Here is a 72089-nt window from a genome sequence, read left to right as displayed (position 1 = left end):
TGTTGTCACTACATTTGTTGTGCAATAAAGGCCAAAGGCACTTGGATTTTATTTCTATGTAATGCAACATTATCTTGTATTTGCAAAGAGATGTCTAAGCAAGCAGTTTGAGATAGCAGACGTAAGATTCAGTTGTCTTACCATAAATTATCTTGTGCTGTCTGAGTTTTTTTTTTTTTTACACAAGCAGATAATGATAGGACAAGGGGAGAGAGTTATAAACTAAAAGAAAGGAGATTTAGATTAGATGTTAGGGGGAAGTTTTTTACTGAGAGAGTGGTGAGGTGTTCAAATAATTTGTGCAGAGAAATAGTTAATGCTTCATCCCTGAAGATATTTAAGGCCAGGTTGGATGGGGTTCTGGGCAATCTGGTCTAGTACTTTATCTAGTGGCTGGCAACCATACCATTTAAGCTCAAGGAGGGAAGGTTTAGATTAGATGTCAGGTGGAAGCCCCTCACAGAGAGAGTGCTGATGTGCTGGAACAGGCTGCCCAGAGAGGCTATGGATGTCCCATCCCTGGAGGTGTTAAAGACCAGGTTGGATAGGACCCTGGGTAACCTGGTCTAGTACCATATCTGGAGGTTGGTGGCTCTGCAAGTGCCAGGGCTTGGAACTTGGTGATCCTTGGTGTCCCTTCCAACCCAAGACATTCTATGATTCTATGATTCTAAATATCCTTTCAGGAATGAAATTAGTTCAGTTTCAGAGAAAAAAAACTTGTATTGTTTTTGCAAAACTATATTTTGTTTTATAAGACCAAATTTTTAGTTAGTTCACAGCAACTACATTAGGAAGAATGTAACAGTTATTCATAAGTATTTAATACTTAGTTTGTCTCTTTGAAGGTAAATTATCCTTGGAGTCTAGTCTGAAAATCCTTTGAGATTTACAATCCCATAATGATCAGGTAGAAAAATAGTGTAATTTAGTTTAAAACCTTTATTCCTCACATTATCTTTAATATTGTTTTAATGTTTTCAGTAGGAAAAGTATAACTTGCTGGTTTTTACGTAGTCATTCCATATGCAAAATTATTTTGTATCTCACCTTGCCACTAAATCCTTCCCTTTACATTCGCTGTGGGTCTCATAACTTTCTCCCAAACCAATCCATTTGTTTTGTTTGCCTACTTTCTACTAAGATGCAAATCCAGCTGAATAAAAGTCTTTAACTCTCATTTGGTTTTAACCTTATTTTTTCTATCAACCAAGGTGTTTATGTAAGGTATCTGATATTGCTACAAGGATAGTTAAAATCTATCTCCTTAGACTAACGCTGTCATGTGAGACCATCTTCACTCTCAATTTATTTATCAAGGGTGAAATGCTTATTCCCATTTTTTACTCTATTTCTGAAACTCAACTGAAGCTGTCTTTCTTTTAGTCCTCTTTTCATAGAGGTACAAGTCAATGTCTAGACCACTTGCTAGGTGTTAGCCTGATATTTGGCTAACTGAACGAGATGTTCAGTAAAAACTACTGGATATGCTGGATTCCTGTGTGAGAAGCCACAAACAGATATTACCATGAGCAAAGGCTGGATTTCACAGGTTTATAAGCAGGAGTTATAAGAGAGATGGGAAGATTTCTTGTGTAACTAGAGGAGAGCAGAATATTCCAAAGCCAAGCAGTGCCTAAGTAGCTAAAAGAGAGATCTGTCACAAGGCCAAGATTGTCTAGGTAATAGTGATAACAGAAATACTTAATGTAGGTATGGAAATAACACAAGTGAGACTGGGGGAAAAAACATAATTTGAGAAGTTTGTTTATTTGGGAAGAGAATGGGGGAGAGAAAAGGAGATACACAATGAAAAGGTAGATCAAGAATCAAGAAAAGAAGTAATAAAGTATGTGAATCATATGAATGCGGTGATCTGGATCTTGATCATCGCAGCTGCAAGAGGGATGTATTCCAAGACTGTTATTTAGACTGTGCCACAAGAGATAAACTTGCTTCTGCAGAGAAGGGGGAGCAGGGCCATTTTCTCTAGATGACATCATCTAGGATGCACAGATGGATCATCCTGGTGTCACTGTGTCAGCACTCATTCAAAGTCTGACAGCACTGGAAATCACTCACCATTTCATGACTTACTTTTTTTTGAGGCTTGACAATAAATAACTATCTGATGATATAAGTATATTCCAGCTACCACAAAAAAGTATGCAAGTCAAACTTTGACTCACAATCGGAGGTATAACATGAATGAGGACTAAACAGAAGAGTTTTGCTAAAGTGTAGCTTCAGGTTTGGTGGTTGGCAGTAGTGAGACTTGGACAGTTGTGTGCTGAGACTGTTTATTTGTTCTCCAGCAATGTTATGAGGAGGGAGACTGTGGCTTTGAACAAGTGTGACAAGAAATCTCTGTCTTTTCCTGTAAAGTCTGTGTGGCTTCACCCCCCACAGCATTAGAAATTTGAGCATTAAATCATTTTACCCTGGCTGAGAGACAATAATAAGGGGCAGTGGAAGTTGTATGCTGAGGGTTAGCGCAGGAGTCTGAAGATAAACAGGTGTTTTAGAAGGAAAAAATACAAATTCTCAGTTGATTCAATGCCCCTGGAGAGAACAAGAGGTAACAGCAATGGTGGCAGTGCCAAAGGGATTACCTCTGCTTGTGGTCTCTTTCAACTCTGGTGGGAGAAAAGATTTAAAAGAACCACAAAAGGTCAAGTAAAATAAATAATTAGAAGCTAAGAACTGTAAACCATTGTCACAGGAAATCCATAAAGGATACTTACTTACAGGAATCATAAATATTCTAGAAACTTAACAATGGCAAAACGTTTCAGTTTTAATTTTGAAAAATAATACAATAAAAGTGAGAAACAATCACTACATTCTTCCAAGTTCTTCCGCTCTGTTTTTCAGTTGTGGAGAGGGAGAAAAATAATTTAATAATTCTACTTCACAATTTTTCTACTCCAACAATGACTAAAAAGAGTGATTTATAGAGATTACTATATTTAGATATTTTGTACATGCAAATATTAAATATAGTATTCATAACTAACTGGATGAAGTTCTCTCTGGGCTACTTATTTAATTAGTATTAATTAATGTGGAAATTTAAATCATTTTTAGAGTTCTCAAAGAAGTCTTGACCAAGAAAACAAGAAAAACTCAAACCTATGGCTATCACAAGTGAAGAAGAAAGGACATAGTCCTGGGGTTCAGGGGACTTCTGCTTGAAGAACCTTCTCCAGACTACCAGACACAAAGACTATTTAGACTGGAAAAAGCAAGCACGTAGGAAAGAAGAAATGGCTCTGAAAGAAGGGTTCCCAGAAGTAGCTGGTCCTTGAAACAACAGGTCCTAGGAAGAAGGTGGTTAAAATGGCTAGACAAAACATACTGGAAGTGGGGAAAGATCCTGAAATTGGATAACTGTGTGGAGAAGAATGCTGAGGGTACATCCATGAACCTTGGCCAATTATTCCTTGGTACTCTGAACAGCAGCATTATCAGGAACCAGACTGACTTTCTGTCTAATGACCTCAGACCAAGAGGTATGTATGCCCCTGATTGGATAGGAAGTTAATACTTACTGGACTCACATGGGAACAAGTGAATTCGTATCTGAGATAACCAAGTAGGACAAAAGATCTGATCTCAGAGATTCTTAAGTGGATTCCATTATCCAGATTCAGTGTGGGATGTCATTAATATATTCCACCTGAGATAATGACGCTAGCTCCTATATATACGTGTTCTCATGATAGCTTCCTCAGAAACAAATGTGAAATGACTGTGGGTTCAAATTCTTAAATTGCGATTGGACCATAATAAAACCAATTTCTATTCAAACAATTTATGAAAAATAGATTTTCTCAAACTAATTTGATACATTAGTTTAAATTAGTTGATAAAAGTATTTCTGTCAATGTGATATAATCCACTATTGTTTTTGACATAGAGCTGCCTGACATTTAGATTAGAAAATAAAGTGACACACAATCAATGTGACATACATGTAATGTATTAACAACTGCTTAACAGATAGGTCTCCAAATGCCATTGGCAATTTAGATTCATCACCATGTGGGTGGATTTCTAGTGGAAGTCAGTTCTTGCTCTGTGCTGTCTAACACTTCTTTTTCATCCATTCCCTGGAAGAAAAATTTTAAATCTTGGTTTTAGTAGGTGGATGACAAAACACCTGGAGGAATGATAAATAATAAAGAAGACAGGTGCTCTAAGATTTCGAAAGAGAAGAAAATTTTATAAAAGGAGAAAATATCCCAATTCTATTTTTAAAGTGCTGAAAGGGAGACATCCAGATCTGGTCACTGTGTTCTCCTTTTCCAGTTGACAAATAACCATTTCTAGATTGTGATTCATCCTAAAATAAATACAAAATAAGTCAACAAAATGCATATTAATAATATCTGTTTTTCTCCCTTGACCATACATGGCAATTACTTTGTAAGTAAATGACAGTTACTTTGGATGTTGGTATTTCTACTGCAAAGATTGTCAGTTATGTGTCATTAGTCAATCTGATTGTTTTGTTACTAAAAATTAGTGTGTGTTTTGTTAGTTCAGTGACTGCTTGGTTAGAAACACTCAGGAAGATTGAACTCTCTGTGATACATACTTACTAGAAAAATCTTAGGAATATATACAAGGGCGGCTCAGAAAGTAATACCTCTTGTTTTATTATGTTAGTCCAAGACATTTGAAGTGGCTGTTGGTGGTATGACACTAGAGTTTGAACCTTCCTGTCAATATTCTGTTAAATTTTGTTGCAGATTTTTTTGCCAGTGCAGAAAGCAGGCTCTTGTTTATTGCTGTCGAAAATGGAGAGCTAATGTTGGTGATTATGTTGAAAAACAGTGTTTTGTAGCTGAGAATTTGTTCAATCAAACAGTATTATTGTACTCTTTGTATCTGTTATATTTTCCATGGAAATAACTAGGAGACATTGATTTCAGAGAGCTAGATATATTAACTGAAGTGTCTGTGTGACTTCTACCATATGATTTATCCAAGTTGTACCATATATAAGTTCCAAATTCATTAAAGATGGACCAGAAAAATCTGTGATATCAAAACAATCTTCTTTGCAGTGAAGAGAAGTTGCTCCTGAGAAACTTTGTATAAATGCTTTATCTCAGACCCTAGAATGAGGTGGACTCCCCTAGGAACCTTTCTGTGATAAAGATCTACTTTGATCATCATTAGCTCTTTTTCTTGTAATATGTTCTTTTTCTTTATTAGTGTATATATACATATATATTTGTTTTCCATCATTCCCTGAATACAAGATGGAAAGGCCAAGCAGCCTTTCAGAAATATTTCAAGTGTCCCTGATCTGAAGAATATTATTTCTCATTCAGACTTGGAGTGCTCAGTTCTTGGAGTTCTCACATTTGATTCTGACTGCAGTCAGTATTGCTGTTGTTGAAAGGAATGTGAAACAGAATACAAGACTAATGGGGAAAAATTTAAACAAAGAATAAAAATCCCATTCATTGGATGTTTCCTATGCTGTTTTCATTGATTTCAGGTTCTTGTCACATACAGGTCTATATTTGGGCCATGGCATATTGAGAAAGATGGTGTCTGAATTCTGACGAGAGCTACAGGAGTGCTTGGGGCCATGGACAGACACTTTTTCTCTCAAGTGCTTTGATATGAGCTCATTAAGTTTTATACAACAGACTATAGATACTAGGGCTATAGATTTGCAGTCCCATCCAGCTCAGATATGTATCAGATCATTGTTCTCTTTGTGTGCTCTTTTCTGCAAATAAAAATCTTCTGGGAAAGATGCTTCTTGTCTACTATAGAAAGAATTTCCAGGAGAGTCTTCCAAAAATTGAGTCTTTTTCTGCTTGCTCTTCTGATTAAAAATCATAGAAAGTACTATTAATTGTGCAAATGCTCTTCTGCTATCCTAATTATTTTCTTAGCTATTAACAAAAAAGAAGAAGAACTGTTTTGGAGGTCAGATAACACCGGAAAAATATGCAATTGCTGCTCTGTGTTTGTCCTTCTTGTTTTGAATAAATATTTCAGGTGCAACTCTGCAAAGCAATAAAAAGGAGGAAAACAATCTGAATTATATTTGAATCTGAAAATAACACTGGAAAAATAATGAAAAGAGATGAGAGAAAAACATCCCATTAAAACAAATGTAATGGTATCTTCATTACATTTTTAATCCAACATTTATCTATCTATCTATCTATCAATTTATTTATATTTTATTTAAAAAGGAAAGTTAATGTATCTGGAACTTAAATACACATATCTTTTGTCAAGGAATATAGGAATATGGCAGCTATAGTGAACAGGTCATTCTACTTACTTTGCCTATAGAGGGCATTCAAGATGGCACAGTTCCACAACGAGTATAAATGGAGGTTTGTTCAACTATAAATCAATCCACAGGAAGGAAACAACCTTTTGCAGCCCAAGGACATTACTAGTTAGAAGTGCACTGGGCTAAAAGCAGAGGAATAGGTCTAGGAGTAGGGGACTAAGGCTCAGAAGAGCAAGGGGAACCCGGAGACAGCTTGAGGCCAGGCTGTCCTCGTATATCTGTGTGGCTGAGTGGGGCTGTCATTAGAATAAGTGATGAGTATACAGGCAGGGCATGGAGGCCAGGATCACATCCTATGCTAAATTACTCCCACAGAATAAACATAGTTTGCAGCAGAAAGGAAATTTTATAAGATAAAAACTCCACTGAAAAAACACAGACATTTTCACAACGTGGAACTGGGAGATATTCTGATAAATGATTTTTATTTTAGTGTCTTTGCACTGAAGGTCAAGAGATTTCACAGATTGATAGACTCCCTTTCTCTGCTCCTTTCCCTGACCAGCTCCTTCCTATAGGCCTATTTTTACTCTTTTCTGTCTTTATAAAGATGCATCCTTAATGCAGTTATAAACTTTAAATGTGAGAACTGAACAGGAATGAATGCACGTAATTCAATTTTCCTAGGTGATATTTGGACTAATCTGAATGGGATGTTCTGCGAGCGAAGATATGATGATGATGGAGGTGTTTTAAAAAGAGAACTCTGGCTGTGAGCTTTGATTTGATGCTCTACTGAAGTAAATGCCTTGCTCCAACAAGTGGAAAATATTTTTATTGTCTTCAGCTAACAATAATTGTAAAAAAAAAAATGCAACTGCAAGTGAATGAATATTTACAGTGATGTCAATTTAACAAGTGCACTCTTTTTTTTTCTTTTATTTTTTTTCTTTCTGAGGCAATTAAAATATTTCATCTTACTTATTCACATACCCATTATGTGAATAATTACCCCAGGCAGCTTCTTAAGAAAGAAAGAAAAAGATATTATTGAACAACTGCCAAAAATGTAGAAACGTAGCCAACTCTAACACTTTCTTAAGGATTAAAAGGTCAAACCTGATTTAGTAGCACATTGCTTCATTTCACAAGGATTTATATTGATTCACTTAAGGACAGGACAGAAATAGACCATAACAATTGCTTATATCAAAAGAAAAGTACATTCCAAAGTGGAGAGGGCCAGAGGTATAAAGTGTAGAGGACCTTTAACACCTATTACTGTTCCTAAGCTTTCTCACACATCACAGCTGAACGCTTGGGAAAGGTGATCTTCACAGCAAAAGAAATGTCAAGAATGTTTTGAAGGAAGAATCAAGGTATTTGAATAGGGATATGGAATATCTTTTACCTTCAAGCTACTTTGTAGATATTCAGTTTCCCTTAACTTCTGAAATCTTTAGGCCCTCTTTACTTAGTTACTTTTAGCTCCACTGAGACTCTAAGGGTTTGAGGTGTTTCTCATTCTGTTCTATTTATTCTGTTGTAAATGCTTTATTCAAGGAGTTATTCATTGTGTAACTATTTTGTGACCCGACCACATTTTTTCCTTAAGAACAGAAGGTCTTTTTATTCTGTTGGTATAAAATTCTGCAAATTAAAGGTACAATTTTTCAAAGTCTAGTATTTTGCTTTTTATTTCTATGTTGTATTGTTTCTTGACCAAAAGATAATTTTTTATGATAACTTCATAACAATATTCAGGATGTTATTTTTATAGTTATTGCTACTAAGGGTGAATTAAAAATTAATTACTGATAAAGCATTTTCTCCAGTAAACTCTGAACTTAATTTTTTTTGGGTGTGAAACATTCAGTCTTGAAATATTTCCTCTACTGAGAATATCGAAGTCAAATACATCTATTACATTTCTCCATCTCAGATTATTGTTTGGTTTTTAATCAATATCAGTATTTGTATCTTCTAGAGTGAACATCTTGGCACTATAGGAAATGAGCAGACTGTATTGTGGGAGAGTTAACTGACTAGCCAATGGACTGCAAACATGGTTTAGGGAAAACATCAGCATCTATGCAACAGACTCAGAGCTTGGGTAAGGAAAGAGATTTCAAGAGCCCTGCACAAAAATGGTATAGTAAATGTTGGCAATGAAAGCATTTCTATTTGAAAAATACAGTAATTAGAGTCTTAGCTACAATAATGCAAATTTCAGCAGGATTTTTTAAATTGTATATTCACCTTTTCACTTTGTTTCAGGCAAAAAAAAAAAAAAAAAAATACTTGCCTTGATGTTAGATCTTCTCTTGAAAAAGAATTTTTGTTTTTTGGTGAACTCCATTATTGTTGAATGATATCCTGGTTTGAAGACACAAGGAATTGTCTCTTGAGGATCTCAGAGATTAAAAGTAGACAGGTTTGTGGAGAGAGGCATGATAAAAAGAAATGATGAGCTGGCTTTCTATACTAATGAAAAATTTACCTCTTTTTCTGTATGGATAGAAAGAATGAAAAGAAGCAAATGGATTTATGGCTTAGGATTTGTAAAGTTGCTGCTTGTTTTATACTCCAGACAATAACGTAAATTACAATATTTGTTTAGTGTGGTTACAAGAATCAGTACTTTTTTTGCGAGAGTCTGATTAAACTGAACTATTTCATTTACCCCTAGCAATGGCTGTTATGAATAAGAAAGCAAGTGTGGGCTGTTTGCTTTAGTTGTTGGAGTTCTTTTTTGTTTTTTGTTTTTATTCATTTTGTGATAAATAGTTTTGCTTGAAAAGCTTGCCTTGTTTGGTTTGATTTGTATCCAGACTGAGTACATTAGGAAGTGATGATATTTAGCTGCGTGGTTCACACACTAATTAAATTGACTTTACCAAAGCATACAAATGTCTCCCATTATTTTCTTTTCTCTTACCTTGTGTCAATATGTTTCTATAATAAATCAGAAAATCTTCATTCAGCAGGCAGACAGTATTTGCAAAGCATAAAAGATACATTTGTTTTGAGAGCTTTTACTTTTTTTGGAGACTGGTTTGTGAAGACTAAAAACTATCAGGAAAGAAAAGCTTTTCTATACCAATTTCTCTGCTTTGTACCTGATGAAAAGAAAAGATAAACTGATGGGTTACTTATTCATAAGTTGAAAAGGTAGATTTATATGACAGCTTAAATGAGGTCTAGCAAAATCCACTTTTAAACCCAGGTTTGAACTTTGTGATAGCATTTTGACTAATCAAACAGAGATGGATGTATGATGAATAATTCATTGAATACGGTGCCTGTGAAGAAGCAGGCTGTAAATACCTGGAGAGGGTCTCCATTGACACCATAATTAGCAGCTGGTGTTGATGGGTTTATGATGTCATCATTGCTCTGATGTCTAATTACAACTCATGACATTCTGGTGATGTGTCAGCATTTAATGTTTCCCATTTCCTCATGACACACACATTGTTTTGGACAAAGGGGAAAGAGGGCAGCCATTCCACTCATTACCTTCCAGTCCATCTCCCCTGGCTGTGCCTTCCTTCTCATCTCAGCTCCCCTTATTCATCCTGTAAAATGTATATTTTTTCTGTTGTTCACCATGATTTTCTTTCCTACCTTCTGCTAACATTGTTAAGAGAATCAGATCAGCCAGTTGGAAAACCTGGAAAATTATTAATAAAAATAAAATTATTAATAAAAATAAAAAGTTTATTTTGTCTTGCTGAATATGTGACAGAGAAAAAACTGTTTCTGTCTACCTCTGGAATGTTCTGTAGCTATGGGACTACTGTGCCAGTGACTGAACAGCTCTGTCTATTGCAACATTCTCATAACACACTATTTCGATTAAGTTCTCTGAGTATGCTGGTCATTGTCTCTGTAATGCCAGGAGGCTGTTGTACATTTAGTCACTGCAAGAGTCCTTGGTTGCATCAGCACTGGTAAATGGGATGGGTCTTGGTCTGCAGAACAGTACGGAAGGACTATTTTAACTTTACACTCATCAGAACTCATGTTCCCTGATAAGAAGATAAGGACTTGGAGAAGCTTTTATTTTTTATTCAAAAGATGGATTAAATAAATAGCTTAAATTAATAATTTTCACCTCAACCTGTGTATATGTCTCTATATTTTTATGTATATAATGAAGTTTGACCTTTGAAAACTTCAGATCTAATTTTCAAAATGTCCCCAGGGAAAAATGTATGTATGTAGTTGATATAGCTGGAATTAAAATGTACAAATTCCCGTTCTGCTATGGCAAGGCACACATAATTAATACGCAGCTATAGCACCTTGCAGAGCGTAGCCCTATTGGACTGTTAAGAAATCTCTCTAAGATCCCTGGTGGTGAAGAGAACATCTGGGCTGTGAAAATACTCACAGCTTGTCTCAGAACATGGGTTTTTCAGATGTGTGTCTGTAGGCATATCCAAGGGCAGATGTTCAAGTGTTTTTTTTGTTTGTTTGTTTTTTTAACCTTTGGGCTAAGAGGAAAGAGAAAAATTACTCCTCCTTCCACCTGTATGTCTACTTAGTCATACAGTAATACTTGGGTTATTCAGACTAAAATATCCTGATTTCTTTAGATGCAATGTGGAAGCTATTGGTCAAAATTTTGTTAAACATAACATTCTTGGTTCTTATTTTTTAGTGATCCACACTGATAATTTTACTTGTAACTGAGGTGGATGAGCACAACAAATTTAGCTCTCTATCTTTAACAGAGTTGTGGTAACTCCTGAACAAGCAATTACCTTTGTCTGACTCTCTGAGGTCTTTATACTGCAGTGAACTGCTCATTTGAGCTCTAGCAATTTTATGCAAGGTATTGTCCTGGTCATTATGTGCTCAATGATGTCTTCCACAGGTGTTTGAGCTTGTATAATTCTGCTTACTCTGTGATGTATGTTAATTTAGAGATGTAAATATTGGCCAGAGTTCTGTATTTTAATTGAATGACTCTGTGGAATGGAACTCAGATTCTTTCAGTCCTGCAGTGAGAATGTTATCCACAGAGCCACAACATTGCACGGCTTTTTTTTTTTTTTTTTTTTTTAAACAGACTAAGAATTAGTTCTGTGTTTATTCTTGGAAAGAATTATTATAAAGAGAGAAGAAAGGAAAGTTATTATTCTTACTGCCATGCTGGAATTTCTAGAGATTAAGTTTTTCCACAGTGACAAACCAGGTTGCTAGGTTATGGCAGGTCCACATTTCAGGTTTTGAGGGGATGGGATACCTGGTTCCTGTGTCAGCAGCTCTTCTGAGTCTGGTCAGCAGAATGCTCTTCCAAGACTTTCTAAGTCAGTTATGGACAGTCCCTCTGAAGCATGTGTGGATGTATCATGCCTGATAAAATTGGAAAGAATACTTAGCAACCTTAGTGCTACCCATAATAACACCTGCTTACTATGACTCTGGAAGAATAATTTTTGCTAGTGAATTCCCATTTGCTTTCTCTGTGCAACTGAGAAGCCCTTGAGGTACTTTTTGAGAAGATTCAGGCTACCATTTATACCAATGGACAAAGGAAGCAAAAGAAGATGTTGTGGGATCCGGAAATATTCTCTGGATATGAACCTGCACTTCCACAGATGTCAGGGAATGCAGACAGTGTGAACTCAGTGCTCCCAAGGTGGAAATTGATATTTATGTGAAAGCACTTGCTTTCATTTTCTTTGCTATCAGAAGCTCATCAAATTCCTGAATGTGACATGGGAGCACAATACCGCAGAGTGCTGTAGAAGACCTGAAGAAAGGTATGGCAGGGACCTTTTGGCTCTGCTGAGATGCTAATGGACGAATAGCTGAGCTATAAGCAGCCCTTTCTGTTGCATGAGTCACTGGGCTGTGAAATCAGACAGTATCTGCACAAATGAATACATGATTGCATCTGAATCTTGTAACCGTTGCGTAGGAGTTGCATATTACCTTTCTGTGGGTTTCAAGAGTATCTAAGCCTGAGAATTAACAATAAGGCAATTCAAGTGCTTGCACATATATTTTTTATGGCATTAATAAATGATTCTAAACAGTTTTAGTAAAGTAAGAATGAAGTCCTAAATAGCAACAATATACAAAAAGGAGACTGTCTAGCAAAATAATGAATTCTATTTTATGTAGGATAGTGCGACCAACAAAAATGACTAATAAATTTTGTAAGATTAATTGATACTGACTGAAAACAGAACTTGCCGAAATATCTAATAGTAAAATATTCAAGTATAATCTTTCTGTTCAAAGATTAGGCTTTTATGAATATTATTATCTATGTCTCCATAATTCAGCAGTTAACACAATACTAAATATTTTTGTTCATTTATCTAAGCAGTAATGTCTGTTTAAATGTTTTCTTACTTCTATGAAAAAAGCAACAGAAGATAAATAAGGATTTCTAGGTTTGAGTATACCCTCAAATTATCAAACCTAAATTAATTTCATCTCTCTGGACTTTAAAGATAATGGTAAATAAGTAGGACTAATCTGAGAAATGCCATAGCTTACTGGGGAGAAAAAAAACATTTTTTCTCCTGAATTTCACGTTCCTGTTAGCACAGAGGGCTGGAATGTTAATTACAGAACTCAATTATTTCAAGTTAATATTCTATTAATCGCATAGGAAAGAAGTGAAATTGTCAAGGTAAAGAGGAATAGCGCTTTAAAAAGTGAAAAGTGGATGGGCAGTGATGATAGGGTGGATACACAGAGTTATCAGTGTTAGCATATTAATACCTCTTCACATAGATTCAAACTTTAAATAGCTGCTTTAATATTCAATTCTACATCCTAGATTAATACAGAACTCACGCATCCTCTGCTTTTCTGCTTGTCTGAAAGAGAGAGAAGTAATCCTGCATTCTTGTTTTATGCTATGTTTTGTGTATTTTTTTTCCCTCACAGATTACTTTAATTGTGAAAAAATAGTAGCTTTTGCAACAAAGAAATGATATATTTCTGCGAAATCAGAATATTTAGCAATACCAAAATAGTCTGTCTGTTGCTTTTTATTTCTCTGATGTGTCTCACATCTTCTGGTTATGTTTCAATGCATAATAACGGATCAGTTGTGCCAAACTAGTGATGTTTGCTAATGACATTGCTTCACTTATTTCTCTAATCTTTTTATAGCTGAAAGAGGAGAAAAAGCAATTATGTGGATGCTTTTCTCTCTCTGCTGAATACGCTGAAAAATCTAAGCTTACATAAATGACTTAACAAATAATATTTTTATTAAGGTACTGTTTGACTGGAATTTCACAATCTGTTAGTAACCTTTAACTGCAGAAAGCAATGATAACATTCTTTTTTTTTTCTCCTTTTTTTCCTTTTTTTTTTTTTTCCCTAAGAAAACTGAACCAACAGGGAAAATGAAATATTATTATCCTGGACTTGCAACTTGCAGCTGGCAGTGTAGACAGTAAATGTGGCTTGGGGCCATATGAATAGATGCCATCATGGGATTGAAGGTCATAGCGTCTGGAAGACGATTCTGACAAGATAACGGAAGATGCACATAGCAATATTTTATCCTGTCAAGCTTTGAACTGCTGACGAGACAAAATGTGCATTAAAAAAAAAAAAAAAGACAAAAAAAAAAAAAAAACCCACCACAACAGTAACCAAACAACAAACAAACAAACCAAACAAACAAAAAAATCCCCTAATCTCAGAGCTTTTTTTTTAGGTTAATGGAACCTTATTTCAATGACCATTGAGGGAGCAAACTTCAGAAACAGTAACTCAAGAAAATCCCCCTTCTTAATCCCATAAGAAATTTTATTAAGAATTATGTTTAAAATTCCTTAAATAATTGAAAGAGTTATTGCTTAGACATTTTAAAAGTGCTAGTTTTTGTTTGTTGTTAACTTATTTACAAACTATTTCAGTAGAAATAGCTTTTGGTGGGAATTCAATTAGGATTTGAAAATTATTTTTGGAATGTCAGAAATTGATCTGAACAATAAAATTTAGATCTTTTTAGATCTAAAGATCTAAAGATTTAGATTTAGATCTAAAGATTTAGATTTAGAAGTTTTTTTACCTTCTGTGCTTGTCTGAATTCCATTCAGACAGAGATGTTGTAATTTGTCTATTTTTGACATCGTTGTATATATGATGCAGAACTTTTAAAATGGATGTACAAAAACTCAAAGAGATTTCTCTTTGAGAAATCACAAACTCAGATCCTATTGAGTAAAGATTGAAGTTGTATGGCTTATATTTTGCAAATCAAAGTACTTACACCAAGTAAGTATTCTCTCCTAATTTATTTTACCTCTTCATGCAGATTTTCTGTTAACAGTTTTCCCTGGAGCCAGATATTTTCCTCCCATTTCCATCCCTCTGGGAATTTCAAATCTCAGTTCTATGGCCTCTTAAGAAAAATCAACACAAGCAATTTGTTATGGAAGCTGTGATGTTCATCTAGAATGAGGGAAGATTTTGTTTTCTCAGAGAACCAGAGTTTGATGGTGAACAAAATCTGCAGTTGTGGTAAAATTAATTAATCTGTTAATATGTATCATTTTACAGGATAACAAAATACTTTTGGAGAAACAACTCTGCTATGTTAGAGGCACCTCTCATTTTAAGATTGAAGACAGACCACAGTCTTCGTAATCTAGACTCCTACATCTACAGAAGTAGTAATTCAGAAGTAATGCAATTTGTGACAATGCTAAAACATATACTGATTTCAGTAGGCCCAGGATAATCACTCTCCTGTCTTTTCTATTAACAGCCAATAAGCTGCTTATGTTAGGTAGACAATTTGAAAGAAGCCAGATTGTATACAGATCTGTGGAAGATATATATATATCGGGAATACAATAATATTTCATTTGCATCTTAAATTCATAAATTGCTTAATAACTTTTGAAACAAGCCCAGATTGTATCCTTCATATCAGACATATCAAGAGACAGAGACTAAGTGCTAAAGCCAACAAAGCTCCCCTGAAGAAAAAAAACAATAAATAAAAGTAATTTATTCCAAAATGATAAGATGCCCCTTGTCTCCAGAGAAGGAGAATCCACCATGTTTCTGGGCAGCCTGTTCCAGTGCTCTGTCACCCTCACAGTAAAGACGCTCTTCCTCATATTTTTATGGAACTCCCAGTGTTGCAGTTTTTGCCCCTTGTCCTGTTGCTGAACACCACTGAAAAGAGCCTTTTATTTCTTAAAATTTTCCCCTCAACTCATTTTCCTTTTACATTCCAAGTGCACTCATGTTCCACTCAAATACGCTCTTCATACCTATTGCATACCCTTTCCTATGTACTCATTTCTCACTTCAGTGCTGTCAAGAGGCAAGCTAATTTACTTCCATTTCTTTGTAATTATTCCTCCCTGATTGATATTACTTATTAGCAAAATGTTCAGAATGACTTCTTTCTTCGTTTCAGCTGAGAGACATAATCAAACACAATTGATAGGAGAAATTAGCTTTCTTCTTCATGGGCAAAATGCTGCAATCCTGGGATTTACCTTTTACTTATCAGTTGGAATTCATTCTACAATAGGTAAAAGGTACAATTCTCACTGTATTTAATTCACAATTGTATTACATACTGAGTTATCTGAGAGTGGTTTAATGAGGGGGAAATAGGAATGGTAAGGTCATTTAATCCAGGCCAGGCAATGTAGATCAGACAAGTGTAATATCATCACTGAACAGCTTTGTAGGTCTGTTTGTTTGGAGATTTGTGGACGGTCTGAAAAAGGAAACTCTCCTAGGAAACACTGCTATGTTTTATTATTTTACTTAAAGCAGATGATGAGATGAATACAAGTCCTGTTCAAGTCTGTGGAAGTGTTTCCATTTAGTCCAGGTCTCATGCAAATCTTGAACATTATTTTGCTACATTTTCTTTCTTATCCAGCAATTTTTTTTAGTCAAGATGAAGTATTTCAGTTGTCCTTTTAATCTTAATCTTTGAGGTTACTTATTCCAGTTTTGCGATGTTCTCTCTCACTCCCTTGAGGTAGTATCCTCTGTCATTAGCCAAAAAAGAATGACTATGTCACTGGCTCTATCTGAAGAAAACACACCTTCATTTGGATGCTCACTGATCAGAGATGGATTTCAGTAAAAGTATATGCAAATAGAGTCATGACAATAAAACATACTAGCTTTGATTATCTATGCTTACCTTACTTTGAATGTGTTTTGAAACATTAACTACTTGATCTTCTATAAAACATGTATTATAAAACTATATGCATTAGCTCTGAAGGAAACTGAGATAGGACTGGGAGAGTGCTTAGAGATCGAGCACTAATTGTCATGGGGAAGAGACCCAGCCTGTCTTGCATTTCTGGCTGCAGCTTTCAGGCTGGACAGACAGCACTGAAAAATCTTGCTTTTCCCTGTTACTAAGAAAGACATTCAGAAAAGACAGAATGCCAAAGCCATGGCCATCCTGGGCATACACTGCATCAGTGGGACATAGCAGAAGGTGAGTTTTAGCCTGCCTGGAATTAAGAAATCCACACAAAGAACAGCAGTACTTGCATCTCCTTGAGTATCAGGACTGCAGTGGTGAGTTTTTCAGTGGGCTTCTACTTTCCTCCCTTTCCCAGACATCCCATGGGCGTGTCAAAAAAGTACCTAGCCTTACTTGGAAATCTGGGTTCAGGGAAGCCAATAGCACTTATCTGGATGTTACTTTCACTTTCAATGCACACTGTCATTTTTGTGTAACTCCCTATGAGAATTAAACTGTTTATCAAAGATGTGGGATACCAAACTTCAACTCTTTCCTCTGCTGGAGAAAATTTAAATCTAAAATATATCAATTTTCCAGAGACATTTCACACATACTAGACTATATGTCGTACTGGTAGCAAAACCTCCATTCTTCCTATTGGAGCACCACTGCAGAACAGAAAGGAGTTCAATGGGGACAAAACACTTGAAAAAAAATTGATCAATTGCTTTAATTTTTTTTTCAATGCATGTTTTGAGATCTGAGTAATAGTGAGGTATTTTTGTGAGTAGTCCTGTATTAGGAGTTTTATTTTATGCAGGTAGATGTTCATGGCCAGAAGGGACAATAATAAGGATCTATTTCACTCTCTTTAGAGCACAAGTTGTAAAAATACCACAGTGATTTCTGTGTTAAGAATACTGGGCTAGGATAAAGCTAGAAAACTCCTTTCAGAAAATTGCATGTCTGTCCTCTGACTGTTTGTAATTCTGAGCTTAATTTTTTTCACGGTTTCTTCAGGTAATCTATTCTATTTTATACCAGCAGAAAATGAGGGCATAAAAGTCTATAGTTGCATTGAACATCATAGCAAGACACAGTCATGTGTGACAGCACAGGAATGCCTATATTTCTGGGACCAGGACAGATTTTTTTTAAACAAATCATTCCCAGAAAAGTTTTGTTGCCTTAGACCTAAACAAATATAAATACTAATATCAATACCTTAATTCATACATATTAATGTTCAGAAAAGTTCCGATCAGATAAATGGGAGCATTAGTAGCAATGGAAGATGTTCTGATCCCATTCCCTTAATGCCTTTACAGGGAAACATATACAAAATATTGTTATTATCTTGCTAATATTATTATTTTTTTATATTGAGAGATTCTCAATCTGTACCTGTTTCTTATGCCAAGAAATATACTTGGAAACAGTAAAAAGGATACAGAATCTGTCCTTATATGCCTCTTCAAGAGTCAAATCCAGCTGAGAGAATCATAAAAGATTTTACTGCTTTGTATTGAAAGTGTTTGTCTAAATGTTGTGAAATCCCTTCTCAGATCAGAGATGGAATTAAGAACAACAGCTCTCTCCAGAGAAATGGTATCATGGGTTATCTCTGAAGCTCCTGGGAACTGGAAAAGTTATCTCTGTTGAGATGAATGTGCTCCAAGCTCATGTTAATGCAACTTGCATCATTATGCAGAGTTTCTTATTTGCTTTGTTATCTTCCAGCAGTCTTTCATCTGAGAGCAAATTCAAAGGTTGTTCACTATGACTGAATAAGACATACAGTTACGGAAATAGGTGGGAATGTAAGGGAAGAAAGAATAGCTTTCAAGTGGATATGAGTACAATATCTTTCAGTTTGATAGAGAGAAAAAAAAAAATAACATTTGCGACATAATCTGGGGCACCAGCAAGAAGAGAACTCAACAAAGTTAAAATACTTTAACTTAAAAGCTATGCTAATCATAGTAGTTGTCATCTCTGGTAATGTTGTATTATGGTTGATCTTATACCTGGTTGAGCAAGAGGCAGGAACTTTGTTAATGAGGTACAGAAGCAATGAACTGCTGGGGTTTTATGGGAACATTATATTGATTGCACTGGGGTATGCCTCACTTGTCTTGATCAATACCTGAAAGAAAGTTGAGCTGCACTAGCAAGGACTAGAAAGGCTATTGGTCTTAAAAACTTATATATAGTGTAAGTTGGCCAATCTCTGGAGACTAGAGTACATTTCTGGTCTTACGTTTCAGTTGGACAATAGGCTGGGTGTGCTCTGATTGTCTCTAGTGACATCTGGGTGTCTGAAGCAGCTTACCCACACCAGGACTCAGGCTGAAGGCCACTGTGGCTGCCTGGCTGATCTGACTGGGGTTTCTCTGTGTAAACCTGAGTGAGACTGAGGCACACATTGGTCTTGCCGTGGAGTGCTGCTGTCAGGTGCCACCATCTCCGTTTAGACATATGAATCTGTGAAGGCCTTGAGTCACGAAGAAAGGAGTCTTTAGTTTCAGTTTGTCAAATCACTCCCCAGGTGATATTCACCTTAATTCTCTCATTGAACATGCATGTGTACATTGGAGCCCGATATCCGATGTGTATGCAAAAGAGAGCTCTGCTGCACCACAGACACCATAAATAACTATCTCACTTCAGAGGTAAAGCATACTGCTGGTGCTGTTCATAATACTGAGTGCTAATGTCCTGCCCTTTATCTTAATTAGAGTTGCTTTCAAGAGATGTAAACCATTCACTTTAGAACAAAAGAACTGACCTATACCTCTTCCCCATATTTGAATTATCCCCACAATTAAGTGCTGAGTATCTGTCGTAACATCTACAGGATCTTTATCACCATCATTTCTGAGAGGCTGGCAGTGTCTTCAGCATTCATTCACCACCTACTGCATTAATTTTTCATTTCAGATACTAAAGATGTCTTCTGTGATGCATTTCAACATAGCTTTTTATGTGCTTTACAAAGGACTGACAAATTTCTCTTATAACCTACAGTTGTCCTTTGTACTTACTTTGCTCTTTTAACAAGTTTCAGAAATCAACAGTTTTGTGATCTGAAGTTCTGAGCAACACATTTACATTGTACCACCTTTTCATCACCATTTTAGCACAGATTCATGGATTTGAGTAGAAGGATCAATTACTTGAGGAAAAAAGAAAAAAAAGAAGAGATATCTAGAAACAAGAATTTCTATGTTAAGTGTATAATGTAATACATATTAAATGCTTGTTTTTCCCTGTGTGCATCTGAAACATTTTGATAGATGGGAATATATTAGTCATAAACGCTTCACCCTGGGAATTAAGTTTCTTTGTGCTTTCCGGCAGTGAGAGCCAAAGTGCTACAACTCTGTCACACAGCACACAGTTATAAAGGTGGTAGTAACAATGATGCAGACTGTGGAATTTTATTAAAACATCTGAGCAGCTGGAAAATTATGGGAATTCAGTGTGGATCCAAATCAACCCCTCTAATGAAGACACAACAGGGAAGAAAAGAGATTATCTATTAAACAACCTGATTGATAATCTCATAAGCAACTCCTGAGAGCTTTTACAGGGAGTTCAAATATTTGGGAAAATCCAGAGTAGTGCTGAGGATGACAACAAATAAGGGGTAATGAAAAGCATGACCCAGTCAGTTTGGTACCATTTGATAGCTTTGTGTTTCCAAATGACCTAATCAGTTAGAAACTTTTGGAAATGTTCTTTCACTTCCTTTGGGAAAGGGCAGAGAACTGTCAGAAAAGTAGCGTGCCATGAAGGAGCCATGTTTATACTTGCCCTAGTTTGTCAGTCTCTGAAAGAAGAATTCTTTCCATGATCAGAGAATATGCTTTATGGTTATTAAAAATTGAAGGCAAAAGAATTGCCTGTACAGATGTGGTATGAATGTGGGTTATTTTCACAACTCCAGGCAAACTTTCTTGACTTCTCTCTGCCATGGCTGTCTGAGTTCCAGATTTTTGTTATGTATTTCGTAAATGTATGAGAAGTCTTTACCTATAAAGAACAAATGAGTATACATTTAATGGAGGGTGCTTAGGAATCATGAAAATTATCCTGTATAGCAGTTCCCCTGTTATGCTTTATGATGTATAGTAAAATACACAGTAAGGACTACAACATTCTTTTATTTGGATGAAACAAAGGCATATATATACATGCATATATTCCAGAGTTTATATACATGAACTCTGCATACTTCAATCTGTTTTTTTTTTTTTATTATCTCCAAATGACCCCACCTTCTCAAGAAAATAGATATTTCTTACTGTGTTAATCAATGATTTGTTTGAAAGGCCTAAGCCAATTATAATAGCATTTTTAAATTTTATTTTGCTAATGTGTCATTTGTTTATATGAGATCAGATCAAACTGATGCTGTAGAGAGTCTGAGAGTTATGTTGTAAGCTCTTCACATCTACAGGCATTTTCTTTTTGTAGTGCATAGCAAAAACTAAATGGGCAAAGTTGCAAAACAACATGAAGTGTATAACTGTTTCAAAACACTTTGTCTTTGGCTAGTATGAACAGGCAAAACAGCAAAGTGTGCCAAAAAATGTCCACAACAAGCTGAGTGAGCAAAAGTTCTCCTTTATTGCAGCTGTTTCACTTACTTTTGGGACAAGAGGGGCATACCATGTCCAAATTGATCTAACAGAAAATCTCCAGGTTCTGTAAAAATCTTCAGTTGCAGCGCGGTCATAAGATGTTGTATTATGCTGTACTGTACTGTTCACAGTTGAAAACTGTCCAGTACTGATATGGACCTGGCAGCCTCATCCTGAAACTCATTCTGACAGCAAGATGCTTTTGGAAGGCTGAAACAAATGAGAAACTAAATTCTTCACAGCTTGCTGAGATAAGATGTTCTTGGGAATTGCTGAATGTTAGAATGCTGCCCTAAACCCTTCAATATCATGCTCTTATTTATTTATTTATTTATTTGTACTTTTGCTCCAATTGGCTCTCTACCTTGGACTCCACAGCACCCTGCTGGGTTAAATCTGATGGACAGTCTATATGAAAACCAATCAGTTATTTTGACAGAAGTTTCAGCAGAGGTCAAGGCCATCTCTCTTCAAAATCTGGTCTGGTGAGCTTTCAGCTGTCACAGACGAAAGATATCTCTGAGGCTTTTCTTATGACTGATCTGTCCTTTCATTTTGTCCCAAACACTCAGGAATCCAACTAAAGAAACCATTCCAATGCATTCATAATAGTATATATTTGATCACTATCATCCAAATTTAGAAGAGGAAGAATGTCACTCAGAAACACTGACTAGAAAATATGCTTTAATAACTAGCATATGAAGGACTAAAATTAAATTTGATATTCATGTAAAATACTCTTTCTTTCAGTGGTAAAACTGTGCTGGCACATACATGTGAATCTTTGTTCACAGAATATACAGCTGATACACAGTTAAAAGGTTATGACAGAAGTCAGTCTAGTAGGATATTGAACAATCTTTTTCCATTTAGTAACAGACCACAGTCAGGCTTGAGGTTGAAAAGTAATTTCATTAAAAACGAATTTATATCAAATATGCAAAGAGATTTACTTCCTTTATTTAAGGAATGTATATTTTTTCCACCTTCTCCAAGATGTTAAGAACTTAAACTGGCTAAAATTTGCAGCCCATAACAATATTTCCCAATCTCACAATCACATCAACACTTTTTTAAGAATTAAGATTTCTAAAATATTTATGTTTCATGCATCAACATTCTGATCTAGATGTAATTTAATAATACTTCATTGCAACTACTCTTGCTCACATTTGCTCTGCCCAGAAAGAGGCACAATTCACTTTATGCTTGCAGAGAAGGAAAAGGAAGAAGAGAAACCATTCCTAGTCTGATGCTCGATAAAGGTTTTAACAACTGCATTATTCTGTACTTCTGATGATTTTTGAGTTTGCAAGTTTTCTGAGAAACTTCAATTCAATTTTGTGATCTAGAAAATACAAAGAAAATTTAAGACTTTGATAGTTTTCTAGCAATTGAGGTGATCGGAAGTTTCCGGAATAGTTCAGATGTTCACAGCTTGTAAAATATACATATGCATTATATATATATGCACATAGAGAAGGTAGAAAAGATCTACCAAAGTTACTTCTGATAATCTGGACCAAATTGTGCCAGGTAAAATTGAGCAAAATCTTGTTCAACCTCTGATTTCAATATAACTGAATAGAACTACTCTTGACCTATTAAAATGTTGCATATATTTTATTAGAGTTTTGCTGGTCTTTTTGTTTTGAAGCACTTGTGCTGGCAGTTATGCATGATCATAGAAAGCAGTCAGAGTTGGTATGTGAATAAAGATGCATTTATTCAATGTACTGTTGAAACATTCTAACGTTCTGAGAAATGTTCAGTCACTGTGGTTTGTCACCACATCTAGTAATTGAGAATGAACCTAATTTTGAGGTTCATAAATTCAAAATTCTTAATATGATATTAATTGTGGTCACTATATCAGATCTGTATTGAACCACACAAGCAACAATCCTTTAACAAAAAATGAAACTAGGAAAATGATCTAATCGTAACTCTCTAATTTAATTGTGTTTTATTGAAACATATATCTTTCAAAGAACTTCAAGGTGTTTTTTTTTTTAATTTATTGGAGCCACTCAGGAGTGATACAAGTAATACAATTGTAGCACACACAGAAAGAATGACAATAGGTATCAACCCACTAGTTCAACTAGGGAAAATAAATCTAACTTACAACTTATTTGTAGAGCTAATTGAAGTTTTCCTAATGAATGCCTATGAAAAATAGTGGACACAAGACATGGTTGCTTATGATGGTATTCAGGGACAGAAACAAGAATCAATTTACAAGAGCAGTTAAAACACATTTTTTCACTTAAGGAAAATTTGAGTACCTTTCAGAATAGCATGATTCTGAAATGTCATGTACAAACAACATTGGATCATAAGAGCTGGCCAAAATATAAATTTATGTAGGTGGGAAATAATGGATAGCTGTTCTTTATCCAGGCTGCCCTAGATCACATCCAGACATGGACTAATTTACCTAAGAACAAGACTCTGGTGCCATCTGCGACACCCGTAGGTGTTCTTCCTTGCCTTCAGCTGCTTTCCCAGAAGGCTCTGGACTGTGTGTGTATGTCAGTCTTTGGGTACCACAGCTGGTCCAGTGGCTGATGCAAAGAATTTAGTCCCATAGAACACAGCTCAATAGTCTGCTTTTATCAAGATTACTCTAATTTTAAAAAGTCTTTTGCACCTTGTTCATTAAATAGTTTTTAGTTTGATTTTCAAAGAAGAAAACAGCTTTTTTTCTTTTCAACACCTTAAACCACTATAATCTTCTTTCTTCAAAGCTAATTTCTCTCTGATAGCTCTTATTTAAAATCTCATATATATAATATATATTTATATAATATATATTACATGTAATATATTATATTATAACTCTTATATTTTATTCCAGATGAGTTTCAGTCATTGTGCTGTATAGTTATATGTTCCTGTTGAAGTTAATTTCTATTATACCATCCTCTTCTTGAGGGGGAAAAAAAAAAAAAATAGTGACCTTTGTTTTTGACTTAGTGAAACCAAAATATGAAGAAGCAGTTTTGGGGATACTGACCTGCTTTCTTCTTTGTCATAAAAATGAGGAGATTTCATGTTTGACTTCTGTACATACATGCACATATAAAACTTGAGAGAAGATGAAACCTACTTTGAATCAGCATGTAAACTGAAGCTGAAGCTGACTTTGCCCAATCACTAATTCTGATAAAAATATCATGTGACATTGCTGGTTCTGAGTTACCTACACATGTAAAATGGTATAATACTTACCATATTACATAATGCTTGTGCTGTTTGCAAGCTATTAGAAAAATTAATACAAGTATCCATTCACAATCTGTTATTTTTTTGTTTATGGTGATTCTTAATAGCCAAATTCTTTCCTTCATTAGGCAAATGCAATTTCTGTTGAAAGTAACTGAAGTGTTTTTTGAATGTCTTGGAGCAAAATTGAATCCTAAGTATTTAATTTATGTTTTGATGTCTTCTTTACAACATCATTCTTTAATTATACTGATATTATTGAATGTGAAAGGACCTCATAGAGGTACTATGTTGATTATAACATAAATTTATTCGTTCATTGGCTAAAAGCATCCACTTATTTAAATGGGTCTTCTGATAATTTTTCTTGGCTTAAGAAACTGCTGTTAGTTTCTAGGGATAGTTGAAAAATAGACTTTGTCTCAGAAGGGAAATTTTGATGTTTCTGAACTTGTTTTCATTCTCAACTGGAACAAAAATAACAATAAAAATACATGAGGGTAGAAAACTTTAAAATAATTCAAGCAGAAATATGTATGTAAAATTTTATTTCATTCAGATGAAATCAGTTTTAGTGATGTGGAATGCTGCACTAAATATCATATATATGCATGTATGTGTGTGTGTGTATGTTTGTAGTGTGAAACAATGCTTGCATTAGAATGCATACTGTCAAAATTGAAACAAAATTTAATAAAACAGGAAATATTTATGAAGCAATTACTTTATGAGATTGAAATTATATTAACTTAAGTGGAATAAACTCAGAAAGCTGAAATAATTATTCCATCATATTCTCGTGGAAAATATCACCATCCTCATGAAACTAAAGACATAAAAAATCTTCTCATGAAATCTCTGTTCTACTCATACTCCAAATTAAGGAGCATCCCTTAGACAACTCTATTCAGACTTCATCAGCAAAGACCCCATGGAGGTCCAATATACAAGAGGACTTCCTTAAATGTATCCAGTGGCTGTTTTCTTCAGTCAGTTTTACTATCACATGCATTGCTTTGTGTCTGTCAAAATCTAAACTTACTGATTTAAGTTTATTTTGAGAAAGTTTGTCATTGATTTCTGAACTGGGTAGAGAATAATTTATATGATGATCATTTTGAAAATTTCAGATTTATTTTTTTCTCTCTATTTTTCTCTCTATTGTAATGAAAGAAAAGCCTTCTTGTTTGTTCTTATAAACAATTGTGTTTAAAAAGCCAGGTTTTTAGAAAATAAAGCCTTTAAGTAAAGTTTCTGTCTTGACTGTCTGAGACAATCTGGGGTCCAGGCTTAGGTACTGTTACCTGTAATACTATAAAGCAAGAAAAGTTATATCTTGGAGACCATGAAAAGTGCTGGAAAAGAAAATGAATCCTGGCAAAAATCGAGATGAGTTGGTTATCTGTGGGACTCTGAAGAAATGACAAAAGAAAGGAAGAGAAATATCATGGGACAACATCACATTATTGACAGAAAGGGGTTAAAATGCAGAAATGGGTTGAAACTAAATATATACTATACTTCAGTTTCAGTTGTTGAGGATATTAAAAAAACTAATGGGGATGAGTTTGAGGAAATGCAAATGGCTACACAATCAAAGTGGAAACAAAATGTGTGGAAGTTTATTGCTTAGTATGTACAGAATTCATGGACAGAAGAAATGACACATAAAACCATATATGTGATAGCTATCTCTATTAAAATTAAGGATTTCACCAATTAGCTGGAAAACTAAAAACATTGTTTCAGAAATATGAAGGAGAATATGTGAGCCATAGATAAATTTAGAGCAGTAATTGAGAAGAATTTTCTCTTTGCCAGAGAAGTGAGGATTTGGGGTGCTCTTTCATTTACCAAGGAATTTGTCTTGTTTTAAAATGCGATTACTAAATGCTTCTCTGAGATAGCTGACTAAAATGACAAGGGGAGAAAAAACTAATGACCCAGGAAGTCTTCATCAGTACTACATTCTCATTTCTTTTTCCAAGAGATTTCCAGCTTCAAATAAATGTTTATTTCTTCTGTGTGCTGTTCTTACACTAGTTTTCATGCTAACATACCCTCTTTGAATATAAGCTCTTCAGTTAAGCAGTTAGAGTCTTTTAATCTTTCCTTGTAGGTCATTCCAAATCTCGCATAATTTTCAATGTATGTCTTTGAAGATTTTCTATGGAGCAAGCCCTGAAGTTCGAATACAAGCCAGCTTATACCTTTTTAAATACCTTATAATCTGGAATCCTTTGAGTTCAGTTTCTGAGGTCAGCATTACCAGGATGTTGAAGTGATCATACTTCACAATGAAGTGTGCAAGTCTGGATCCTATACAACTCTTAGATGGATCCTCTAATCTGAAAGCCTTTTACTGTTATTATTGTGGTTTCCAAACTTTCTTTGAGGAGGGAACATTCATTTCATTTAACTTCTTTATAGTCAATGAGGGAAACAGACAGCTTTAGGCTATGATTCATCTCACTTCTTTGAGGCACAGATTTTATTGTGGGTGGATGCCTTAGGCTTTCTGTGACTATAAAGTTACTATAGAGGGAGCCCGAGATGACCAGCACAGAAGAGATTTCCCTCTTGAGTCAGTCAATCCTACCACAACTGTTTACCTCTGTTTTTTTTTTTTTTTTTTTTTTGTCCTTACCCCAGCAGAGTATGTTCTGTTTTCAAAAGCCTCAAACAAGTAGTGATAATCAGTCTTCTCAGCTGACTGCTGTAATACAAAGGTAGCACGTTAAGGGCTGTGGTACATCTGTCTTTGTGCCCATGGATCTCTGTGTGCTCAGGATAAGCACTCACTTTTATTTGATGTTTCATCTCCTCTATTTCAAATATCTGGCTTGGGATGAAAGTTTCCCTAAGAAGAGTGATTCTTTCTAGCTGAGGAGGATAAGAGAAGCTGAGGGTTTAAGCTGCAGAGGTGAACCCCAACCCACTGCATACTAGTCTCTGGGCTTTGCTAGCGTTAGGTGGCTGCAGGACATATATATTAAGGGGTAGCATTGTGTGTACAAGACTGCATTTTTTTTTGTGTCTAGTCTACACAATGATGGAGGAAGGAGAAACTGTGGTTGAGACAGAGAAATAGATTGATATTTTTTTTTGTGGCTTGTTTTTTTTGGGGGGTGGGGTGGGGTGGGGGAAGGCAGGGGATTGGTGGGAGTGAATTTTATTGCTTGAGGGAGTTTTGAAGGGCTGTCTGCCCCCTGTGTGTTTTCAGTGAGGCAGTTTGAGGCAGAGATTCTTGTAGTTTTTGCACTCAAGATCTAGTGAACTCACTAAAAATAACAATAGGTCTCTTCTCTTAAGGTACTGAGAGAATGAAAATGTGAGATCAGGAGGGTTGTGAATGACATTAAGTTCAGAGAAAAGGCAAAAAATACCAGCTCATTTACTCAGCATCAAGAAGGAAGAACACATTTAAAGCTTACTTTAAATTTAGTTGCTAATAAAATATTGTATTGATGCATCATTTTCCTGGGTCTATGCTTTTCAAAAGTTTATGGTCTATTTTGGGTGTGTAACTCCATTTGGGTTATGTATTTGTACGAAAGGTTATATTCCTAGATAAAATCTCTATAATTCACAGGGCAGAATGTGATACATAATGCCACATGTGAAATATTAATTCGTCATCTTTTATGCTACTTTTTTAGGATGTTTCTGACTGATATAAAAGGAAGGAAAATACATCAAACTAGCTCAACTGCCAAAATCTGAGGCCCTGCAATAGCAAGAAGCTCACAGTTGTTGAAATGTTCTTTTTTGGTATTGCAAAATAAAATATTCTATATTGGCATACAGAAATAAATGATTTTCTTTGTATTGCTCACTAGAGCAACCAAGAAAAAACACTTTTGCATTGATCCTATAAAAATATTTTTTCATGGTTTTGAGCTGTCAGTGTTTCTTCTTTCATTATTTTCTTCTGAAAACTAGTATTTTTTGTTTTTTATTGTTGTTTGTGCATTTTGTGTGTTTGTATGTTTCCCCCCTCACTCTCTTTTTTTAGGAAATAACTTCCTTCAGTTTTTATCTTTCAGGAAGTCCTTATCTTCCTTAACAGAGAAAAAACTGTCTGGGAACAGATTTCAGAGAGAAAAAGAAGCAACAGAGAGCTGTAGCCTCCTTCTCCCAGCACTAACATTCTGAATGTGCTGTGTGTCCAGATTTAGTGCCATAGATGCATCTGCATGTCCCATCTCCATATTCATTTGGCACTTGGATCCTGTACTGAAGCATATTTTATTCTCTGCAGATTGTGGGCGAATTTTATAAATAAGATTGAAGACCTGTGTTTAACAGTTCAGAATTGAATTCACTGGTCAAGAAATAAACCAAAAAAAAAGAAAGGGAAAAAAAAAAAAACAAAAAACCATGAGCTTATATCAGTCATTTCTGACTTCATCTCCAGTTTCTTCCTGACTTACTGACTGTATCTGAGTGTTTGTACACTGAGCTTTTTACCACTGTTTCTCACTGTTTTTTGATTCCTTGAGCACTGTGAACAATGGCAAAGCAAACCAAACCCACTCTTAGAAAATTTAAATTACCAACATAGTTTTCTGAATCCTTAGAAGAAAAAAAAATGTATCTTCATATTGAAAGAGATTTAAAAATCACTGTTTTAGGCTCTAAGTAATACATGCTGTGACAGTGCTTTCAATCCAGCAGTGGAACAGGCTGCCCAGAAAGGCTGTGTGAACTCCATTCCTGGAGGTTTTCAAGTCCACACAGTGGAGACAGCAGTCAGCAAGCTGACCTGACCTTATAGTGTATCCTGTCTAGGGACATCCTAAGGCTCATCCCAGCCCAATATATCCTTTAACCTTACAATTCTATGTGACTGAGTTACTTGAAATGTGCTACAGAATCAAAGAATTTGTAAATCGGGCTGGTGCATCTGGAGGCCATCTGGTCCACCCCCACTCAAGCAGGGGCATGCAGAGCAGATTGTCCAGGCTCAGGTTCAGGCTTTTGAAGATCTCCAAGGGGAAGACTCACAACCACTCTGCGCATCCTGTGCCACTGCTTGGTCATCTGCACATTAAAGAAGTTATTCTTGATATTTAAACAGAAAAACATCATGCAGCGAATTTCAGTTAATCAGTAAAACCAAATGATCCCCTACAAACTCAGATTTCGTATAGATCTCCAGGAAGACTTTTACAGGTTAATTTAAGGCTCATTCTGCTACAAGAAAGGAAAACTAATGCTGGAAAAATATTTTACAAATGTTTTTATAACATAAGTTGAGTAGTCTTATGGCTTCAGTTCTGCAGCTTATGTCTAGAGTCACAAGATAGGCTTCATAAAACACATATCTCAATTTATACCAACAGCAAAATTGGCCAGCTGATCCAATTCACTGTGCTACATCCCACTGAAGGTTGAAGGTTACATATTTCAGCTGGCTACATATTTTCATTAGCTGAATCTCACTGTTGTGATCAGTTGATTTTTGTGTTTTGACCTCTAAGAATTATTACACTTTGAGGAGCTGGATGACTAAATATCTCTGCAGACAATTGCTGAAACAATTTTAAGATCTTGTCTTGTCATTACATTTAATAATGTGAACTGAACTTCGAATCTTTTCAGTTACTTTCATTCTCTTAGCTAGATCAATATTTGATGGGCACTAAGTTTGCTCTTGCTGATACAACTAAGAACAAGTTTCACATTCCTGTGCTGGTTTATCTCTGAAGATAAAAATGATTCATAAAATACAACGTTCATTCTTTTTCTTGCTGTTGTACCTTGAAGTTTTTACATTCAAGCTACCTAACAAGTAGTCCTATTGGCTTTTATAAGGGAGCCTCCCAGAAAAGCTGTCATGGCATTATATGACCTAAACTGATCTCTGAGTACATTAATTTGACACCTCCTTCACCTTTCCTGGCATTATTTCCCCCCTTGCTGGTAAATTCTCTTTATGGAGATAGGTCTGAATCTTTATTGTCATTTCAGCTAGAGGTTCTCTGCTGGATGTCCTGAACTCAATTCAAATATTGTAGGATAACACTTTATCTTGTTAAAAAGAATGAGGATCTTATTAAAACAGATGAAAAAACAAACAAAATTTAAACAACCACACAACAACATCAACAAACAACAGGATTTTATGAAGGAATTTGAAAGAATTAGAAGAACTGAGGAAAGCTAAATATAGAGTCTTCTTCAATCTGAACATTTCCTAATAGAGTAACAGTCATATATCAGTTATGGATGGTGAATACACATTTATGTATGAGTTGGCAAATATGCTGTAATACAGCAGTTACAAAGAAACCCATAAGCATCTTCCTCCTTTGGTGTCTCCTTAAGCACATCTAGTCTCCCTCCTCAATAAATTTTGTCCTTGTACAAAAATAAATTTCTTGCCATACTCTTCCAAGGACCTCATTGCTAATGAAGATCGCCAGTACACATCCTTCCAGCTTTGAGACTTCTATCAAACAGTCATTGAAGTGAAAAGAAGGGGAGAAGAAAAGAAACAGTATTATTCTATCATTTATCGTTCTCTTCTTTTCTGCGGTTCTGCTGAAAACAGCAGCAGCTGCTGTCTGGAACTGTGAGAAGTGATAATAAATATAGTTTGACAAGCCAGAAGACTAAAAGTAACCAATATCAGACCTGACTTGTCCCTCCTAAATGATATAATTTTATGAGGTTGCTTCTGAGACTGGTTTTGATCATCACAGCTCTAATGAGTGATAGCAATTTGGGAAAAATCCAATACAATTTTCAAACATCATGAACACTTAAATCATGTTGCCCTGCACAAAAATCTGAAGTACTATAGAATTTAAAGCTGGTAATTTGGCAACCAAGCAATGCTGTTAATGCCTAGAAACAAACTGAAGATCTTGATTTATACTGTCCAAGTTTGGAAACTGGCCCATGGGTTAATACTGTTTGTCAGGATGAGTTAATGGAAATGACTCTCTTGGGTAGCACTCACTTCAGATTACCACAGAGACCAGCTGGGTACATATGGCCCATTGAGGGAGGAGATGTGGATCTCTTGCTTCCTTCTGGCTTGTTAGCTTTTAATATGTCATTTCAGTGGTCATAACCAAGAAATTACCTGAAATGGTTGCCACTAATAATTTCTGGATCAAACATCTTTTTTGTTGGTTTTGTTGATAGAGAAAACCAGAAAAGATTGCAATGTGTAGGTGGTAGTGGGATGGCTGCTGCCTGATGGTCTCTCCTGTGCGACCTGGAAGTAAGGACTGCATGACAACTGAGGACTGCAGTCAAGGGAGACACAGCAGTTAGCAGCACAACAGATAATACTGAAGACAAAGAATTGAGTACTCAAAGATGAAAATATAGCAATGCTCAGCCTGATGGAATTTTATTTATTTATTTATTTTTTTTTTTTAAGGCTCCCTCAGACCCTTCTTTACAAAGATTTTAAGAGACTTTAACAAAACTGGTAAATAAATGCCGCCACTTAGCCATTCTAAGCCACCGTATGTTTTCTATTGCAGCAAGCTGGGAATTAGTACCACAACAACAAAACTGGGACCTTATTTTGGTAACTGTTTCCCTCCTTCATCCAATGCAGGACAGCAATGTCACTGAAAGCAGCAGTGGCTGTCCCACTCCCCACCATAGAGCTGGTAAGCAAGGAAGGAAAGAGATGATGATGGTACTATGAATTCAGTGCTGCTATCAGCTCTCTAGTCTGTGTGGATAATGTGGATAATTCCACCAGAGAGCAGCTTTGTGCAAACGTGGAACCATCACTTTACATCCAACCTGTGGGAGGAAAATATAAGTGCAACAAACAAACAAACAAACAAACAAAAAACAAACAAACAAAAAAAAAACAAACAAAAAAAAAACAAAGGCAAGAAGGTCAAGGTTTGTGTTCATAGACATCAGCTTAACTAAGTAATTTTGCCCAAGAGTTACAAGCTGTAAAAACACTCAAGGAAATCTTTAGTTGATGAAAATCAAGTGTAAATGATATTTAATAACAATAGCATCCATTCCCACCAGCTCCCAAATACGAAGAGAGTATCAGACATCTTGTAGGACAACATAGCAGTCCTGCAGCAGAGCAATAATAATGTTCAATGCTGTTCTGTGTATATATGTATTCAAAGAAAAAGATCCATTTCAATTTTTTTTCTGCTTTTACACAAAATTTCTGATTTAAAAGGAACTATTTTAACATATCTTTTTGCCTCAAAATGATTAGCTTTCATTTTGTAAGTATAATAATTTTATATTTAAGGACTGAGAAATTGAAATAAAAAATAAAATGAGATGAATAAAATATTTTATTGAATTAATCTTATGTTTTCCTTTATTATCAATAAATGACAACATTTAGAATCCTGTTGTATTTTTTTACAATATGATCAAATCATTAACAACTATTTACACAATGACAGATAGTAGAAGTTATAGAAGAGATTTAGTAAAATTGATTATAGACATTTATTTGAATATAAGCAAAAAATCCATCTCTAAATTAAAACTATCATGCAGGTAAGAAAAAGAGTAATGTAAGAAATGGATCTTGCTAGTATGACCTAAACCAAGGAGATGGAAAATAAGAACTCTGCAGTGGAAAGAATAATCTACTCATCTACATTTGTCAAATATATTTTAGATCAGAAGTATCAATTAACTGAATGATTGAACAATCCAATCAGATTCCTTTTATTTATTAACTTTTTCCTCATGTAAATGTATCAAGGACATCTAGAGAATCAGTCTGCTTTTCCATTCACGTATTTGCCAACACGAAAATAAATGAATAAAATAATTAAATGTATTTGCATAACTAATTGCAAAGAAAGTGAATAAAATAAAGACTTTTCCATTTTTTTTTTTATTGAATCCTCCTTGCCTTTGTACTCTACAGCTTTGCTTTGCGGAGTCTTATTCCACTGTGGATAAAAAAACCTGAATGAATAACACAACCAGCAGTGAAAGAAGGTTATTAAACCAGTAAATGAAGAAATAGCAGAAAGAATAAGGGCACCTTGCAAACAGAATTCCTTGCCTCCATAGATGAAATTCAGCAGGCTGTTTGGCTTAGGGGATATGCATATTGAAGAGCACACACTCAAACGTAAAAGGCAAGTGGCTTTAGTAATGAAAACTCCCACATAAAGAAAGTAAAAGGATCAAATATCACGTGTGCCTTTTAGGGCAGCTTGCAAAGATACCAGTGCTATAACAAGTGTAGCTGTCTTCAAAATTGTTATTCCAGGTCTGTATTTTCTAAAATGCAACATTTCTGTTGTGACTCTCATTAGTTACAAATAAAATGGGAGGGAAAGATGCCAGGAGGATGGAGGAGAGGGACAAGATGCTGAAGCTGGGTGTAAAGTGAAAGTTGAACTACCAGACAAGTATGAATATTGAGGCTGCCACTTAACAGGTATTTTACTATTCCTTACACTCTTTAAGTTGAAACGCTAATAAATCAAACAAACAAAAAATACAAAACAGACAACCAAACCAAACCAAAACAAAACAAAATGGAGACCCACACGAAGATTAGATGTGGCGGTAATCAGCAGCGAAATCTGGGAAGTGGCATATAAGGCTGAGAAGAAAAGAGAGAGGAATGTCAAATGTGTTATTCTTTTATAACTGGTGAGAATTATGTTTCCCATTTAGAAAGAATTTGCAGAGGGTATGGAGTTTTGGCTAAACAAAAGTGTAAAAGCTTTCTCTCTGAGCTTTCTGCAAAACTTAATGTTGATACGGAAATCTTGCTGTGAAAATTTTGTAGACCTGCACTGGAGTTTCCATTCATTCCATCATGAGATTATGATAAATCCCCAGATTGGGGATGTGGGAGGAGAGTAAAGTATTGAGGAGAAGGATCTAACTCTCAGTTTCTTTTTTAGCAATGGCATTGTGTTTAGCTTTTATACAGTCTCTGTAAAACAGAAAGTACTCAGAAATTGAATCAGATGACTATGTATGTCACACTTCTCCTAATAGAAAATAAGAATTTTCAGAAGTATATTAGCAGAAGACTGTTAAAAGGAAAGCAGTCTGAAGCCATGAATGTGCCAATTAAAGTATTCAATAGAAATATTCGCAAGGGAAAGTGAGGAAGAAAAATGTGTGTGCCAGGTGGTGTTTGTACATCTAGACACAAGAAACTCAGAAGAACATTTGTCGAGGAGGAATTCATGCAACAGCAATCCGAAAAATACTCAAACTTTGATTTCCATGGCTTTTGCAAATTCTTTGGGAAGAGAAAGTGGTGCCAAAAGCCAACTCAGATTATCAAGGCAAAAGGTACTGCATCTGAAGAAAGAGTTGGACATTCCAGCTTATTCTAAGAGACAGGGAGGCAGGAGTACACTGGTATGCTGAGAGTTAATAGAGCAAATTTTAGTATAAATACTAATGTTAACAATTTGTTTTAATTTTAGAGGTTGTTCCAATAATTCAGTTTTATGACTTCAAGTGAACTATTCGTTTTGTAACCATTAAACATTGTCTTGCTCCAGTGTTGAGTGACTTAACAGAGTATGGAGTATTCCTGGTGGTAAGGGTCCTCCCATCTCTCCTATCAAGGCCTTCTAAGAAGAGCAGAGCTCCCCTCTGTGCTGTTTTTGGTTACTCACAGCATCCTGGGGTATGAATGTTACAATAAGCAATCGTGTGCAAGCCTCCAAGAGGACACAGTGCAATCAAAGGGAAACACAAGGAGGATCCATACTGTCCCTGAGCGCTGGAGCAGTTGGTGACTGCTGACCTACAGGAAAGTGCATAATTCCTCAAATCTACCTTGCAGTTTTATAATGTTTAACACACTCTGCTTTCTCTGTTCAAATATTCCCTGATTAATGTTCTTCTTTCTAATTTATGTGTCCACTCAGTGATTCTCAATTTCTTTACATCTTTATGTTTTGCTCTGAATGAGAGCCAAAGGAGGATAAGCATATCTTTCTAATGGTGAAAATCGAGCAGGTTTTCATATTCTGGACTTTTAAAGAAGTAAACACTTGGTTTATACCCATCCATTTGTAGAACATTATTGCAACATCTTACAGTGATGAGAATGTTTTAATTTTGGAGGGATTTTTAGGTAAAGTAACATACATCTCAGTGGATGAGAACAGGAGAAAGTAAAATGCTCTCAGTTTGGAAAAGAAGAGAAAGAAAAAAAGATTATTGGTTTACAGTTAGGAAATAGAACACAACATGGTCAGAATATGCAGCAAAAGAAAAAAAAATGTTAGAGCACTGTGAGAAGACAACTGCAACATTCTTTAAAAATCGTTTGCTGTTCCAAGAAAACCTGCAATGCATTTATTTGCCCTGATTTCTGGAGCAGAAACTGCCAGGTAAGTTGGGTCAGATTCTTCTGCCATTACTAACACTGCCTAAGTCTGAGTTTAAACAGCCTTTGGGCATTTAAAGAATGACATTTGCTGGCTAAAAATCAATTCTCATCAAGATCACCTTGGCTTATATACTGGCATCAGTATTTTGAGGGTTGGAGGAATTTTTGAGAATTTAAGTGAAAGAATGGAGGAAAAGGTAGCAGAGTAGGGGCTCAAAAGTCCAGCAGGGAAATAGCTGCTTTTCCTTGTTCACTAAGTATTACTGAACTACAAGAGAAATAATGAAACCAAAGGAGACCTGAAGGGAAGCTTATGGTTAAGAAACATGTATGATTTCTGTCCACTGAGAACCAATTTAGGTGAAGTTTTAGGCTGAATTTTATTTGCTGAATGCTGGTCTCTAATTATCTGAAAAAATAAAAATAAAAATCAAAGCTCATCTACTGGAGATGCTGTGGGAGGGATGAATACACTTCCTCACTCAAGGAAGGTGGAGAAGCAGCAGGAGGAAGTGGTGGAATAATACAGCTGACCTCACACCCCATACAACATAGTCCTGATTTCAAGGGAGGTTCTCATCATCACACCAAGCTCTTTCTTTACCACGAGGTCAGATGACAGAGGCCTTTGCAAAGGTAGAGAGATAGATAGAAAGCAGAATTGGAGGGGTTGCTGAAGTTTTCAGTCTCCATGATAAACAGAGTCAAAGATTTCTTGGCCAACATCAGATTCTGATTAAAATAAAAAATAAAATTTTTGAATCAACTTGCAATCTCATGTATCACAATCACCAGGGGAGGAAATGGTCACCATCCTGGCTCTTCATTCAGGTACAAAAGTTGTTAAAATGCAAGCTACAGTGTGAGATATCACATATGATTATTATGATATAACTATGTTCATACATTTTCCTGTAGATGAAATGACTTTGTCAGTGGTTCCACTTTAAGAAATTACAGTGGGTAATGTTCCCATGGTTACGGGGAGGTAGCAACTACAGAGAGAGTTGATTTCTATAAAAAAAGCAAAAAGCACTGCAAGTGAAACAGTCTGCTTAAAAGTTACTTTGCACTACAATTTTTACCCGTTATCTTGATGCTGAAGATTTTGCATCTAATTGGGTACAAAGTGTCTAATTAAATATTATAGATGAGTTTAAACTGGTTTTCTCAGCTTTTATCATTTCACTGATAAAGCGCTGAGATTTGAGATGTGTCAAAAACATCCATAAGATTTTAGAACGGCATAGGACAGACTGATCTTAAGTGGGGTCAGAAGGAATAGCTAAAAATAATATTCACTGCATGTTGCTGTCTGTAATGATATCATCTGATCCAGATTTGAGGTGCATTTTGAATACTGACCTATTATAACACATGTTCACTGACCTACTATAATCCATGTGATACTTTTTTTCTTTTTTTTTCTTCTTTTTTTTCCTTTTCCTTTCCTTTCCTTTCCTTTCCTTTCCTTTCCTTTCCTTTCCTTTCCTTTCCTTTCCTTTCCTTTCCTTTCCTTTCCTTTCCTTTCCTTTCCTTTCCTTTCCTTTCCTTTCCTTTCCTTTCCTTTCCTTTCCTTTCCTTTCCTTTCCTTTCCTTTCCTTTCCTTTCCTTTCCTTTCCTTGCCTTGCCTTGCCTTGCCTTGCCTTGCCTTGCCTTGCCTTGCCTTGCCTTGCCTTGCCTTGCCTTGCCTTGCCTTTGCCTTTCCTTGCCTTGCCTTGCCTTGCCTTTCCTTTGCCTTTCCTTGCCTTTCCTTGCCTTTCCTTGCCTTTCCTTTCCTTTCCTTTCCTTTTCTTTTCTTTTCCTTTTCTTTTCTTTTCTTTTCTTTTCCCTTATCTATCACTCTTTTATTTTTTTTTCATATAGGAGGTAAAAGGAAACTTGAAAAAAATTATATTTGGAAAGTTGCTTTTCTTTTGAAAACTTAAAATCAAACAATCATGAATGTAATTTTAGTGGTTTAAGCAAGGACATGTTGCAAAGTAATGAAAAGTATTACCTGTCTGAGATGACAATGTCTTGTCAGTCTGATTGATACATTCTGTTTCTGTAAACCAAATAAGGAATAGATTTCATCAAATTTTCAAAATTTTAACTGTTTTATCAGCACTAAAAATATTTCAAAATAAAAATGTAGAAGTCTTGTTTATTTCACTGAAATCTGTTGTGTCATTGTCATGATAATTTTACTTCAAAGAAGTTTACAATGACAAAAAAAGCTTTTGTTATGGATAGTTAAAGTAACCCAAGTGTCAAGGTGGGCCAAAAATTATGTTTTATGTACTTTCTATGGGGGTTACAAATAAAAGCATCTTTATGATCATGAAGTTTGGTTCTTGTTACACAGTGTAAGGCATGAAAAATGTTGTCTATTCATTTCTGCATCACATATCAAACTTCCGCTAGAACTGCAATTTATATTTTAGTAGTATACTCAGTTTTGATTTGAAAAGAAAAAAATATAGATAAAAAGTCTATTTTTATATTCTTTTTTTTTTTTTTTTTCCCCCTGCTAACACTGATCCTTTTCTTTCTGTAGTCTTTTATGTTCTGTTTTTTACTCTGTTCACTTCTTCACCCCCACTGGATTATTTCTTTTTATTCTCTATTCACTTGCCTAGTAGAGGAAAACAACAATGAAGCAAAATAGAACAAATCACTCTTCAAGGGACTGAAAATCCAAAGTTGTAGTATTCAAGACGAAATATCAAAACGATGATATTTGAGTAGGTGTCACAATTAGACAGAAGTTACTTTTTCTAGTTTAGAAAGGCTGATCTCAAAATTCTAAATTCTCAAATTTATTTATTTCAGCTGGGATAGAATTTTTCTCTTCAGAGTGTCAGGTATGATGCTATGTTCTGGTTCTAGGAGAAAAACAGTATCAATAACACACCAGTGTTTATAGCTGCTGCTAAGGAGTGCTGTACAGAGCCAAGCCCATATGCAATGAGAGTCCCACAGATCTGAGAGGGAATAGAATTAGGACAGCTGACTTAAGCCAAAAGGACATTCCATACCATGTGGCATCATGCAAAAGGAGTTTTGAAGGGGTGGGAGCACTTCTTTCTCTCTTCCACTGCTCAGGGTCTAGCTGGGCTTCAGCTAGATTGCTCGTGCATCACTTGTTATATACATTCACATATATAATAATAGCTATTTTCCTTTTCTCTATTTTAGTAAATAGTTTTATCTCAACCCAAGAGTTCTACTGTTTTTTTTTTATTCTCTTCTCCATCCCACTGGAAAGGAGAGGAGTGACTGAATGACTGTGTGGTGCCCAGCCACTTGTCGGGTTAAACCACAACAACAGATGACAAGCAGTATGTGCTGCATGTTCTCAACATCTACGGCTGACTGTTCTCAGAGAGCACAGTGACTTCATTCTTGGGCTTGGGCTACGCAGCTGCATTTCTCATTTTGAGTAATTATTTTTGATTCACGTATGTATTTGCTCTGCCATTCAAAGCAAACAACTGGATGACTTCTACTACAGATATTGACAATTGGACAGATGGTAAAATGTTAAAACATGATGTGCAAAATCTTGTCTCTGACTCACACATTCTCATAAAATGTGAGTGTTAGAGAACACTCATCAGTGCAACAAAGCTCACTCCTCAGGCTTTTGCAGATGACAAGAGAAGAAAATCTACACAGAATCCACATGACAACACACTTATGCAAATGCACTAATTATGGCTTTGGAATTCAAAGAAGTTCACTTGAACTCTCTTACAAATTTTCTGGCTTTTTTATTTTGGTCTGAAGAAGCTGTATTTTATCAGTTTCAGAAAATGTCCTGGGGCACATCTGACAGCAAAATATTGTCTGTTAAATGACAAGTAAGATTATTTTTATTTTGTAGAACACTGAAATAATTAATGGGACAGATTCTGCCATTCTTTCATATACATCCATTGGACTATTCAGAAAGAAAATTTTATTACAGAGGACCTATAGGAACGACAAGATCCTAATGAACAGACTGACCTTAATTCACTCTTCTTTCTTATAGCAGTAGGTCACCTCTCAAACTGGTGCAAACTAGAATAATTTCACTAGTTTCAGTAAAAAAAAGTATAGTTATATAACAACTACAGAACCCAGAGAGGGAATTAAAAAAAAATAATGCAGAAGGGAGAAAAGAAGGCAAAATCTGTTCCTATGTTAATGACTTATGATCAAAGGTGTTCTGATGTTTGAAGAAAACAGGAAAGAGACATCAAGATTTTAAATATATCTTATGTACTGCACTTATTCTGCACTGGTACGAATGTCAGCACAGGTGGATGAATTCAAAAACTTCTCTTAGCTATACACTAATCATGATACTTTTGGAAAGAAAGAAAGAGCAAAATGGCCATGACTGAGAGTTTGATACTCAGCATAGAAGGAGCAGTGGGAGAATCCCCACACTCTTAACAAATTCCCCAATGAGGGGATTCTCCCAGTGAGGTGGGATAAGAAATTCTTCTCACTGGAAAGAAGGAGTAAGAATATATTATTACTCAAAAACATCAGCCAAAGGAATAGTTCCTGAACTGAACTGGTTTCAAAAAGGAAACTGAAAGGGTCAATAAAGGGTCAGTTTCTCAAATAAGAGTTCAACTTGAGCATAGTGAGCTTTCTATAAAAGAATAGGCACTTTGGTGTGCCAGTTTGAATTTTTTTTCATAATACAAAGATAATGTACACAAAGAAGAAACAAGATGTTCCCTGCCTTTTCCTTCTACAAGAAACACTCTTGCTAAACATGATTTTCTGTTTTTTCATGCATTCTGAAAAAAAATATGAAGAAGGTAAAAAGAAATACAAAACCCTGTCAGAGTTGAAAATGCTCCAAACCCAAGACTGGTTATTGCACTTCTTCACCTGCCATCCATTAATATTTAATCTGCACATGGATAAAATGTCAGCTGAGCTGTCCAGAAACATCTGGATGTTATGATACCTAACAAATCTAATAGGCACAGCTAATGAGCCCAAAGACGGGGAATGCATTATGTGATTGCTGTTGCAGCCTTCACTCAATGAATATAAATAGGCTTTCGTTGATCTTTTGTCCTACTAGAATGTAATCCAGTTTATTGAACTGGTGAATTGCATTAACCATTTTGACATTATTTCCTTATAAATCTAACATGGTGTCCTTGTTCTGTTCTTCATCTGTACATAGCACTAACCAAAAGGAAAGGACAAAATCTCACAGCAGGGAAGGGTTCCAAACCACTGATGGATGTTGATTTAAATGGGAAATGTTTTTTACAGCTTCAAGAGAGCACCACATATCTGGAGAAAAGAGCTGGGGAGGAGGTTGGAGTAATGCATTATAAAGGACATATTTCATACTCAGAAGGACAAGCATTATAGACTTAAAGCACAAGTAAGTGAAGGTTTGTGAGAACTCAAGAGGGGCTTGTATGTCTAAAGGATTGCCTACTTTTCACACATATAGCAGTTTATTTCATATTTGCAAGCCTTCTTGCACAATCTAAAGTCAGCATGGGTACTGTAATGTAGTTAAGAATTGTTTTTAATTAGAAAGGTTATTTTACTGTTCCACTTTAAAACACCTTCAAAACATTTCTTAAGCTAGCAGCCATAAACATGGTAATAAAATTACCAAAGGTGGGGCTGCACATTTAACTGTTTCTGCTGTTTCTGTGCAAGTAACATAGTGCATAAATCACCATATGATCAGAAAACATCAGCTAAAAAAAAAAAGGGAACAAAAATTCAATTACTTGATTTTTGTAGGTATATGAAGAAAAGGTTTTGTTGGATTACAGCTTACCTGACTAAATTTAAATGTTCTTGCCTTTCTACTGCATATTTACCCAGGAGATTAAATATTCATAGCTCACACATAGACACCAGTGCCACAAACAGCCAGTCTCAGTCTATGTTCACTTAGTTTGTTGTTTGCTTGCAGACATGCATACATATATCTATATAGGCATATTTGGTCACACACGCAGATATGGACATGCTTGTCATGTATCAATTACATTTTTTTGCACAATCATTTATTTACATGTCTTGTGATGTGTAGAAGAAAGGGCTGAAAAGATGCAGTTGTACATGGAAGACAAAACATGAACTTAGTATCTCTTATTTCTTCTTCATTTATTCCCCTATGGACACTGTTATGTGAAATGCACAATTAACTGCATGTGCAGTCTCACTATTGTTTATTGCACATACTAGTATAAATACAGAATAAGTGTTTTGACTACCTGGATTTATAATACTCATAAACCATATACAGATATGTATATTTTTAAATTGATCACTTATGAATCTGAAAACTTGGGCATAAAATCTTTCTGGTGTTAAACACTCAGGATGTTTCACAGGCAGGTTTGATTCCTCCTTCTGCTTTTACTCTTATACTTACCTATGACTCCCTTCTATTTTAAAACCATATCTATATTTTCAGTTGATAACCACAAAATGGGACATTGCAGAATTGTTATCCAGTATGTCTGAAACACAGAGACCAAAAATCTCCCTAAGACACCTCTGAAAGAAGGAAGTGCCTCATTCTATACAGCTGACTCCAGCTAAATCCTGGCTAAACCCATACTGTAATTTTTTTCCACAGTGATTGTTCTTCCAGCTCTACAGGCTATTCAGCTAAATGAATATCAGATACAAGATTTTCATGATTTCCTAAGCTCACCATTGATGGTGAGACCGTGCTTCTGAGAGACTGTTAAAGATTGTAGTTAAGAAAGATCTATGGAAAGAAGAGTTAGCAAGGAAATGGTAGTCATGAAATGAATTTATAACCTTAACTAAGCTCTCCCAAGAGACTGTTTACAGTGATGAATGGATAATGAAATCATAGCTGATTTATTTCAGCTATGAAAATACTGAATTTTTGATGAGAAAATCTTTTTGCCTTTACTGCATTTAATTTATTTTATTTTATTTTTTGAAAATAAAACAAAGCAAAACAAACAAACAAAGAAATAGACAAAAAACGACCCTGACACCAGTACCTGTTTCTTTGTTTCTGGGTTTTCAATTTGTAGAAAAGAAAAAAGAAAAAAAGTATCATTTGGCTTGAAACCTAAGTTCCTGTTAAAATAAAAGACAGTTTTGATGAAAAATAATCACCCTCGGTTTTAGTATTGTTGCAGTTTTCCATACAAATGTCAATATGGATGGTAGAAAATATTTATACTTTTACTCTTATAAAGGCCAGATTGAGCTTTCCAAATGTGTAGGCAGCATCTCAGATAGATACACAGAAACTTCCTGATTTTGGTCATTTCGTTTGTACCTATTTAATGTTGCTATGTATCCTGAAGACTATGAAAGACTGATAGTACAGCTAATGTACAGCTTCAGGATGGATGGATCCATGCATCAGAGAGGAGACACAAAGGACGCACAAGGCTGCTGTGGTAAGGAAAGCGATGTGGCTCAGAGGAGAAGTAGAAGACTGCTCGTCTTTCAAATAACCTGAGAAGAGGAATCTATAATTAGAAACCAAATAAGCATTCTCATAATCTCGTTTTGAAAATAGAAAAATAACATTTTCTACTATTTTTTTTGTGAAGCATCTATCCTGAAATTAATTAGACTTTGGGTATTGCAATACATACTGATGTTTCTGGCAGCATCATGTCTGCTGTACAGACAAATATTAAAGGATAATAATGGTTTATTAAAAAAAATAAAGATGAGAATAATGAATAGCTAAAGCATAAAACAGAACATACATTTAATACATACATTTGATAGACCTCAAAATAATGGAATAATTAAATGATTGACCTTAAGTGTTACTCTTTAAGAGCAATATTGAAAAAAAAAATAAAAAGATAAAAGTCCATCCCTTAGATTAAATAAATCCTATACTATTAAAGGTTTTCACAAAAAGTAAGTGACAAAAAAATTTTTAAAAATATTGCTTATGAGTTTTCTGTATTTATTAAGTGTATTTATTCTGGACCTTCACTTTTTAACTTCATGTGCATAATATAGATAAAGAGAAAATTAAACATTTTCAATTATTTTTCCCAAAATCTATTTGAGATGTTAATTCTAAGAAATTTTATAACGAAAATGTAGATATTTAAAAAGCCTGCCTTTGTAACAACATATTGGACAGATAAAGGAAATAACCCGAAGTGCAGTGTTTAATAATTTTTGGCATTGGAATAGCTTTTAGACCTCCAAAATGTGAAAAGGACAGATATATCGCTATTAGAATGGCTATGGAATCAAAGAGGAGACCACAGCAAAAGAGGTTATCTTCTGCTAACAATATTCTCACTGATTAAAACAGTTCCCAGATGAAGCTAGCATCTTGATAGTGGCTACCATTGCTCAAAATGAAAAACAAGGAATTTTTATAATGTTCCAATACATATTTCAGAAAATGATGATAGGAGATATGTACGCCAATATATACAAACTCATCTGTGTCCTGTCTTTGTTTAGATGAGCATCTCCTCTATTTGGCATTGCTAAGTCTCAGCCAAGGGAGACTTTTTCACCAGGCGGAATAATTCAAGTGATGGAAATGTTGCCCTCTTTTTTTATTTCACAGCACAGAAGCTCAGGTAAGTGGGATGTGACATGAGAATTAAGTCTTTAGGTTACAAGCTGTTGTTTTTTTTTTTTTAAGAATCAGCCTCCACAAGTAATATTAAGAAGAAAGATTATTAAACTAATGTAGAGAAATGCTTTTTGAAACATTTCTAAAATAATAGCTCAAATCTATATTTATATCTGGGTGGGTTGGTTTTTTCCTTTCTGCTTCAGAATGATCTGAACAATATTGAAAATAGTACATATTTATTTTCTTTGTTGCTTTTTGCTAGTTTAACATTAACTTTGGAATGTCTCAAAGATGCAATGTCGTCTTCAGATGTTTAAATTAGAGTAATTACAACACCTTCTCACTGCTTGTTACTCTTTGGTCTATTTTTTCTGCCTTTATTTTCTATGTGTTTACTTGAGATCAAATTTGATCATAACACTAAAAAATACACCTTAAACAAGATAATATACACCACTTTTTCAGCCTTCCCCTGATTGCCAATTACCATTTTGGATGCAACACTCTTGTTAATTTCTGCTGTGCAGCATATGGATAATTTCATTCTATTTCCATTGCATTTACTGTTGTAATAACTACTGGTAGTTCTGCCAGATAATGTTGTCACTTGTCACCTGAAATGCAACAATTTTCTCTGCATGCCTAATGTAACCTGGTTATTCACTGCAGCACAGTTGATGAGCTCTTCAATAAAATTTTAAGTATATGAATTCCGTCACATAATTTTAAGGGTTAATTACATTTTAAAACAAATTCTATAGTTTCTAGTTACAGCCAGCTTTAATCTGTAGATTATTCCTGCATTTATGTATACGCAATAGACTCAGACATCACAAACCCTACCATAGATCACAATATCCATAAGGACCATAGTTCACCAGGAGGTCTCAGTGAAGTCACTACACAAACAACACGTGGTCACCTTGTCATGACATCTCTAAAAGACCTGCTTGTGTACTGAGACACCACAGACATACAGCCATTCACCATACAGTCACTCTTCTGTATGTTCTGCAAAGTATCCTCTCCCAGAAGTTGCACAGAATATAGATTGTAAGTCCTTGCATTATTTGCTGAACTTAAAAAGGCACTGGCTGTCATAGTCATGGAAAATGCCAAAGAGGATGGGTCCACCTTTAGGATAGACTCAGAACGAGAGACAAAGACATGAGAATCAAAGGCTCTAGCAGGAAACAGCTGGAAGAGACAGAGAGTTCTTGCTAGTGTTATTAACCTTTTCCTAAGATAATCAACAGCATCCACAGGCATAATACTTACAAAATATTTTTTATTTTGAACAAATAGACCTAACAGAAGCACTCTTTACACCAAACCTACATACTCTGCTCTTAGTGGGATTAAAAATCTCAATGAAACTAGCAAGACGTTTGGAGAAACATATCCACCTTAGAAACATGGATAAAAAGCATGGGCATTGTCAAGGAGGAATAGCTCCATCCATGGAAAAAACCTGGCAGGTGTAACCAAGATGAAAATTTTATGGAAGGTTATCTGAAAAGTCCTTCTGTATGTTACAGTGGAAATTTCAGCACTTCTTCACCGGGAGAGGGCTCAATTAAGGCAGCTCTTAAGAAGAGATCTGTATAAACATGACCTTTGCAAAATGAACTCTTTTTACAGATGTATCTTACCTGTGTCTGCAGATTATAATCCTCAGCTAAGCATTCCTGTTTTCCTTAAAGCTATTTTGAAATGAGTCTAAGTAACTTATCCAGAAATAAAAGGTGTGTCTTCTTTTTTCCCTGTACTTACTTAACCTTGCAGTCGTCTCCATGCTTATGGACACCACCCAAATTAGAGAAAGGTGTAGGTCTTTTGTTCATTTCTTTGCTTTTAATTCTAACTACAGAGTTGCTGTTTCTTTTTGGTTAGTTAGATGTTTCTTTGTGGGTTTATTTTTTTTTTTCTTTCTTCAATATTCGTGATTTGTTCTCAATTCTCAGGGATAAAGCTATCCTATTTTAAGTTTCTTCTCTCCTCCTCCACCTCCCACTGCAATTTGACCAATTTAACTTACGTATGGCAGCAATTTCATGGACCAAAGACTTCCACTGGGGGTAACAGAATATACATAACAATTTATATTGAGTTTCCATCATGTTACACAAGTTTCCACATATGATTGAGTTTAGGTTTGCAACACATCTGTGAGACAGAGACACATTGATTTCCTTTATTACAGATTGGGAAATAATGCCTTTAAGAAACAAAGCCTTAAGTCCTGGAGGCCCTGGAGCGTGTTCAAAGAAGAGCAACAAAGCAGGTGAGGGGTCTGGAGCACAGGCCTTATGAGGAGCAGCTGAAGGATGTGGGATTGTTCAGTCTGGAGAATAGGAGGCTCAGCAGAGACCTTACTGCTTTCTATAACTACCTGAAGGGAGGTTGTAGCGAGCTGGGAATCGGCCTCTTCTCTCATGTAACTAGTGATAGGACTGGAGTGAATGGCTTCAAGCTGCACCAGATGAGATTTCAGCTGCACATTAGGAAAGACTACTTTTTTGAAAGAGTGGTCAAGCACTGGAATGGGCTGCCCAGGGAGGTGGTGGAGTCATCGATCCTGGAGGTGTTCAAGGAATGTTTGGATTTTGTGTTGAGGGACATGGTTTAGTGAAAAGTATTGGTGATGGGTGGATGGTTGGACTGGGTGATCCTGTGGGTCTTTTCAACCTTGATGATTCTATGATTCTATGATTCTACGTCAAGGCAAGTGAAGTTAAAGGGCCAACAGTGGATCTCAGCTTTCTTGAAACTGGACTTGTGTTGATTACTGTAAGGCCATTTCCCTACCTTCAAGATTTTGTCCACAGATTTGATGTTACTTTTCAGATGAATAAATAGAAGAGACAATACTGTTATTGTCAGATGTCCCACAAAAATGTAAGAACAGATAGATAAACGCATATCCTTGTGTTTTCTATAACCTGATATATATATATATATATATATTTAGAAATTGCAATATTGATGACAAATTTGACATGCAATCATTTTGCAGGAACCTGAGTGGAAATTGTACCAATGGGCTCTAATAGCGGATAATTTTTGTGGTGATAAATATTAAAATCTATTCCATACACTAAGTAACAACTATTTCTGATTTTTTTCCAAATTTTTCCACCTTCTTATTTCCTTGGAAAGGCTTGGTATCTCTGAAAACAGGGTTGAGCTCCCAGCTCTCCAGATCACACAGAACTAAAGAATGACAAGTTCAAATAACAGCATTGCCTATTTTTTTTAGCAGCAGAAAGGATAGTTGCAACTGAAGCGTAACATAAACTTGAAGTCAGTTGTAATGGAATTTGAAAAATTTTATAGGAATTTTAATAAATTCTTTGAAAGTAAATTTCAGTCACTGTGATTCAAAAGTTTCAAATCTCTCTAGAATACCTGCTTCAGCAAAGGTGTTGGGCAGAACAATCTCCAAAGGTCCCTTCCAGTACCTATGATGCTTTGCAATTCTGTGTGATTATATTTTTCTACTCGATGACAACTTTTTGACAGTTCTCTCTACAAATATTTTCAGGAAGTGTAACAAGATAAAAGTATGTTAATTGTAAATCTGTTCATTTTTCTTCTTACATATTTTCCTCTTAAGAGTTAACATCTTTCCTGATAAGTTTGCAGCTAAAAGAAACAATCCAGTTTACATATGCCCCTAGATAATTTTCTGAAATGCTATATTAAAATATATATATATATAAATATATATAAAATATATAAAAATAGACTATATTCAAACAAATATATAAAAATAGACTATATAAAAACGGATGATGTTCAAACAAATTCTTGATATTCATACGTTGTATGCAGAATGCTATGAAACCAAACTGGATTCAGTCCAATCTCTACATGCATGTCTGTGCTGGACTTTTACATGAAAATAGGGTATCATAGTAAATAAATAATATATAAATCTATATCTATCTATCTATCTATATATTATAAATAAATTATAAATAAAACAAGGAAATAGAGACAAAAATGAGAACAACAGTTTGCATTTACCCACTGAGGAATTCATGATGCATTAAGTTCAGTGATTTGATTACAAGCAGTTTCACCATAGGGACCAGCATGATGAAGAAAAGAGGGGAAAAGATGAAGCAGAAAAAAAGAGACCAAGAGGAATTAATCAACAATGCAGTTTATTTCTTTTTTTGTTTGTTTGTTTGTTTTTTAATAAATAAACTATGAAACACAGCTTTCTTTTATGAGTTCAGGAGAAAAAGAGAGGCTAATTGAAAATGATTTAAATATGATTAATTAAATACACCTGCTTTGATTGCAATCTTTTTGAATGAGTAAAGTAGCACTAGAAACATATGGGCCAGTCTGCCACTATCCAACTGTCACCCAAACAGACCAAATTACTGGGTCTTAATGGTTGTTTGTTGTCATTACATTGCAATACTAAGTATATTCCCCTACAGCATGTAGAACATCTTAAGGTACAGATGCATCTACCATAGTCTGAAACATAAATGAGCTAGAAGCAATTTTGCATGGCTTTTATTCAGAAGATAAAACCATCTGAAATACAATACCAGTTCTATAGGGTATATAAAGAGTTCTCTGTATGCTGTGAGTTAAACCAATTTAATGGTGTAAAATAAAATCACTTATCAAAATTGCCTTGGAAGAAGGTCCTGTGTAATAAAACTTCTCTCTACAGTAAATCACACTAGTATGGGCATAGTTGCTGAACCTTTTGGGAAATTAATAAGAAAATGGGTCACTGAGCTAAGTACTTGTTGTAAGCAGATATTCATTAACAAAATAGTATTTCAGACTATCCCATGTTTTATTATCATACAATGCTACTTTGAACAACTAAATTCGAAGAACACAATTAAGCTTGCAAAATCAATCTCTCCAAAGAAGGAAAATGCTAGTTTTGCAGCTTTAGTATTACCTCATCCTCACTGCTTTTGCTGATATTATGCTTCAGGTACATGATTGTGACCACATTCTGGTCTCCAGCAGAACTATTTACTATTCTATGCATAAAATGGTTAAAACTGCTCAGTGTTTTCTGCTCAGTGTTTTCATTTGCTCCGTGTTTGCACCCAGACTTATTTTTTTTTTTTATGGGGTTCATACAAGCCCATTCCAGAATCAAAAATCTTCATGTATTTTTACTGTGCCATCATGCTCACCATTATGCTGTTTTCAGTCCTCAGTCACCTTGTCTTACTGTCAGTCCCCCCATGAGAGCAACCATAAAGTGGTCAGACTCCCTCTGAGTGTAGACCAAATTATCTGGCTCACAGTGCTGCCACACAGCTCTCACTTTAGGGATCAGTGGCAACTTTTGTGAAGCAATGCCAAGCTCTCTAATTTCCTGTCAACAGAGGCATTATCTCCCTTTTTCTGCCTCCCTATGTATCAGCAGTGGTTCCTATCAGCAGACATATTCTTCACTCAGTGAAGCAGGAAAAAAAACACCCTAAAGTTGCAGGGAGAAGAGAATTTCGTGCAACCACCTCAGAGAAGAGAGGTGCTAACTGTCCCACTCCTTTTCCCCTTTCCTGAATAGATGCTTCCTTGTCCTTTCCCATGTTCTACAAAGAGTATATCTCTCCTCCTCTGTCAGTTTGCCATTTTTTTCTGTGCCAGTGGGTGTTCTCCATACTCAGTTTGGAACAGTGTCATTAGATGCAAATGATTACATGCTTCATAGCAAAAGAAGCAGCTGAGAAAGAAATGGGTTCACAGAATTTGAAATGCAAGACCGCAGTAAAGGAAGGGCAAAATGGAGAATGAATTAGAGGGGCTGTTTTACTGATCACTGCCATATGCACCACTGAATATCATATCCCATCATCCCACACCTGCTGTATCCTCGCCATTCTTCTTCAGATAACAACCACTTATTTCTGCCCCTATGATGAAGAAACAAAGGAACTAAGAGAGAAGGCAAGGTATATGAAGCAAACACAGGCAGTGGATACCTGTGCAAAATTCCAAATCTGGAGCCTACCCATTAAGACATATAAGCTTTTCAATAAAACCAAAGGTTGAATGCAATTTCCCAGAGTTGCTTTTAGGTATTAATGATCGATATTTTTCTTCTGAAAGAGACTTGCTTAATAGCCTCAGCAAAAATTGAGCTGAAATCATGCAGAGATCTATCTCCTCTTTCTCACTGCCTCCTCATGGCAAGGCCTTTCTGGGCCTGGGTCATTCTGAAAGAATGACTATACCTAATTGATGACCATTCTTGTTTCCTTTAGGATTCTAACAAAAGTATTCATGACTATGAATACAATATTTGTTTTTCTAAAATACTCTGCTTTCATATAATTTACTCACTGACTACTCTCACATGCAGGGGCGTGCACTGAATGTCAACATAGAAGTTGGAATATTTAATGAGCCTCAGAGTTATGAGAAATTACCTTTATCTCAAGAATGAGATAATAAAAATGTTCACAGTATTCTATCTGAAATGCTCATCTATTTAATCAAGTCTTCAAATGAATGGTTAAGGGTGATTTTAGCACGTCACACGGTTGACTCCAGAATTCTGGAGAAGCTTGAATATCACGTTACTGGCTAACTGAAATTTAATGCCTGCTGCATTTTATAAAATGGATATTACTATTTTCATTCTTTTATTTGGAAACTATATGATCTTTATTCCTTTAATGAATTAAGATGTGGCATTATGAAAGTATTAACCTTTCTCTCATCTTGGCTCAACAAGAGAGGTTCACATTGAGAAAAATGTATTTAATTTTCACCAAATTCTGTTGCAACTACACCATCTTTAAAAATGTTAAAAAAAGTTTTCTGAATCTCTGTATGTAAAGTGTATATGTTTCAAGTGATAAATTAGAAGTAACAGTCTCATAGGGTAAGACTTTTTCACCTAGATTCTCTTCAGAAAAGTGTGCAAGTAGGTGATGTGAAATTCACTCTATGAGAGGAATTGTAGTGTCCTTTGCGTGAGTCTAAACTTTCAGTCTGAAAAAATAGTTATCTAAAATGAAAATTTATATGTTTGGGGTTATTTATACAAAAATGTTTTATCTTCTGTAGATTCACAGCATTCTGAAGAGAGCTAGTGTTGCTGGAAGTTTTGAGGAGATTCTGAGTCAATTCACAGTATATCATTTTGCATTTGTATTAAATATATTAAAAAGCTGGCTGCTGAATAAAAATGTCTCTACATATTTATATATATGTATACATATATACTTTTCCTTCATTGTGGTTTTTGACAGTAATTCTTTTGGAAGTATAACCATTGGTGTGTTATACATGAATACATTTCATTCTTTTACATATGCCTCAGTGCAACTTACACTTACTCAGTGCAAGGCTACTATGCAAGAAGGATAAAGCATAAACCTAAAAGCATTTTTCTAGACAAAGGAAAAGCTTGCAGTAATCTTTAACACTATCAAGTGGCAGTAGATAATCTGCTGCTTAATCTTCACTGGAACAAATTATGGACCATGACTTGTCCTTTAATATTTGTACGCACTTAAAATGTTCATCTGCCAGAGAGATAGCTCAATTTATTTGAGAATGAAGTGTATTTCTTCTGAATAGGCTTTTGACTCACAATGCATTTGACTGTAAAGAAAAATATGAAATGGGAACCTTTATCCATTACTCACGGGGGGATAACTTCTAGATACACGTGCACATGCTGGGTAAAAAGCATTCATTTCCTACTGAGAGTATGTGTTTTGTGGATTTCTTAAATTTGTAGATTTTCAGGTACCAATTCATCATCCAGACAGACACTGGCCTGCTGAGGGCCCTGGAATCCAGCTACCTCTGCTCTGATCTCAGTAAGTTGAAATTACATTGCATTACAAAAGTAGTTTCTACAAATGCATCCATTCCTGATCCATTCAGAAGAGAAGCCATCCTTTCCCAAGTGTAGTTTTGTCCAGTGATTTGTCATCTGTTTTGGTAAAAGCATGTGCATTTCTAAATTTAACTGTGTTTCTACAATGCATTTCTCCCTTTTTCCATATGAAGGTATTAATTTCTGATTTCTTGTACTATACACAGAGGATGTCTGATGACTTTCAGTAACTTACATATATTGTTAAATTCTAATCTTAATGAAGCCACTAGGACTTACGTATCTAAATTAAGTTCATAGCTCTATTCAATGCATATACTAGAAATAAATGTGCTAGAAAATCAACTTCTTATGTACTGACAAAGATTTATTTATTTTTCCTCATTATCTGTATTAATTCAATGTTAAACTAGTGTTTAAGGCATATGAAAACAGATCAAATTATCCAAAAACAACATCCTGGATTCTAAGAAGAAAAAACTTTTGAATTCTAAGCTCCAAAATCTCTTGTTTTCCAATCAATGAAATTAGAAAAAAAGGGTTATGAATGAATCTTTAACTCAAATTAGAGCACGGACACCAGTCTTCATGATAAACATTTCTTCTAAACTTTCCTTCTGCATAAACATCTGGTCTTGAGATATTCAGGACCAATTGGCAGTGGCTCATCATCTGTTATGGAAGATTGAGATTCAGCTTGACATTTTAGACAATGAGTACATTTCACTTTTCTTCAGGGGGGAAAAAAAGTGCCCCACAAAACAAGATTTAGAAGATATTTGTTAAGATATAGTTTATGCTATATATTTGGGAAAAAAAAAAAAAGTGAAAAAATGCATTTTTCTGAGATTACCCCTGCAGCTATGCAGGCAACAGGAAGTGGTTTTTTTATTTTATTTTATTTTTTTTTTATTACAGCACATGTGATTTAACATTTTTTCAGCTACTCCCGATATTCAAGTGTAAATATAAAAATCAGGGACATCATGTGGAGTTCTTACATTCCCAGGGCACATATCATCTGGAAGCTGGTGAATGAATTGCAATTAGACATAAATATAGTATTTTTAACCCTGATATATATAAAGCAGTGCCAATAACATTTCCCATTTTATGAAAGAGAATACAGTATGCTAACACTTCCATCAAAGAGTCTAAAACTTGGCAAATGTAAGTAGCAATTCTCAGGAATTATTAAAAACTTTTACCTTGAATTTTAAAAAGAAAATGAAAAAATGAATATTTCCCAACATATTCAGCTTGAGGAATTTTTTAGCAACTACTGAAATTTTAGACTGCTTGGCTGAGAAAAAAAAGGGGCAGTTTTTCCTGTTTCGAAAATTGAAAACTGTGTAGGAAAGCACATAACAGTAATGAAATTGCTTTTATAAAATCTGAGAGAGATTTGCACTTCCCTGTGGCATATGCCATCCCCTCCTTTGTGAACTGAAAGGCATGTTATACAATAGCTCTTCAAAAACAACATAGAAGAGATCACACACTGCAAACAAAGAGCTGTCATATGGAAGACCAATCAACACAAAATGCTATAATTTCTACAAAAGGTTATTGTACCTTCTGGTCTTACACATTATACCACAAGGTTACTCTTGTATTGACTGACTTAACTGTCACAGAAGGATAACATTAATTCTTGGAAAAAAAAATTGTCTCTGCTTTTATACCCTAGAAGCTTTGGAAATCTAAGTAGGACCCACATAGACAGCCTTCTTTTACTGAGAATCATGATTATAACGCAAAAGTTTTTAAAATATGGGGACAGATATATGATATCTAATCTTTTAATGATGAAACATGCATCCTCTCTGGCCATACTTAGAAGATGCACGTACGTTACTCTGAAAGTAATGCCTTCTATTTATTTCCACGGGACCTAAAACACATACAATGAGCACAATGACACTATTTGATAGAGAATATTGGCAGCTACACAACATTATTTTTTAACATAGTGGACACCATTAACTATGCATTTTACCCAGAGATAAACAAAAGTCTACATGCTGCATTCATAAAAATCTTCACCAGAGGGGTTGACCCACAGTTTCACAGCTGCTAAGATGACAGAATTGCTAGGAAAAATGTTGCCCATGCAGTCCATTTTTAATAAGCCCAAGCAGAAGTCAGAAGACACCAAATCCAGACTATACAGTGGCTGTGCTAGGACAGTTCAGCTATCATCATGGTTTTCAAACTGGTATAAGGCCTGGCATTTTTGTGATGCAAGAGAGTTGTCTTATTCTCCGGCCTGAGTTTGGAAGTTTGAGCCTTCAGCTCATTCAGTGTCACAATTTAGCAGTCAGAATTTGTGGACTGTCCAGCTTCATGGAAATCCAGAAAGATAACAACTTTCCTATCCCAAGAGACAGTGTACATCACATTATCTACTGAATGAGAATCTTAAAATCAGTCAATCAACATACAGGAAGGAAATGAGATTTATTTTACAATCTTGCACTCATCTACCTTCTTTTTTTTTAGCAAGCTTATTTTTATCTCCACAGAAATAATGAGACGCAGACAGGAAATAATAAAAACTACTAACAACTGAAGTCAAAGCTCTTTTGCAAAACATAAAGGGCCAAGAAAAAGAATAAGTACAATAAGTACTTTACCATCAGTGTGCAAGAAATAAGTGGATACATATTTTAATTAAGATTGTGAAACCCAAATTCTCCTAGATTTTCCAAATTCTGTGTAACTATTTCTGACTCATCACTGAACGTGGCTCATTAATTATATGCACCTTTCTTTGGCATCAAATTTCTTCAGTTCTACACCTTGATTAAACAATATGTAGAACTTCTAATCATAACGGTTGAAAATACTATTATCACTGATATTATTTTACTAATTCTGGTTCCCAGCAGCCTCGATTTTAGTTCTTGATTACATTGCATTAACTGCTGTACAAGCAGACAGGAAAAAATACTTTTCTACCGAGAAATGCATTCAACGTAATTGGTAACAATACACAATGAAGTGACTGCTGCAATTATCAGTAGGTGTGGGGGCTGAGAGATCAAAGGGAAAAAAACAACAAAACAGCTATATTTATACTGGTCACTCATCTGCATTGCTTCACGCTTCTACATAACCTGAATTTTCTTAAAACTACAAATGCATGTTCATTTTCAGTGGCCTTCTACCTACCTATTATCAGGGGTGACTGATTTACTACAGGAAGTAGAGAACATGAAACAGGTACTGATCCAAATCTCACGCCTGTTACATCCATTTCAATTTGATTTCTTCTTTTGTACATAACAGTGTTTTTATGATACGAAGTGTTATTTATGATTTTATTTTTGAATATATATGTGAAATGGAAACAAACTCAAAACAAAAATATTTTAAAGGAATGACTCCTGACAAAAACGAAAACCAAAAACCAAACAAACCTAAGCCTGAAATATTCTGCTTTTTTTTAATCTGACATGCTCATGACACAATTGATCAAAAACAAGACAACAAAGGAAATTCAATTCCAGTGGTGGATATCTTTAATTTTTTTACTTTTCTAGATGACAGAACTCTCTGTCTTTCTTTCTTTGTACAAATAACATGTGAAATAGAACATGAAGAAAGTTACTGTCTCAATGAAGAATTGGACTAGGTATATTTATCAAATATTAAAATCCGTTGAAATGTCAGGCAGAAATAACCATACATATCTGTCATTTAGCTTTACTTTAACATTATTTTTAATTATTATATTCTACTAGCACCCATCTGAGGATTTGTACTTTCCAAGCATAAGGGAACAGTTACGCTATCAGGAGGAGAGATGGATAAAAAATGGGACAAAATGTGCAGTATACTGGCAGAAAATATTAAACATGAAGGTTAAAAGAGATCATCTAAGTTCTTCAGAACTTCTTTTCTGCTATTGTTTTTAGTACACTTATAAATAAATAACCTCCTGCTGTGATCAACAGTTATTTATGAATTTGTACTCCCATCTTCAAACCAAACCACTAATTAGAATAAATGCTGGGGAGGACCCATAGATTGAAAAATTCAGTGATTTAATGGACATGTGGGGTGTGAAAAGAAATACTTTCTGGAAGCTTTATTACAGTTTCATCCAGTCTGGAAGGTCAGGAAAGCGAGGCTTCTCAGGAATATCTGGGACAACCATCTGTTACAGAAGGCAACTGTTAACTCTCCATTTATCTTGTTGGAAGAACTCTTTAGGTATTTTTGTCAATGGTACAACAAAAGCAAGTAGGAATTTGTCTATTCTGAGACTGGTGTGATTCAGTACTTTAACATAATGACCTTTGATATTGGAGTAGAGAATACAGGCTGTTTACTTGTTAATCATTTCATGTTGGGAACAGCTGCAGGCACAGTGAAGTACAAGGTTAGAATCTGAAACAATTCTGACAAATTGGAAGAGTAGCCTGGGAAAATGGATGTGATTCAGTAAAGATAAACATGAAGTTTTACACTAGATAGGAACAATCATCTGCACAGAGAATGAAGAGCATCTGGCTAAAGATCTGGGAGATGTAGGAATTGTGGAGTGCATCTAAAATCTCAATGTCATGCTGGTAAGTACAAATACCTGCATTTTAAGTCATGTAACAATCTTTTTATTTGAGTTTGATAAGGATGTCGTGAGAGGACTCTAACACAAGATTCAGTTAATCAGTAACAAGAATGATCAGAGATCTAAACAATATGATTTCTGAAGAAAATCTAAAGGAGCTGAGTTATCTAGTTGAGTAAAGAAGTCATGACAGCAAACTTCAAATACATGGTAGGTTAGTTTCCAAGATTATAATGATGAACTGTCTTGTCATTTTCACTTTAGTTAGAATAAGAAGTGATAGGTTTAATTTGCAAAGTGATTAGGGATTTGGAAATGCATTATAGCACAGAGAATATTTAAATAGCAAAAAAATCTCTGGGGAAGTTTTGAGGTCCCTGCCATTGAATGATGTCTAGAACAAGTTAGGTGACCTTCTAAAGCTTAGCAAGAAGTTGTCTGCTTCTGTCTTTCTGGCGATTAGATCATTTCTTGATTTCTTTTCAAATCCTATTTTCTGTTATTCTGTTGTCAGCCAATGTATTCTCACATATTGTACTTCTGTCACGGTTGGTCGTAAAATGTATTGATACAGACTGCTGTTTCTTAGGTTATGAAGTATAGACATGTTAGTGGAACCAGCAGAGTAGAACCTGAACAACTTTGTCTTCAGTCTCATTGGTAGCTGGAGACTGATGGGAAAGTGCAGAGGGGAAAACTAATCAGAAAAGTGTGACAAATGTGCAGACAGACTCCATGACTCTAGGAAGGAAATCTCATATAGCTTAGGGAACTTAACTCTCTTTTTGACAGTATAACTATTGTTCTCCTAAGGTAGAAGGCATACAGGCCTACTATATACCTGCCTCTAGCTTATTAGGCAGAATGATATGTGTGCGTGGAAGGAGAAGGGATGTACATGTGTATTTGCTCAGATATGGGAATGAGGAGCAACAGGACGTTCATATGACAGTGAAAGATATGATTCCCTGTTTGTGCCATTTTATATGATCCATTTGCATAAAATCTACTGAATAAAAGCATAACTCTTGCCTCCATTTGTTTAATCTATTCCAGTCTTTACTCAGAAGCTCCAGGGAGCTTATTTTTTCTGAAGGTGCAAACTGTCCAGAAATTTTCCAAGAAGTTTTTCTCGCGTAAAAAGGAAAATCCACCAGAAATAGAATCTCTGAAATTATTTAATGGAAAGTCTAAGTAATCTTAATTTTACTTTAGGCTCAGGATTAGTATTTTTTCTTTGTTTGTTTTTAACTCAGAGAGAAATAGAGGAAGGATGACAGACAAAGGTGAGGTGAGGCAAGGCAGAGTGAGGTGAGGTGAGGTGAGGTGAGGCAAGGGCAAGGGCAAGGGCAGGGCAAGGCAAGGCAAGGCAAGGCAAGGCAAGGCAAGGCAAGGCAAGGCAAGGCAAGGCAAGGAAAGGCAAGGCAAGGCAAGGCAAGGCAAGGCAAGGCAAGGCAAGGAAAGGCAAGGCAAGGCAAGGCAAGGCAAGGCAAGGCAAGGCAAGGCAAGGCAAGGAAAGGCAAGGAAAGGCAAGGAAAGGAAAGGAAAGGAAAGGAAAGGAAAGGAAAGGAAAGGAAAGGAAAGGAAAGGAAAGGAAAGGAAAGGAAAGGAAAGGAAAGGAAAGGAAAGGAAAGGAAAGGAAAGGAAAGGAAAGGAAAGGAAAGGAAAGGAAAGGAAAGGAAAGGAAAGGATGTGACAGACCTCAACCTTTAGCACTCCAATGTCTCCACTTACATCATATGCTGAGAAACAGGAATGCCTGAGGGTTTTATATTCACTGCTTTACTTTCGTCTCACCAAAGACTTTCAAAAGAAAATAGTTAGTTGTTCAGATGTGTAATAAATTTGTATGTATTTTTCATCTGTATTTTTTTTTTAAATCCAAGATAGTAGAAAACCAACACGATTTTACTTTCATTTTACTTATATTCATTCTGTTCTCACAATTTGTGTTTCTCTAGGCTCTTTCCTGTCTACCTTTCTTTGTATTTTGGTTCAGTGATTTATCTTGTGTTTAATTAACCTTATTCTATTTCCTCTTTCTACTGAAGCCCCAGATGACCAGAGGCCCACTCCTGTTCTGATTTAAGTACATGGAAGCAGTCATATTGGCTTCAGCGGTGTGAGATCAAATCTCCTATGGTTCCCAAGCACCAGAGTTACACTTTGATCCATTTCTTACTAACAATACACAACTGTTCCCGCTGCAACAAAATTAAAGGTAAATCAGCCCAGATGGAATGTGGTAACATGCCATTTGAAACTTACTTGTTATATGTCACAGCTGAGTGGAATAATGAACAAAACAAATAACAGTGTTTTGGTGGTGTTGTAACTATAAGATTAAAAGGATGCAGAAAAGTAATGATTATTTACAAGGCAGAAAGACTGCATGCTTATTCCCATTTCATTCCACTACAAGAGCTGAAAAACATTGCACATATTTGCTTTCTGCCTGCACACTGAAAAACAGAATGTGAAAGACTGAAGGAAAAGACAGGTAATATGTATCTAAATCTGTTCATCATAGGACTAACCTTTACTTTTTTTCCAGCTTTTCATAGATACAAGGCGTTTTAGTGGATTTGTAAAACTGTGTTGAAAAGCTGCATTAAACAATGAAAGTATATGAGGATACTGGAAAGCACTAATCTCAGACTGACTTAATCAGATGTGACTCACTGAGGCCCTCTCTTCAAAGAGAGATGATGGGATTGTCATTTACATTACTCATTAAAGAATTTCTGGGATTGTGGCTCTGTGTGCAGTCAAAATACATCCCAGACATGAAAGTCTAAAAGGCAATTGTCTACACAGAAGCTAGTCACGCTGGACTCTTACGAGCATTATATCATTATTTTTCTGATAGGCATCTGATGCTAAGATGTAAAAGATAGGTCATAGGTTCTTCTGGAATTACTTTTCCTTGACTATAAAGTAACATTTAGATGCTTGGGATGAGGCAACACTGAGCTCAGATGCCTGGAATCTATTTCCATCTCTCCTTACTTTCCCTACTTGCCCCAGGCCAGTGCAAGGAAACTGTTCTGATTCTGACTCCATCTGCTCCGCTTCTACCCTGCTCCAGCTTTTCTTTCCTCTGCCACACATTCATAATCAAATACCTCATATATTCAGTATACATGGTTCCAGCCCTCTGCTCTTTCTCTGTGGAGATTGTGTCTCACTTTCTTACAGCATAATATTTTCTCTTTTCTGTCCTGCAAGTGGCAATGCCAGTAGGAACCACAGGCATTTTATGGAGCTATAGAACTTCACTGCATTGGAGACTGCACCTTTAATATGGTTGGGACTTGTTAATGTTCCCACTAAGAGGCACTTACGTCTACACTGGGGCTTTGTGCTGTAGTTCCATGCAGCAACTGGTGGATACACAGACATGGCTGGCCTCACATACACCATGCTTTGACTGAAGGCTTCAGGATACTAAGACCTTCCTGCAACAGCCACCAAACCGTTGCTTTTTTTTTTTTTTTTTTTTTTCAGTATAAGAACAATCTTTTCCTGCTTGAATTAAATATTAATAGCATTCAATAATATAACATTGTAGAGTAAATTTACTTTTCATGAACATATCAAAAACAAGTACACTAGCTGAATTATAGTATAATTAGGACAGGAGAGAGGCAAGGTACCTCCTAGCTCTAAGAAAACCCTGAATAATAAAACTCCATGTTTCTTTCAAAATGTAACACTTTTGGTGCCACAACTAATCAATGGACTGAGAAATCTATTTGAGTCTAGTATTTCTGTCACAGGAAATCTTTTTTGTTCCATTTTCCCTTGGCTTTCTCTCCATTTGTTGAGCTACAACAATTCAGCAGGTGAGATCTGACCTTCCTCCTGTCCCAGTATGTAAAATTTTTCCTCTTTTTAGCACTTTTCATAAGCTGCATATGAAAATGTCTGCAATGTCATATGCAGCTACACTAAATGTCAGGAGCTGACTAGCAATAAAACAATTTGTTTTCTTCCAGATCTTGTGCAAGTAGAAGAGCAAAAACTTGTCTAGCAGGCTTGTAGGATATGCCTTTTTTTCCCAAGAGACTCTTGTGAAGTACAGCATGCTCTGATGATATTAGATTCAAATTAAAATAGAAAGAATCTCCCTTCTCTCTGAGCTAAAGTTAGTTCTTAATGTGATGTTTGCCTCACCAAAAGTGTCTAAGTATTTCTTAACACTGATGTTATTCAACTGCCTTAACTGTTTTATCAGACAGCTGAACAGAAATGGTGGAAAATGAATCAGCCAACAGAAGGAAAAACAGCTTACAATCAGATATTTTACAGACAGATATTTTTGCACAATATCTTGTGAAGAAAGTGCCCCCCCTGTGCACATCATCTCTTTTCCAGAGTGAAATCCAAAGATCGAGGAACGCTCTTCTGGACTTCAGAAATGAAACAGTGCTGCCTCTTAGTGCCATATAAGAAGTGACTTCCATCTTATCCTTTCCAGCCTTTCTGACTGCTCATCCCCCCAGCTTTCCTTAAGAGCTCACTCTCATTGGAGTATAAAATCCCTCACATTTCAGAAGCTGGTGTTACAATATCCTTTCATTCAAAGTAGGAAGATTTTGTCAATGTCATACTGTATTTTACTTTGGCAAAACAGAAAATGAGCTTTAATTTTTATAGGTATTGCCTAAATAGAATCTTTTCTTCAGGGTAAGTAGAAAAAAAAAGAAAAAGAAATTGTTTTTCTATCAGAAGTTTGATAGAATTAACTTTTAACTGAATATAGAGTTAATAAATTATGAGCAGCTCTTTCAATAAATCTTTAAAGAGATATTACAAATCCCATCAGGCTGCTAGGTTACTTGTCACTCTAGTTCATAACCTCGATGTGTTAAACTTGTAGCTGTCTGTAATAAGTAATGTTCATGCTTATAACTATTATAACTATTAATTAATTATTAACCCTTCCATATGACCATGCAGCAGTTAAGAAGAGCTATGGGATTTTTTTCACTCTCTACTTGTTGAATTCCTGCACTCATGGAGTGTGCTGAGTCTCAGATGTTGCTTCCTGACCCCAAGGACCCTTTCCACCTGCAGAAATCTCAGGATTTTTGTCACAAAGCCTTTCCCCCAAGTTTGAGGTTTTTGTATGATAATTGGGATAGATGAGGCACATGGAACAAAAGTAATACACTGCTTTTTTTCTAAGGCTATACTGATAGTCTATTGACGTTTCTAAAATATTCCTCCACTGTAACATCCTTTCCAGTTTGCTCCCTGTCACTTGATTCAGTGAGGCTAAAAATAAAAAGAAAATTACAAAGGGAATGACAAGCTCTTCCTGTTCAATATTTGTGAAAATGTCAGTCTTTAAAGTTTACTGGTTAAAGGAACGATAACCTCTCCAGCTGCACAATATTGGTGCAGCTACTGAAAGGCTTCCTGGAATAAGTGCTTGCACCCAAACCTGTCCTCATGCTTTACCAGATCAAGACTGTTGGACAAAGCATTTTAAAGAGAATGAGAATGAATGAACCCTTCAAACAAGAAAAATCAAGATCAGAAACAAATCTGAAAGTAAACCTCCTCTCCACCTAGGGCTGATTCTATAGGCTCTGTTGTACTTTCTCCTGATGCAGCTGTATATGAAAAACCACTCACAGAATCTGATAAAATAATCTGTCTACTTGTACACAAATACACTTAATCACTTTGTAAGGAACAGTCTGATCTGTTTGAGGTTAATCATAAGATTTTTAAAAATATTTGTTAATAATTATTATTTTATTCTGAACACCATTTCCCTCTTTTCCTATTCGATAGTCCAAAATTTCACTTTGCTATGTAACTTTTGTCTTTTAAATGCTTAGGGTCCATCAGAGCCCTAAGCTTTGATCATCTTTTGGTTATGAGGGGCTGAATGACTTGAAGCTGGAATAGAAGAGAAGGAACAAGGGCCAAAGAAACTGAACAATTTGCCTGTTGGAATAATGGAAATAAATGTAATAAGGGGAATGAAAAGCTATTGATTCCAGGCTATCCTGGACAGAGAACTCACCAGGAACGTCAGGTACTACACAGCAAGGAGAGATCCAGTCTGAAAAGTAGAGATATTGTTCAAAACAAAGGAAGGTCAACCACTGTAGAGTTGGAAAAACAGAAAAATAAAGACAAAAAAGTGGAAAATGCTTTCCTTGCTTAAATATTCTCTTTAACACTTCTTTTCATGGAGGTATGAGCAAATTACCCTTCTGCAACATAGCCATTTAACTGTGTTCTGCAGCACATGAAGAAAACATAGAGCAACCATAGATTTGAAGTGACCAGTTTAAGTCAGACCATTCCTTGTCTGACTAGAACACCACAAGTTCTACTGCTGCAGTAGCCAGGAACCGAGAAGGATTCCCTGCAATCTAAATCCAGGGAATGTGAAAGCACATTTGTTTCTTCAGCTGACTCTACTCATGCTAGAATAGCACACAGCCAGTAATGGACAAAAACTGACTGAGCTTCTTTCATCCATCTGATACTGCAGAAATACAGACCACGTGATGCTGTTGCAGTAAATGAAGCTTGGCTTCAGATTTTGTCTTTATTTTTCTAACTACCTTTTCTATATATATACGCACAAGAAGTGTGGATTATAAAAAACTACTTCAAAAATGATATTGATAAATTCATTTAACAGTTCACAATGAAATTTCTAACCTTTTGCAATTAATTTGTTAAACATGTCATAAAATATTGTCATGTTTAAATAGTTTTAATTTGAACACAAAATATTCATGGATGTAACAAGTGCCCAAACTGACACAAACTGAGAAACAGATTAGTATATCAATAGAATACATGAATTCTAATGTGACTTAAATTTAAATGTAAATGAGCTAAAAGCTATTAATAAGGCCCGCAGACATACTAGGAGGGAAAAATATGGCAAAGAAAACTTTATGAAGAGGCAATCTATCCTATTTGTAGTCCAGAACTTTGTAATTATTTACAAAAGACTAGAGAAAAATAGAATTACTACTTTCTGGTAATAATGAGAAATGAGAATACAATAGATGAGATAATGTCGCACTGAAAGGTCATAATGATTCAATTTCCATATACTTTTGTGGTATACCCTTTTGCATGAGAGCGTAGACTCAGCCTCAACTCCATTATCTTTGGTTCACATATCACATCCATTCCTAATGTCACCTAGCTGACATCTGACATAACTTTGATTTCATTACCTTCACATTACTTCTGTATGTATGTGTATCACCAATCATGCCCCAAAGACTACCAGAATTCTCTCAGCTATACCTCCACCAAAACTCCTGCTCATGATTCAACTGCATTTCAGCTTCCTTGCTAAAGATCTCATCTGTCTAATCCCTGATTCTTGGAAGATGAGATTTCATTACCTCATCCCTACAGTAGAAATAAGAGCATTTTCCCTCCAGCTTCATTAGTTTCATGTGTGCTCATGGACTCTTTTCCATTTTACATCTATTACCAACCTGCTTCAGCAGAACCAGCTGTTAAAACACCCTCTCTAACCAGCTTCCTCCTGATTGTGTTCTAGGTTTTTTTGAGTTTTCCTATTTCAGTTTTGCCTGGAGGCAGCTTTCCCTTATCCCTTATTCATGGCTTAAACCATGAAGTGTGTGGTCAAATTTCCCCTTATCTTTACTCCTTCATTCTCCTCCCCAGCCAGGAGAAATTTTTAGTTCAGTGCCATTGCTCCATGGGCTTGAAGGCATAAACATGAAGGCAAGTAGTAATGGCTGAGGAGGATGTTTCTTAGGACAGGTGTAGCTGTTGAGAGAGATGGATCTAAGGGCATAGGAAGACGACAAGACCCAATTGCAAATACCTAAAACCTAATATTTTAACTGAAATAATTTTTTTGCAGAACTTATAATTTTGACTTGAGAACTTCTGCTGCCAAAATAAAACTGTATGCTTGTACTCACTGTCTCTTTATAGCACGCAGTTTTTGCACAATTTGGTGTTTTCAGCTGATCTGGAGGTGGCCTATATATTTAACATAATACATATAGAGATTTTTTAATAGTTACTTGGAAAGAAATTACTTGCAGCAAAGCTTATTAAATTCTTCTAAAAAAAAATCCATTTGCAAGAAATTCAGAAGAGGACTGTCTCTGCTGTTTGGTCTCCACTTATGCCTGCCATGGATTAAATGAGGAAAATAGACACTCTCTGTACACAACCTTATACATTAGATATTCTTCCTCTTTTGTACATGGAAGAGTCCAGACTTATTTATCATTTTCATTTCTGCATTTCAGAGTTCTTCTCCACATCTACATTAATCTTTCAGATTTTCCACAGTAGTTCTCAGATTTTTCTGTCTCAACAGTTCACATTTGATATACTGAGACAGAAGTGTTGCTAATCTGGGCAATTTCTTTCTTTCTTTCTTTCTTTCTTTCTTTCTTTCCCAGTACTCTAAATATGATTCCTTTCTGTCCCAGATGCAGTCATCTTTGAATTCTTATGGGTACTTCTGAAAAATACCTATGTTTATAGATGAGAAGGCAGCAAGCTTCACCCATGCACATCTCAAATGATAAGGCACTGTGAAACCACTCCTCCTTTGTCCAGTGACCAGTTTTTGCATAGACAGTCTTGGAGGAATTCTGTACCCCAACTTCAAGATAGATATATGTTTTGACGGTTGTATGAATGGGGTGGTGATGCAGAAGATTACAGTAAGAGGTGCTAGTGAAAGCCAAGGCTTCTATTTCCTTGATTTGGACTTCAGATCTTCTATGTTACTCCTCATATGAATGAATGCAGTAATGATTTGTTTCTGGGCAAATTAATTACTTAAGACCTCTACACCTCCTTCGGAGAAAGGTGGTCCTCTGGTTTGAGTCAGCTTGATCTAATCTGATTTGACATGATCTAATTCTATGTATCATGTTAAGTATTTGAGAATCTGGAAACACGTATTTCATTTATCACATTGAAGTGGGCTTGCTCAGTGTGACAGCATCGTGCTGAGTGATACAAATTACATGACCACAGAAGAAAAGCTCCTTTCACATTGCAGGAGGTTGAGACGGAAATAGAAACATAAAAGTAATAGTATTTGAAAAACAATGAAACAGTGGTCTGGTTGTAAATTGGGACTACAGCACTGGACAACTGAACTGGCGACCTGGAAAATAAGTTCAAATTAATAAATATCAGTCTTTAAGTATATTGGAAGTACAGCAACAAAATCTAAAAGAAACTATGATGCATCATAAAACAGAGGAAACTAATTCTGAACTCTTTCTAGATAGGACAACAGTGTGTTGTAACCATGAGAAACCTAATCAGGCAACGGGTTGCCAGCATCTACAAAATGTATATCTGTTAGAATGAGGCTTCGTGCATCTAAACTGCCACATAAGTTTTAGTCTGATTCCAGGGTTCTATACTTCTATTGAGATTGCAACTTTTCCCTATCGATGTCAGAAATGCGTGAAAACATTTATGATAACTAAAAGAGGAATGAATAATATATGATCTTAGAAGGAACACTGCTCTGTCCTGACAACCTGGGAGTCTATGATGGCAGAGTAATGTATGTTGAATTATTCTGTGTCACGTAAAAGTGTCACTGCATTTTCAAAAAGGTAATGTATAAGAAATACCCAGATATATACTACACAGTGGATTCTCTGCTAATGTTGACTTAGCTTTACTATCCTGGTATTGCTCCAATTTTACCTTAACTCCAGCAAAGGACATTGTGTTCTGGCCCACTAGGATCCTGTCCAGTCCAAAAGCTGTGTACACATTGCTAGAGTTCTCCTGACTTAAAAAATTTACTGCATACTGTTCTACTTAAGAAACCTAAGTTTTCTTCCTGGAGTTTATTTCTGAAGTTTTATTGCTGTTGCTGTTGGTCGGTTTTGTTTTGAACTATTATCTCTGTTTGCCATCTTTCATTAACATAAGAGACTACCTCATGAGTTTCCAGACATGACGTGGCAGGCAGCTACTTTCAGTCATAGTCAGTAGCTTTCTGACTGTTGAATAGAAAAAACATCTGAACTTTTTAAAGTGCATAATTTCGGGTCCATTGATTTAATTATTTATATCTGATAATCATAGAGTCATAGAATCACAGAATCATAGAATCATAGAATGGCCTGGATTGAAGAGAACCACAATGATCTTCTAGTTTCAACCCCCCTGCCATGTGCAGAATTGCCAGCCACTAGACCAGGCTGCCCAGAGCCACAACCAGCCTGGCCTTGAATGCATCCAGGGGTGGGGCATCCACAAGTGAATTCATGCTTTCAGTGAATTCGTAACAAGACATTTTCTACAGTGTATGTGGAAAAACATGGAGAAGAAGAAATAAGGTCATTTATGAAAAAAAAAAAATATATATATATATATATATAAATAAATAGTGGTGGTAGTGAAACTGTATACAGCAGCTGTACTGATGCCAATAGAGTCAAGAAAGTATGATAAAAAGTAGGTCCTGAAAGGTTAAAACCAACTTATCATATTCAGATTTATAACATATGAAAGCTATGTAGGAAAAAATGAAAGCCAAAATGAGGCAGAGAAACTACATAAAAATCAAGCTCCCTGTTTGAAAGTGTTTCTCCACAAAATCTTACTAAATAGGTAAGTTCCCAAGATTTATCCTGTTAGACGACTTCATTGTGAACTTTTTACTGTAGAGACAATTATCAAATGATAATATCAAAATGTAGACCCTACTGCTGGTACTGTGTTTCTGTGAAGATATTGATGAGCAGTCCTCAGCATGCAGTCTTTAAAAGTATGCTTCTTCTCCCGTCTTAGGAAATACTGGAGTTACTATATGCACAAGCAGAGTAAAATCACTGCTACAGTAAAAATTTAATGTGGGATATAACTGTATCGATGATTGATGTGAAGAAGAAAAACCTAATAAAGCTAAACATGGAACAGTATAATGAAATAATTTCTACATCTTGATTTTATATTCAAATGCATTTCATTCTTCTTCCTTGCCAATCAAGTGCTGCTTTTTAAAAAAAAAACTTTTAAACTGTTGTGGTTTTTGTTTGTTTATTTGAATAACAGAAGAGGACTCTCCTGCAGGGATTCAGAGGGGAAACAAAGCCTGACAACACCATTTGTAGGATCTTAGGTCTATTCTGGTGATCTAGGGAATATGTATTCAAGCTAAGGAATGGCTTATGGTATTCTATGAAAAAAGAGGCTTGGGAGAGCGGAAAGTGGAAGAGAGAGGAAGTCTGACATAATAGTCAAGAGTTGGAAAAGAAGAGAGAAGAAACTAAAAGACTGTTCATTCTTTTTTTTCAGAGTAACAAAAGGCAAGCACTGAAGCAGCAGAAGTATGAGACCTCCTCTGTTAAAATTCAAATGGATCTTCAAGGATCAAGACTAGATATGCAGGACTTTAGTGCATATATCACTGACTATTACAGATAATGTGATACTTTGGTATAAATGATGTTTCATTTCATGGTTGGTCAGTCTCACTTCTGCAAAGTTTCAATGACACCCAAAACTAAAAGCAAATATTTGCAATTCCCAGTCTATTTCCAGGGAATAATTTATTGGGAATAACACCTCTAGTTGCTCTCCATCTAGCATTATCTCTATGTTAAAATTGCCCTGTTTCTATCCTAAACATTTTCCTTTGGAGTGTTACTGACTTTGATGTACTTCATGTACACACATGTACACACATGTATTTCAATGCTGCATAGTATAAATGAACATCAATTTCCAATGAAAAGTGTGACATGAGACAGTAGTGTGCTCTTGTAGCCTGGAAAGCCAAAAGTATCCTGGGCTGCATCAAAAGAGGAGTGGACAGCAAGGAGAGGAAGGTGATTGTCCACCTTCTACTCTACCGTTGTGAGGCCCCATCTAGAGTAATGCATCCAGGCCTGGGGCTCCCAGCACAGTAATGATGTGGAGCTGCTGGAGGGTCTCTAGAGGTGGGCCACAAAAGTGATCATAGAGTTGAAGCTTCTCTTCTACTAATAATGGCTGAGGGAGCTGGGCTTGTTCAGTGTAGAGAAAGGAAGGCTCTGGGGAGATCTCATTGTGTCCTTCCAGTACTTAAAAGGAACTTATAAGTAGGAGAGTGGCTGACTTTACATGATCTTATAGTGACTGGACAAGGGAAAAAGATTTTGAAGAAAAAGAGAAGAAATTAAGTTAGATTTTAGGGGAAAATTTTTTACCAGGAGGGTGGTGAGGCACTGGTGCAAGCTGCCAAGAGAAGCTGTGGGTGCCCCATCCCTGGAGGTGTTCAAGACCAGCCTGGATGGGGCCCTGGGCAACCTGAGCTGGTGGGCTGAAGTCCTGTCTATGGCAGGGGGGTTGGAACTAAGTGGTCTTTAATGTGACTTCCAAACTAACTATTTTATGATTTATGATTGTATGAATGCAGAAGGACTTGTGGATGGAAAATACATCTCTGATTTCAAAACTTGTTTCTAGTGTGTTACAAATCCCCAAAATAATTTGTAAAATACCTACTTTTCTCATACTTGCAAAGAGTTCCCAATTGATGTGGAATGGTAACTGATTTGAATAATTATTTCATTTATATCTTTAAATACACTGAGACTATTAATTTCTCGCACTTCTTAAATACTAAAGGCAAAATAAGGCGTTTATGATTTAATTATCTCCATAGTTTATAAACGTTTTTATTTCAATAAGTATTTTGTGTGTTTTTTAAACAATTATTTTGTTCTGTGACTCTACAAGAAAAGTCCTTCTAGAAATTTCCCCCCCCAATTTTTTTTTTTTTCAAAGACTTTAATAGTCAGGCAAAGGTTTGGTAAATTTATACCTGTATACTTGTATAGCGGCAACACAAATTAATAATAATTTCTCTGTAATTAATAGCATTTGATGAAGTTTTATTTTTTGTAAGCAGGTTAAGGATGGATCAGAAATTTGCTGATCCAGTAAATTCTAGCTGCAAGATGTCAATAGACTAACAAATTCTACATCTGGGTTATTAAAGATAGGCACTCCTAAAAACCCCTTTCAGTTAAGACTCTTTCAATTCAGCGTCTACTATGTCAATTTAGCTGAATAAAGTGATAAGTATCTCCTGTTATTCAGAACTCTGGTTCTCTAGGGCTACTAAGCCCTATACTATCAGTAGAGAAAAATAATTGCACTACCTCATCCTAGAAATAAGGTTCTTCTATTCTTGTATGAGATTGAAAGTAGCATCTTGCAGCTGCCAGATACAGATATACACTGCAGCTGAGCCCTGATACAATGTCAGAATGAAACCCAGGCATGTACCATTCCTTCCTGTGCTTTCCTTTGGAAAATATACCTAGAGTGTGGGCTGAGAGAAGTCCAGCATGTCTTAAAATGTCCCCTGTCTACCAGCTTCAGAGAGGGGCAGCTTTTGAAGGAAAATATCCTGTCAGGAATGCAAATGCTATATGCAGTTTGATCTGTGTGAAGGGAGACCATGGGGAGGATATTTATCCGAGCATATCAAGTCCTATTTACTCTTAATGTACTACATGTTACTTGGTCCTATATCTTATCATATCTATTCTCATCATGCACTGATCACAGATCAGTGCTTGGGCTGAGCAAAAACACAAACAGAAGACTCAAAATGTTATCATGAGCAGTAAATGGATTTTGAGACTATGGTAATATGAACGGAAGTGCACTGTATTTCAACAAGATATTATGAAGGTAATAGAATCCCATTACACTACCTTTAGAAAAAATCAGCTTTGTTTTTAAGATTCTTGAACAGGCAGATCTTCTATTTCAAGTTTTCATTCTGCAAGCAACGTGATTCAATTCATCTCATTCAAGTAACATTTTCTTGCCTTAGCCCAAGTCTGCATGTTTTTAAGCTATTTCTTTAACCACTTGTTACCTCTCCCTCTGCAGTTAAAGCTGCATACATTTACAAATGAATCTTCAAGAAAAAAATAAGTCTAAGCCTATTTCTGTAGGGTCTTTGTCTGCAGTGATTGATGATTTACAGTATCTAATATCTACAGTTGGCTTTATTTTGAAACTAAGCTTCTCAAAATAGAAGGTCCTCACCATCAAAACAGTACATTTGCAGATTCTACCAGTGGATGACTTTACGAGCCCTCATCCCCATTTTCCTTCTCTGCCACCTCTTTTTTGCTGAAACTTGCATCAAAATGAATACTGAAAACATGCAGTTCTTTAAAAAACTGGACGAGATGCCTGAAACGATTAGAATAAAAATGGAAAAAGAAGCATAACAGCAACAGCAAGGGAATGGATGTATCCAGCTCTTATCAAAAGGTGTCAGTGTTGCCCCTGGCCTTTCCTTTGCAAGACTGAAAAAAAAAAAAAAAAAAAGCCCATGGGTCATTCATGAAGTCTACTTTTGCTCTACTAAAATGCCTCTCAACAACTGTGCTACAATAATTCTGAAAATATTTCTAGCTACAGGTTGGTCTCTGAGAGATTTATAGCACCCCTGCTTCCCATGGTAGAACAAGATAGGGGAGTTGATGATGGGGATGAGAAGGATGGATTTCTTTCCAAAATGCTGAATATGCTTTTTATACCACTGACATTTGAGCTGCTCGAGCATAAAAACTCTTAGAGCTTGGTTCAACTATTTTTTATTTGGACAATATTAACCATGCACATATACAATTTTTAAGTTATTGATGTTGAAAATTGGTTATGTCTGCCCCACAACAAATTCTAAAAGTGCTTCAAAGTGCATTTAAACTGAAGTTTTCTACTTCATGTGTTTTTGTCTGAAATCCTTCTGACATTGCTATATTTGGCTCAGTGAAATGGGAACAGTGATTTTAGAAAAAAAGATCGTTCCAAAACCAGTAGAATGTACAAAATGCAAACTGGAGAGAACTTTGAGAAAAAGTCCTCCCAGAAGGTGAGGCACTGCAGCTCTATTGGCCAAGAAGAAAAGGTCTGGGAACTCAGTAATACCTCACTGAAAACTCCCAGCAGTAAAACAGTTCTGTTACTAGTTCTTTCCATATCCTTGATTTTAACATTCTATGATCTATTTATTTCTAGCAGCATAACTTTTGTTTCCATTGTACTTTGTCAAGTCTACCTCCCCCCTACACAATATTTAAACCTTTTTTTTTTTTCAAAATTACATTAACAAGGCAAAATACAAAGAAGCTTTAGGTGAATTTGCTTAACATCACCCTTAAACTAGTAAGATGTGTTATGTTTGACTGATATTTTTAATGATTAGGTGAGATGTTACAATAAATACTCAAACTCAGTAATACTGACAACTACTTTTGCACCAAATTAATTTTTTGAGTAAACAAATGAAGTAGGAATTTGTTACATAAGCGTTATGACTTTGGGTATCTCTTTTTCTTGATCAGATTA

The 72089-nt window shown here is 35.6% G+C and overlaps 1 long non-coding RNA gene across 1 annotated transcript; it reads left to right on the top strand.

The window, feature by feature from the left end:
* Window positions 1-56494: 56494 nt before the first annotated feature.
* On the top strand, window positions 56495-69643 carry LOC104910063 (uncharacterized). Its single transcript, XR_792757.4, has 3 exons — window positions 56495-56712; window positions 58763-58932; window positions 68028-69643. It is a non-coding gene; the product is annotated as an uncharacterized LOC104910063 (long non-coding RNA).
* The last annotated feature ends 2446 nt before the right edge of the window (window positions 69644-72089 follow it).

Source organism: Meleagris gallopavo, chromosome 1, assembly GCF_905368555.1.
Source record: "Meleagris gallopavo chromosome 1, MGAL_WU_HG_1.1, whole genome shotgun sequence".
Classification (NCBI taxonomy): domain Eukaryota; kingdom Metazoa; phylum Chordata; class Aves; order Galliformes; family Phasianidae; genus Meleagris; species Meleagris gallopavo.
The sequence above is the reverse complement of the archived record's forward strand: the minus strand, read 5'-3'. Positions and strand labels throughout refer to the sequence as shown.